The sequence below is a fragment of the Nomascus leucogenys genome, chromosome 5 (assembly GCF_006542625.1).
Source record: "Nomascus leucogenys isolate Asia chromosome 5, Asia_NLE_v1, whole genome shotgun sequence".
In the NCBI taxonomy this organism is placed as follows: Eukaryota; Metazoa; Chordata; class Mammalia; order Primates; family Hylobatidae; genus Nomascus; species Nomascus leucogenys.
The window spans coordinates 56,130,463-56,192,789 of NC_044385.1; the positions used below are offsets into that span (position 1 = coordinate 56,130,463).

General features: G+C 42.5%; 1 protein-coding gene, 2 non-coding genes and 1 pseudogene across 7 annotated transcripts; 2 read left to right on the forward strand and 2 right to left on the reverse strand.

The window, feature by feature from the left end:
• Positions 1 to 1,311: 1,311 nt before the first annotated feature.
• On the reverse strand, positions 1,312 to 45,772 carry MDM4 (MDM4 regulator of p53). 5 transcript variants are annotated; one of them, XM_030813154.1, is made up of 12 exons: positions 45,632 to 45,724; positions 43,612 to 43,691; positions 33,750 to 33,862; positions 32,916 to 32,990; positions 28,540 to 28,673; positions 27,108 to 27,163; positions 21,886 to 21,953; positions 21,075 to 21,174; positions 16,463 to 16,623; positions 14,732 to 14,881; positions 12,550 to 12,630; positions 9,514 to 10,319 (listed from the first exon to the last, which is right to left on the reverse strand). In XM_030813154.1, the coding sequence occupies exons 3-12, from the start codon at positions 33,825 to 33,827 to the stop codon at positions 9,750 to 9,752; spliced, it is 1,473 nt and encodes a 490-aa protein (XP_030669014.1). In that variant the 5' UTR covers positions 33,828 to 33,862; positions 43,612 to 43,691; positions 45,632 to 45,724; the 3' UTR covers positions 9,514 to 9,749. The 5 variants fall into 5 exon arrangements, 4 of the variants coding, with proteins under 4 accessions (XP_003273203.1, XP_003273204.1, XP_030669014.1 ...); XM_003273155.2 differs by lacking the exon at positions 43,612 to 43,691 and having other exon boundaries at positions 1,312 to 10,319; positions 45,632 to 45,772; XM_030813153.1 differs by lacking the exon at positions 43,612 to 43,691 and having other exon boundaries at positions 45,522 to 45,741.
• Positions 29,574 to 31,270, forward strand: LOC115835166 (annotated as a pseudogene).
• A 9,584-nt stretch (positions 45,773 to 55,356) lies between the features above and the next one.
• Positions 55,357 to 55,429, forward strand: TRNAK-UUU. The gene has a single exon. It is a non-coding gene; the product is annotated as a tRNA-Lys (tRNA).
• A 437-nt stretch (positions 55,430 to 55,866) lies between these two features.
• Positions 55,867 to 55,939, reverse strand: TRNAK-UUU. Its single transcript has one exon. It is a non-coding gene; the product is annotated as a tRNA-Lys (tRNA).
• Between the last annotated feature and the right edge of the window lie 6,388 nt (positions 55,940 to 62,327).

The window sequence follows — 62,327 nt, forward strand, 5'->3', positions numbered from 1 at the left end:
ACAAAGATGATACATCTACAGCACCAGGAACTCAAGGTGAGCACGATGGAAAACCCCAGGAAACACGTTATGCAGTTGAAATTGCATTAGAGTACCTTATAGAGGTCACATACAAAATGTGAAAAGGCTTAAGTAGACAAAGAAGCTGGCCCCATTATTGTTTCCAATGCTCCTTGTTTTGTTTTCATTTAAAAAATGTTACCCTGGGGGCCCGGTATGGTGGCTCGTGCCTGTAAACCCAGCACTTTGGGAGGCTGAGGTTGGTGATTACTTGGGCCCAGGAGTTCAAGACCAGCCTGGGCAACACGGCAAAATGCCATCTCTTCAAAAACACAAAAAATTCAGCCAGACGTGGTGGTACATGCCTGTGGTCTCAGCTACTCAGGGGGCTGAGATGGCTGGATCGCTTCAGCCAGGAGGTCAAGGCTGCCATGAACCTCTCACCACTGCACTTCAGCCTGGGTGACAGAACAAGACCCTGTATCAAAAAAAAAGTTACAATGGTATGTCCAGTATCACCCCACCCCATCCCCAAGGCCTCCTCAGATATATATTACACATCTCTAAAGGATATCATTTATCTGGCAGCCTATGAACAGTGCCCCAAGAATTACACAGTTCACACCAATCTGTACCAACTATATGGTAATCCTGCCCCCACCCAAGCTCAGGACAACTAGCTGGATATTTCACTCACCTTAATGGCTTTAGCTGTAAGTGAATGACCTTTTGAAAGCGTATGTGCTACCAAGCTCGTTGTGGGCCATTCACTCTTCTTTGGTATCCTGCCAAAGAACAGAACCTGAGGGTCATGGATCAGTGGCTTCAATGAAGCCCTGAAATCGATGTTTAATATTGTGCTACTTATAAGGAGAGGTTTCATGAGGTTCATTAGCTTTTCAAGGAGCACTATAATCCCCAAAAGTTTAAGAACCACCATTAGAGACCCTAGCAGATGCTAGGCATACCAACTGATTAATGCATATGGTGTGACAAACCCTCAGTACCTCTCGTGCTAGCCCCAATTCAAAACCAGAACAAGCTCAATGTTAGAAAATACTCTGTAAAATTTGATGGATTTCTTCAGGATTGGGGCCCTGAAAATAAAATATAGCAATTGCTCTAAAAGGTAACTGGGGGAAAATATCCAATGCAGCTGATTTTAAGTCCATTAGCTTCCCCAAAGAAGTAACAGAAGTAATTTTCTGTTGTATCTTTGGTCTGTTGTATCAGACCAAAAGATCTAATAGCAATGAGATTTAACTGTATACACACAAAATTACCTATTTCAAAAATAATGACAACACACAATGGCAAAAGGAAAAACATTTAATACACAAAAAAAGCACAATTAAAAAGTATTAAAAGCATTACATAGTGCAAACACCAAAAAGACAGAGCTATTAACTTCGTGGTGCTTATATGGAAAACTAGGCAAGAATGCAGAAAATGCCTTCCTCTTTCCTCATTTAGTGAGCTGGCCACATTCAAAAGGCTATTATTATTATTATTATTATTTTCGAAAGACTTAAGTTTTATTATTACTCAATTCAGTCTCCCAAAAAGTTATTTTAAATTGCCACTTTCTTCCCACTTTATGAAACCACATTTGCTGCTCTTGACTGTGATTCTCTGATGGGAAATATTTGGAAAATTGCATGTTTTCTACACATTGGCAGTGCATTTTATGCCACCTACTGAAGTGTATGTAGAAAGAGACGTTTTGGGCCAGGCACAGTTGCTCACGCCTGTAATCCCAGTACTTTGGGAGGCCAAGGCGGGCAGATCGCCTGAGGTCAGGAGTTCAAGACCAGCCTGGCCAACATGGTGAAACCCTGTCTCTACTAAAAATTCAAAAATTAGCCAGGTGTGGGGGTGCACGCCTGTAGTCCCAGCTACTTGAGAGGCTGCGGCAGGAGGCAGAGGTTGCAGTGAGCCAAGATTGTGCCACTGCATTCCAGCCTAGGCGACAGAGTAAGACTGTCTTAAAAAAAAAAAAAAAAAAAAAAAAATTTTTTTTTTGTACATCAAGACCACAGCAAGGTGGTTTTATCAGGATAGAATGTACTATCCAAATTTACAAACTTCTCTCAGAACACCTAGAGAAAGAACTCTTTTCTAGTCAAGAGCCTCATATCAAAGAAAGAATACCTAAACTAAAAGCATGGGTAAAAGGGCTTGCAGTAATCAAACAGGCTCTGCCAGACAGGCAATAAAGGGGAGCTTGTGCTCAGCTTCCAGAACATGAGGTATTCTGAATATATACCCCAGAGCTTGGTACACCAAGAGCATAATAGGTTCTTAGATCTCTTCAAGGAAATTAATAGGCTTCAGAATTGCTCTCCCATATTTAATCCCTACAATAAACTGAGGTAGAAGGGTAGGTATGTATACTGATTTTTATAGATGAGAAAAACTGAGGCATACGGAGGTCAAGACTGGCACTCAATACTTACTCTACCTCTACCCATGAGGAATAGTGCACAGCTAGAGACTAAAGAAAGTCATATTCAGAGGCTGCTATGAGGTCTACCTTGCCAAGTGCTGAGGAAGCCAAGAAGCATTTCATCCATCCTTTGAAACATTTCCTGTTGATTTTAAAAGGGGGAAGAAAAAAACCCAAAAGAAACACTTCGATTCTCATTGAAAAGGAAGTGAAAAAATGAGACAAACTACAGAAAAAAAAAAATAATTCTGTAAGAAGGAAGCCTGACCTCAATTTCTTTGAGACAGGGTCTCTGTCACCCACCTTAGATTGCAGTGGTGCCACCTCAGCTCACTGCAACCTCCACCTCCCAGGCTCAAGCGATCCTCCCACCTCAGCCTCCTGTGTAGCTGGGACAACAAGCGTGCACCCACCATGCCCAGCTTTTTTTTATATTTTTGATAGAGACAGGGTTTCGCCATGTTGCCCAGGCTGGTCTCGAGCTCCTGAGCGCAAGCAATCTGCCCACTTTGGCCACCCAAGTGCTGGAATAACAGGAGGGAGCCACCACGCCTGGTCTGACCTCAATTTCTTAGTGCTGAGACAACAGGGGAGCTAACTCCCTATCCTCCATCACACACAGAAAGGAAGCCTCAACTACAAGTTGTTACTTTATTAGATAGTAGCTCTGCCGTCACAGCTTCCCATCTACCGCCTAACTGCAACAGAAACATTTCCCAGGACTGACTGGGAAGAGGAATCTTATCTAAAGATACTGTAGTTACAAGGGCTGATAAGGGTCTTTGGTATAAAAGCAATATCCAGAAATAAGATAATAACTTTGGAACTAAGGGGATATAAATGACACAGTAAAGGTGGAAGAAAGGGTTTTGTTTTTTAAGGGAGACCAGAGTTTTATTATTACTCAAATCAGTCTCCCAAAAAGTTATTTTAAAATGCTGTTTTCTTCCCACTTTATGAAACCACATTTGCTACTGTTGACAGGGACTATCTGACAGAAATATTTGTCTGCTGATATCAGTACTTCACTGTTTAAAAAAAAACAATGCCTTCAGATAAGAAATTAGGGGCTCTAATAAGCTGTTATAATGATAAACGTCCTTTTTTTTTTTTTTGAGACACAGTCTCACTCTGTCACCCAGGTGGGAGCGCAGTGGTGCAGTCTCAGCTCACCGCAACCTCCGCTTCCCAGGTTCAAGCGATTCTCCTGTCTCAACCTGCCAAGTAGCTGGGACTACAGGTGCACGCCACCCTGACCGGCTAATTTTTGTATTTTTAGTAGAGACAGGGTTTCACCATAGTAGTCAGACTGGTCTCGAACTCCTGAGCTCAGGCAGTCCACCCACCTCGGCCTCCCAAAGTGCTGGGATTACAGGCATGAGCCACCACCCCTAGCCTAATATCAATCTTCAATAAAGCATTTGCCAAATTACAGCAACTGCTCTGAAAGAGGAATTGCTCTTCTAGCATTATTTGACCCTTTTTAGGTATCCTTGACCCTCTTTACCTTAAGAAATGGAGAATTCCAGCCGGGCGTGGTGGCTCACACCTGTAATCCCAGTACTTTGGGGGGCTGAGGCAGGCAGATCACGAGGTCAGGAGATCGAGACCATCCTGGCTAAGATGGTGAAACCCCGTCTCCACTAAAAATACAAAAATTAGCCAGGCATGGTGGTGGGCACCTATAGTCCCAGCTACTAGGGAGGCTGAGGCAGGAGAATGGCGTGAACCCGGGAGGCGGAGGTTGCAGTGAGCCGAGATTGCGCCACTGCACTCCAGCCTGGGCGACAGAGAGAAACTCCGTCTAAAAAAAAAAAAAAAGAAATGGAGAGTTCTACTAACTGTCCTGTGCTCCCAGAGGGGATTCAATGAGGATCGTAAGAAGGAAAACAACCTGTAGGAGAAGCAGCATCTTGGATTTCAGATAAAGTACCAAAAAATATTAGCTATCTCTTTCTGCAGACATGCCTCTTTGTCAGTGACACTTTCAGTCATTCAAAAGGCTATTGGTAGAGGTGCAGTAAATCCAAGTGTACATTTACTGTAAGTTTATTCAACTATGCTATATTCACCAATAACGGCATTACCAATAATGGCATTAGTGCACATCAGAAGATCTGAAAATGCTAATGGGACATTTCCCACAAAAGGAAAGAAACCCAGTGGCTCCTATAAAGGGAAAACACAGCAATGGAAAGCAAATTGAAAATTTCTGTCAAAAGAAAGTACTTCTCAAAGCAATCAGGAAAAACTGTTCCCAAATTAGGCCTGGGGAGCCACATTAGCCACTATCTCAGATACTGATTATTTTGTTTAGCCTTAGGGGCCTCAATATTCCCCCTCATCTGCTAAACTTCAACTTGTTTACTCACAAGTCTGATAAATTCCAGCCAAGTAACCTTAACATTCCCTATGGCAGTGCAAAATTCCAGACATTTGTAAACACTGTACATTTCATGTTTGGTACATGACAGAGCTTATTGGTTCATCTTTGATTCTAAAAACATAGCTAATTCCTAATCTATGGCCATTTTTAGCAAAGGTAGCATCAGGATCAAAACATGCTTGCACACATGCACACTCATGAGTGGGAGAACCATCAGAACAAACTGCTCCTTAGGATATAGTTCTGAACAATTTACGAAGATAACTGACTAAATGGAAAACAGATTCACAGTATCTAAAGCCATATATCAGAAATTCACATAATTCTGAGGGGAAAAAACTCAAATATCTAGTTAACAATTGTCTTCCTTTCAAAAGCGAGTCAAGAGGTAACATTACATAGCTTTGTATTATAGAACAAAAGAATATTCACCAATATATCAAAGACTTCAAAAGGGAGCCAACATTGCATTGAATTGACACACAAAAAATGTTACAAATGACCTTGACCCTTAAAAATAAATTCTTACAAACCAAATAATACCACACAATGCGTTACATACATCTAACTATACATAAATTATAATTAAAACACAATCGCATATTTCAAATGCTTGGCAGTGACTCAATCTTACATTGCAGAAGTTAGTGGCAGTGTAGAGGCTGGCATGGCTCAACTCCAATCCACTGTACAAGCCTAGGATTAGAAACCCATACTATTCCATTGGTAGACTGGGGAAATGGCATACCATATTAAAGATCCGGTCTAAGATTTTTATAAAGTCTGATTTAAGCATTAAAGAAAAAAGCATACCAATTACTGTGAAGTACACTGCAAGGAGAGTGAGTTAATATTGAGACAGAAGAACGTTTTAGCCGTAATACTGAAATTCATCGTTGTTCTAATGATTTGTCATCTCTGCTCTGAACTTTTTGCCCAAGATAACAATCATAAATATTAATTTAAATGACAACTAAAACAAGAAATCTGATGGTAATGTGGTATGATTTCATTATTCAGTCTACGGCACGTTGCAGCAGAAACAACGAGCTCCAATGACACAGATCCTTCCTCACAATCAAGATTTCAACTCGAACAAGGCTTACCTATAACTAGGTGACCACATAATTTAACATCCAAATGAAGACATCTGAAAGTGAAAGGGGACAGGTAGAAAGAAACCAGGTGGGATGCAGAAAAATGGGAGCAATTTAGCAGTCTCCAGAAAATCAGAGCACATGGTCCCAATAACTACAGCTAAAAGGTGAGTGTCAGTATTTGGAAGTTTCCTTATAGCAGTAAACTCTGAACACTTCACATATAAACTATGCCTTGCTTTAGTTTAGTGGCAGTGAGTAACAAAAATCTGTACCGCAGTGACAAGGAAAAAAGAAAATCAAAAACAGATCAAGAAAATAGTTTAAGCTGGGCACTGTGGCTCACGCCTGTAATCTCAGCACTTTGCGAGGCCAAGGTGGGTGGATGACCTGAGGTCAGGAGTTCAAGACCAGCCTGACCAACACGGTGAAACCATCTCTACCAAAAATACAAAATTAGCCAGACATGGTGGTGCACACCTGTAATCCCAGCTACTTAGGCGGCTGAGGCAGGAGAATCATTTAAACCTGGGAGGCGGAGGTTGCAGTGAGCCGAGATCACTCCATTGCACTCCAGCCTGGGTGACAAGAGCAAAACTCCATCTCAAATAAAAAAAAAAGAAAAGAAAAGAAATAAAGTTTCCTACAAGTAAAGACGAAATTCAGCTCAAGTACATATCTTAGGATTGTCCAAGTACTTAGTGCTAACAGAAGCAGTGAAAAACCCCGGTGGGCAAGCAGGAAGAGGAGTAAAGCTGAGCAGCATAAGAGGATTCTTTCATGGGCAATGATGTGCCAAATTTAGCATCAAATACCTATAAACGTAAGTAAAATGCTTAATTCTTCTTAAGTTTTATTAAAAATTATACTTGGCTGGGTGTGGTGGCTCATGCCTGTAATCCCAGCACTTTGGGAGGCCAAAGTGTGTGGATCATGAGGTCAGGAGTTCGAGACCAGCCTGGCCAACATAGTGAAACCCCGTCTCTACTAAAAATACAAAAATTAGCCGGGCATGGTGGTATGTGCCTGTAGTCCCAGCTACTTGGGAGGCTGAGGCAGGAGAATCACCTGAACCTGGGAGGCAGAGGTTGTGGTGAGCAGAGATCATGCCATTGCACTCCAGCCTGGGCAATAGAGTGAGACTCTGTCTCAAAAAAAAAAAAAAAAAAAAAAAAGGCAACAATATTATGAAATTTTTTTTTTTTTTGCGATTTTTTTTTTTTTTTCTGAGACAGTTTCGCTATTGTTGCCCAGGCTGGGGTGCAATAGCACAATCTCAGCTCACCGCAACCTCCACCTCCCAGGTTCAAGCGATTCTCCTGCCTCAGCCTCCTGAGTAGCTGGGACTATAGGCATGCATCACCATGCCCGGCTAATTTTTTGTATTTTTAGTAGAGATGGGGTTTCTCTGTATTGGTCAGGCTGGTCTCAAACTCCCAACCTCAGGTGATCTGCCCGCCTCGGCCTCCCAAAGTGCTGGGACTACAGGCGTGAGCCACTATGCCTGGCCCACGATTTTTTTTTTTTTTTTTTTCAGCTCATCAGCTATTGTTAGTGTCAGTGTATTTTATGTGTGGTCCAAGACAATTCTTCTTCCATTGTGGACCAGGGAAGCCAAAAGATTGGACATCCCTGTCTAGGGCAAGGATTCTAAATGTTCTGTATAAAACTTGCATAGGGATTCCAGGAACACTTGTTCAAATGCAAATTCCTGGTCCAGATCTCAAGGATCAGTCTCTGCAGGTTTGGGCATTTTTAACAAGCAACCCTTGTGATTTTTATGATCCTTAAGTTTGACAATTCTAGGGCCTTGGTCTTCAAAATAACACATGCATACCCTTGAGAACACACCAACGTTTTCCCATGGGGTAAGGGTACATGCATAGCTCTATGGAAACCAACTTAAAGATGTCCAATTTCCATATGTGTTGTCCTAAAATATGTGCTCTGATGAGGCCTCTTCAGATCTACCATTTCTCTTTAACTCCCTTTTCACAACAGCCACACTCCCTACCCACAAAAAAAAAAAAAAAGGCTGCCTCTCAAACCATCCAGTATCATATCAAGGGGTATTGCCTTGGTGTAAGCAGCTCCAGAGGTGCTAAACAAAAGGATCAAAAAAAATCTAAATGACTCCTAACAGGCAAAGAGGGTAGGGGGCAGTAGCTCAGGACTGCAATCCTAGCACTTGGAGAGGCTGAGGCAAGAGGGTTGCTTGAGGCTAGCAGTTTGGAACCAGCCTGGGCAACATGCCAAAACGCTGTCTGTACAAAAAATACAAAAATCAGCTGGGCATGGTGGTGGCACGCGCCTATAGACCCAGCTACTTGGGAGGCTTAGGTGAGAGGATTGCTTGGATCTGGGAGGTCGAGGCTGCAGTGAACTGTGATTGTGCCAGCGCACTCCAGCCTGGGCAACAGAGCAAGACCCTGTTTCAAAAAAAAAAAAAAAAAAAAAAAAAAACCAAAACTGATCCTTCTGAAGGCTGTGCCAGAGAAGTATGTTTGTGCGTTTATCTGAATTAAAACCAAGACATGTTCTGACGGAAGTTAAGTCTGATTTGGCTAATTAAATTAACAGGCTTTGCCAGTTTATATGACAGGACTTTTTCTATAAATTTATTCAGCTAAATCTATAGCCCCAGGGCTTTCATAAAAATATCTTTAAGCCAAGCATAGTGGCTCACGGCTGTAAGCCCAACACTTCGGGAGGCTGAGGCGGGGGAATCACTTAAACCCAGGAGTTCAAGACCAGCCTGGGCAACATAATGAGATACCGTCTACAAATTTTTTAAATTAGCTGGGTGTGATAGTGAATGCCTGTGAGGGAAGCTGAGGCTGGAGGATCACTTGAGCCCAGGAGGTGAGCCATGTTTGCACCACTGCACTCCAGCTTGGATGACAAAGTGAGACCCTGTCTCTCAAAAAAAAAAAAAAAAATCTTTAAAGCACATATATAATATGCAATATGTTGGATAGCATATCCTTTGTAAGTACTTAAATTTTAAAAATTTAGATTTCAGATTAAAGTCTTGCAAAAGGGCCAGACTAGTTGCCTCATGACTATAATCCCAGCACTTTGGAAGGCTGAGGCGGGAGGATTGTTTGAGCCCAGGAGTTCAAGACCAGCCTGGGCAACATAGTGAGACTTCATCTCCACAAAAAATTAGCCAATGTGGTTATGCTAGTCTATAGTCTCAGCTACTCAGGAGGCTGAAGTGGGAAGACCACTTATGCCCAGGAGACCAAGGCTGCAGTGAGCCATGATCATACCACTGCACTGTACTTCAGCCTGGGAGACAGAACAAGACAGACCCTATCACCCCACACCTCCCCTATACCCCTGGAAAAAAAAGTGCAAAAAAACACTAATCTAGGGTGAGAGCCATGAAATAGCTGAGGGACTGTCTGAAAGGGGCAGAAGGGAGTATTTTGGGGTGACAGAAACATTCTATTGCTTTTTTTGGGTGGTTACTCAGATTTCTACAACTCGTTAGAAGGAAACACTTTATCATGTTAATTATACCTCAATATTGTAAATGGGCATGGAAGAAATCTCTTGCTTTCAAGAGTTTTTCTTTTGGGTTCACCTAACTATGTATCTGACTGCTGCATAAAGTAATCCATGGCACTTCATAATTTGACTAATCAGATTACTTCTGCTCTTCATTGTTAGCTCCAGTATTTTTCTTACAGCTACCTTGGATTTTGATGCCTAAGAACATTCTCTGACAGGTTGGAAATAAAATTAAATAAAGGATTGATTTTCAAATAATGTGGTAAGTGAATTGAATAAATGCATTTTTATGTTCGTACTACCATTATGCTATAAAAACCTTAATAACCAGCTGAATCTCTTTCTTGCAAATAGGGCATGAAGCCCCAGCCTTCTTTAGTCTTCTGGCACAGTGAAAACAAGTGACAAGATGGCCCGTCCTCCCATGAATAATGTTCCCGTCTCGTGGTCTTTTCTCACATAAGCTACATGGCTTCAAGAGATTCTGGCAATCCTCCATGTTTTCTGTATCTGTTCTCTGTTCAGAAAGGTTATCTAACTGTTCTCCCATGCTTGAGATGGTCTCTTGGCTTTCAGAACTGTGAGCCAAATCCAAGAATTCCACCGAGTTGCAGGGATCAAAAAGTTTGGAGTTTTCTTTCTTTATATACACATCTTTAGGTCTAACGACAGGAGCCGAAATGGTTCTTCGACAATCAGGGACATCATTTCCTTCATTTTCCTTTTCAGGTATGGCAGTGATATCAGACGTGGAGAGAGAATGGGTTAACTTTGAACAATCTGAATACCAATCCTTCCTCAAGGCCCAACAACGAAAACAGTACCTCTTGCTTGGAGAGTTAAATTTCTTGCATTCAGTACACTGCCACTCATCCTACAAAGACAAGTGAAGCCAATTAATACTCAGGGGGTTAATATGATGCTGAGAAAAAGGAAAGAAGGTCAAATGCATTCACATCCTCTCACTAAGCTATTCCACATCAGTGATCTAGCCTAGGATTTGAGCAAATTCTACAGCCACATGAAGGAAAGTCTTTGGAAGTTTTACATCAATAGTGCCACAACTGCTATTTTCAAGCCAAAATCTGATACAGCTATCTTTAAGAAAGTTAAATTATTCTGGCTTTCTACCTCATCTCGGTGAAATTTACATTGTTTGTTGTACCTTATGGGCTTCTTTGGAGTTATTTTTCTTTGCACAACTTACTCCTTTATCAGGCAAGAGGCTGAAGAATGAAGAGAACACTCTGTCATTCTTTTCTACACTAATAGCAAATGTTATAAAGTTTGGCAAAAAAGAAAGCTAAAACAAATGAGATTTGAAAACTACTAAATTTACTCATGCACTCTCATTGCACCCAGGATTACAGGTATAACTGTATGCCTAAATCATGCCCTCTGAAAAATAAATGTTATTGTCCTTGAATGCCACGTAATTTTTCCCTACTTCTCCATATTCAAATTAGGAGACACTAGATCCCAATGAATTTTAAATGCTTTGCTTAATTCAAAAATAGCTATGGGGAACAAGAAAGAATATTTAATGTGGTTAACTGGCTTTGACAGGCTTTGATTTGACATAAGCTGAACTTGATTACTTTCAGGCCAAAGGCCAAGCACTTCAAGTCTAGAAGTCATAACTCAATTGTCCAGACCGAGAGGCAAGGGCACAACCATGTGTTAAACTGGGACTCCAGATGGCCTCAAAACACTCTTGCCAGTCTAAGATCTTCCAATCTCATTTAAAATGCTATACAAATAATCAAAGGAACTTCATAAAGATTTGGAATTTGTGACTGATGGTGTGCCACAGTTTTAACTGGCATCACTTTTTCTTAGTAGGACATAAAATAATAGGGCTTATTAAATTCAATGGCATCTTTGATTTGATGAAATACAGTCCATTTGCTTAACAGGTTTTCTGCGCCCAAGTAGCCACAGAAGTCTGATTAAGATAGAAACATGGCCGGGAGTGGTGGCTCACGCCTGTAATCCCAGCACTGTGGGAGGCCAAGGCGGGCGGATCACCTGAGATCGGAAGTTCGAGACCAGCCTGACCAACATGGAGATCCTCGTCTCTACTAAAAGCACAAAATTAGCCGGGCATGGTGGCACATGTCTGTCATCTCAGCTACTCGGGAGGCTGAGGCAGGAGAATCGCTTGAACCCGGGAGGCAGAAGTTGCAGTGAGCCGAGATTATGCCATTGCATTCCAACCTTGGCAACAAGAGTGAAACTCCATCTCAAAAAAACAGATGGAAACATTTATCTCTGTTATTTGTATTATGGTCAAGAACGCTTACTGGACCAATATATTTCACTTTATTACTAAGCTACACACAGATCATTGGCAATGAACTACCATAACAGTCAACAGTGATGTGGTGGGAATGGGGGAAGGATCAACACCAGAAACAACCTAAAAATGTTTCTCTTTCCAAGCAGCAAAATGTAAAATCCCCTTCTTATGCTTCCTCCATCAATCTTTTTCTCATAGTGTGTTACCTGTGGCAAGACTAAAAGAAACATGGGGAAATAGCAAGAAAAAAGCAAGGTATACATTTGGGTCTAGACTTGAGTTGTCAACTAGTGACAAATCCATCCCTATTAACCTAAGAGTGGAATATCGAGTCTTCTTTAATAGTCCTCCATTAATACTAATCTGTGTGGAAATTAAGCTGTTTTCCATTTGCTTTTTAAGAAAACAATGACAATATTATTTTTATATTCAACAAATAATTTTAGATAGCCTATGGGTCTGTCTTTGGGATTGCAGAGAAGTGTTGAGTCAGGGAAAGCAGCGCAAGACTATTTTGAATAACTTTGTGTCTCCAAAGAGATTTGATGGCAGTGAGAAAGGCACACAGAGGCATTTATCTCATCCTTTTCAAGGTAGGGAGAGGATAAGATCAAATTATCCCCTTCCCTTCTTAAGTTCCAATAAAAACCTCTTAAAAAATGTAAAGAAACCAACATCACTTAGCAACCAGGCAAGGGAGATAAAAATGGGGGAGAAACAGCACTCTTCAACACAAATGAACTGCTGGGATTACATCATCTGAAGATGGGGCTGGTGCAAAATAGCTTTCGCTAAAGATTCATACCTCAGAGGTAACTTCTACATCAGTATCATCACTTAAGGACTTAGAGTCCTCAAGGTCATCATTTTTTCCCACTTCAATCACCTGTGAAGGCAAAAACATCTCATTAGTAATGTTTACTTGTTTTAGATGAGGCTAATTACCTAAAAGCAAAAAAGACAACTGCTTCAATTTAAAACTCACATTCTTCTCCCATCTCTAGCACTTAAGGAGACAGCTTAAATGCAAGACCAAACACATGATTCTGCACATCTAGTTGGCATTTCAGTAGTAGCACAAACGACAGAAAAGCACCCAGAAGGGTTACCAAATAAATTCTGCATTCAGAAGAGAAAAGATGCCCATATTTATGACTTTAAAGAAAATAGCTGGGCGTGGTGGCTATTTTACAGCCAGGTGCCTATAATTTCAGCACTTTGGGAGGCCAAGGCAGGAGGATCGCTTGAGCCCAGGAGTTTGAAACTGGCCTAGGCAACAGAGCAAGACCCTGTCTCTACAAAAAATAAAAAGAATTAGCCAGGTGTGGTGGTGCACGCCTGTAGTCCCAGCTACTTGGGGGCTGAGACAAGAGAATCGCTTGAGCCCAAGAGTTCCAGCTTGCAGTAAGCTATGATCTCACCACTGCACTCCAGCCTGGGTGACACAATAAGAGCTTGTCTCTAAAACAATTTAAAACTAAATAAATAAATAAATAATTTCAGAGTAGAAAAGCTCCAAATTGTTAAACGTGAAATTTTTTATCTAAGCAGACAGGAAGAATGAAACAAAGTATTTTAAAAATTTACTTTTCACATTCAAAAGTAAAACTAGTCATGTGATACTCTGGCTGTCCTATAGAAACATGCCCATAGAAACAGAAACAAACAAAAAAAGTCCATTTCAAAAGTGAGGCGTGTTCTAAATTTTAAAATTTAGAACTTAAAAATTTAAAGCCCTAGTTTTGTCGTCCAATAAAAAGAATAAAACCAATTATGAAACAATTATGAACCTCTGTACAGCAACCTTCTCACAAATGGTCAAGTATTTTAAGTCCCATCTCTATAAAAGTTTCCTAGGCCAGGTATGGTTGCACATGCCTGTGACCCCAGCTACTTGGGAGGCTGAAGAGGAAGGACCACTTGAGCTAAGAAGTTTAAGACCAGGTTGGGCAAAACAGTGAGATCCCATCTCAAAAATAAATAAAGTTTCCAAATGTCACTTTTGTCTTAATTCAAGCCACCTGCATTCCTTCTAATGCTACCCATATAACTAGTCTAAGAGAACCCAAGTACCATTTGACTACAATGAATATACTAGGGTATCCTTCAGGAACTCAAAATTCTTTGAAAATCCCTTAAATAACTAAAAAGGATGACCCAATTTTTTCTTTGCTGTATTTATCCGATGGATGTTTACCAACACTCTTCTACATGCTGGCCACTGGATCTCCTCCCCAATTTCTTCTGAGTCTTGAGCAAGTTGCCTGTATGACTCATCTGTACATGAGTACATACCATATGCATGAGTACTTCATGAGTACATACCATATGTACTCAAGAGTTCAGTCTCCCCTTTTTTCTACTATTTTAACACTAAAATAGCTACAAAGAAATAATCTTATCTTTCCATTTAGGTATAACATGGTTATGGAAGCTATCAAGATTTCCAAGAAATAAGTTTTCTCCTACAGACTGCTGCTCATTTAGAACAGGGGTATCCAACCTTTTGGCTTCCCTGGGTCACACTGGAAGAATTGTCTTGGGCCACACATAAAATACACTAACATCAATGATAACTGATGGGCTCAAAGGAAAAAAAAATCGCAAGAAAACTCATAATGTTTTAAAAAAGTTTATCAATCTGTGTTGATTCAAAGTCGTTCTGGGCCGCATGTGGTCCACAGGCTGTGGGTTGGACAAGCTTGATTAGCACCTTACCTTGTTAGCAAAGGGAGAGAAATGGTAGCTCGTTGCTATAAGCAGGGGAAAAAAGAGTAGCTTACTGCTTTTGACTAAGTAGGGGCTTTTAAGGCAGCCCTGGTTAACTTAATACTTAATGTGAATCTTAAAATTGGATTGAAAAATTAATTAAAGTTAAAAAGGGGATTATGTGAGCAATCTGTTGTACAAAAAGATACAGAGAGATCTGAACAGATTACACTATAAGCACACAAACAGAATCAACATGGAATTTTTCCACAACATACCTTTTTGTCACTTACTTTCCCTACTTCTTCACTTGTTTGTTCAGTATCAGCAGCTTCAACTTTTATTCCAACACCTAACTGCTCTGATACTGACTCATTCAAAAACCACAAGTCATCTGTAGTATCTGAAACAATGGCAGTACCCACATCCTAATAGAAAAAAACAAACATGAGTTTCTGTATTCAGAGGTTTATCAGCGATGTTGAAACAACACAAATGAACCCAAAACTCAATGTCGTCACACTACATCGCCAAAGAACATCTTGCCTTTATTCAGTGGACATGTATTCATTCAACATATATCTACTTGACACCTACTATGGATAAACTAATGGATGGATATAATTGTGCCAGGCATGGACTTTTTTAACACTAAATCAGGTATAACACCTAAGAAACAGTACTGAACAATTTAAAAGGTAAGGACTTGTAGTTGCTCAAGTAAACAGAATCTATTCCCTAAATTCCCTTCTATAGTTGACACTCTAAGAAGCTAGAAAACATTCCATTAGTTCTGACATATTCTTTCCCCTAAAATGGTCGAGGATGCTTATTAAAGAAATATGAGAAATACTGATGGTCACCCAAACCTTTGCCCTGACACTTTCTGAACTTCATATAGAACTTCCTGTATTCATCTATGAATATTTCATGACATGCTTTTCTACAACATTCATGAGAAACAATTTATTATTTTGCCACTGTTATATAGTCATTCATTTATTAAACAAATACTCACTGAATACCTATTATGTGCCACATACTGTTCTAGGTACTAGGTAATGGAAAAAGCAGTGAATAATACAAAAGCCCTGGCCTTACATTTCAGTGGTAAACAGACAACACATATATATAACATAGCAATATTTTTACAAAGTGAGAAGTACTATGGAGAATAAAATAGGATAAAAGAGAAGAGTGGCTAGAGAGGCTATTGTAACTAGGGATGCGTTTTGCAGGGCCACCACCTATAACTACACAGCTCCAAAACAAGAAGTGAATGGATCCTACTAGAACTGTGTAACTACTAGTAATAGCCTTGGCGGCCAGGGATGACCTCTTTGAAGAAATTACATTTGAGGTGAGTCCTAAATCATGAGAAGGCAAAGAAAGAATATGGGGGAACAGTGTTCCAGAAAGAGTAAACAACAAACTTAAGGTGCCTGAGGAAGGCAGGAATTTTGGGCTACAGTGTCAGAAGGGAGCCTGGTATATCCAAAACGCATGTAGTGAACAAGGAAGAATGACAGGAAGTGAGGAAGGAGGGGGCTGAATCAGTTATTACTATAGTAAAACAGGCGCACGCCGCCACACATGGCTAATTTTTTATTTTTTGTAAAAATGGCGTCTGTGTTGCCTAGGCTGGTCTCAAACTCCTGGGCTCAAGCAATCCTGCTGTCTCGGCCTCCCAGTGTTATAGGCTGAGACTCCCAGAGATTACAGGCATGAGCCACTACGCACAGCCAAAGGCTCCATTTTGAAATTGTTCAATGTCAAATCCTCTAAGTAGAGTTGTTAGTTAAATAGGCATCTGGAAACTGAAGTTGGGCATTTAGGGAAGAGGTAAGGACTAGAGATACAGATTTGGGTAGCACATGCATACAGATGGTATTTAACGCCATAGGAGTAAATAAGAATTCTTAGAGAATATAATGTGTGGTCAAGAGTAACCAAGAATGTTTCCCTTTCAAAAGAAAAAAAAACCACTCCCCTTCAAATGTGAAATTTACCTGATTTGTCTGTAAATCAGTTGAGCCATTACTTCTAGGTGTATAGTTGCTTCTCAAGTTTCCTAAAAACCACCAAGGCAGGCCAGCTACATCCCACTCCTCAAATCCAAGGTCCAGCCTAGATGTCTCATCTTGGGTTAAATTTTCAATTAAGTCTTCATCTATACAAGTCAAATGAAAAGGATGATAACTATGCACAATATGTAATAACCAAGACTATCTTTAGAATACTTAAAACTTCTTTATAAAATAGGTAAAAAGAAATTCCTGTTCTAAGAAAGAAAGAACCAGAAATCAAGTATCTGTCTTAGTGGCAGAGCTCAAATCTCCTCCCTTGTTTAGGCTTCATTAGCAAGTGATGACACTACAAGTAGATCATCGTTGATCAAGTTTAAACTCTAAAAGCATTGTCTTCTATGAGCAGACAGGAAAAAAAAAAAAAAAAGACTCTAAAAGCATCTGGACAATGACCTTGTTCTAAAAGAATTTCTACATGGGCATTTACTGGCATTTTAAACACTCCTACCATGTATAAACTATAGAATTACTTGCTCTAGTACATAGTGCCTGACAATAGTTTGATTAACAGCACTGCAAATGATGGTAACATAGTGGTCTAACCCTTAAGATCAAAGCAAGGCAATACAAACCATAATAGGCGATCACAAGGTTGTCCAGGCAATCTCACTGGTACCACATATTCTGGGTCATATCTCAATAATTCGTATGTTTTAGTAGGTAACAACCACTATAAAACACTAAACTCTAGGTTGTCCAAATACATACATATGCCCTTGCTGGATCAATGGGCTCTTAGAGCTAAGTATCTAGACATACCACAAATACTAAGACCCCACATTATTTCAAGTAAAAGATCTCACATTGTACATCTGAATGACACTGAGGGCAGCTAATAACATAAGTCTCTTGTTACCACGATACTCTTTTCTTTCCCATACTCCAGTCTTTTGTTACGCTCTACTGCTCCTTTCTTACTTTCTCATTCTCTTCTACCTCTTCCCAATACATTAGGCCTGCCCACAGCAACCATGGGCGTTAACGTGTGCTGAAGTTCATATGGTGAAAGAATTTCTGAAATACATGGGTCCTTGCCAGAACATAAGGTTACCCTATTTACTTATAAATTATGTCAATAATGCTGACTAAAAGGCTTATCTGTGGCCAGGGAAACTTCAATTATGTTTCTACTTATTCACTATTGAAATTATCAGAAACCAAATTCTTGAAATGGTGCCATATTAAAGTCATTCTTTCCTACTCGAGCTCTACAACTTATGAAGGAAATGAAAATAGGTCATTCTTTCCACAAATAAAAATTCTGTCTACCTATAGGTCTTCCTGAAAATACTATTATTTATTCCCAAGTTTTCATCACGAACTACATATCCTCCCCTGAGTTGGCTATTCTTAAATACCTGCCCTTGCCCCCAACTTTTTTTTGAGATAGTGCACCACTTCGTTGCCCAGGCTGGAGTGCAGTGACATGATATTGATTCACTGCGACCTTCGCTCACTGCAATCTCCACCTCTTGGGCTCAAGTGATCCTTCCATCTCAGCCTCCTGAGTAGCTGGTACCACTGGTGTGCACCATCATGCCCAGCTAATTTTTCACTGGGCTAATTTTTTGTAGAGATGAGGTCTCGCTATGTTACCCAAGCTGGTCTCGAACTCTTGAGCTCAAGTAATCCCCCTGCCTCGGCCTCCCAAAGTGCTGGGATTACAGGCATGAGCTACCATGCCCAGCCTTGATTTTCTAACAGTGCCCAGCCACGTTCTTATATATCTTAAAATTGCCTTTTGAGTACAAAATAAGCAAGGATTTGCATTAAGGAATAAAATTACACACTTAATATCATATAGACTGGAACAGTTGCAAAGTAACTAGGTAGACCAAAATTCAGTTTATGCTTAAATGCAATGTAAAGAAAACAATCCGGCATGATAAACTTATTCAAATTTAATTTAAGCTTTTAAAATAACTTCAGCAGCCAAAGTTTCTCAGACATAACTAGAGGCTTAACCTGCTATTGGTCCACATGCCTAGACTAGAAGCCATCATGCCATAAAATGACTTTGGGGAATTTATGATTTTACACATCTTCGCCAAAACAAAAACAAAAAATTAATTTTAGAAAGTGTTTTTTTTTGTTTGTTTTTTGAGACAACGTCTTGCTCTTGTCCCCCAGGCTGGAGTGCAATGGCACGATCTCTGCTCACTGCAACCTCTGCCTCTTGGGTTCAAGCAATTATCCTGCCTCAGCCTCCCGAGTAGCTGGGATTACAGGCGCCTGCCACCATGTCCGGCTAATTTTTGTATTTTTAATAGAGACAGGGTTTCACCATGTTGGCCAGGCTGGTCTCGAACTCCTGACCTCAGGTGATGGGCCTGCCTCAGCCTCCCAAAGTGCTAGGATTACAGGCATGAGCCACTGAGCCCAGCCTAGAAAGTGTTTTTTAAAGTAGAGTTTTGGGGAAAATATGGATTAACTCATTAGCCTGACCACGGCATATCTAATGGAATGGCAAAGCTCTGACTACCATCCAAGGGCAAAAACAATTTTTCTGGATTTGGAATATTTGCATATACATAATGAGATATCCTGGGGATGGGACCCAAGTTTCCTTTTTTTTTTTTGAGACAGAGTCTCGCTCTGTCGCCCAGGCTGGAGTGCAGTGGCGCGATCTCAGCTCACTGCTAGCTCCGCCTCCCAGGTTCACGCAATTCTCCTGCCTCAGTCTCCCGGGTAGCTGGGACTACAGGCGCCCGCCACCACACCCAGCTAATTTTTTTTTAAGTAGAGACAGGGTTTCACCGTGTTGGCCAGGATGGTCTCGATCTCCTGACCTCGTGATCCACCCGCCTTGACCTCCCAAAGTGCTAGGATTACAGGCGTGAGCCACTGCACCCGGCCAACGGGACCCAAGTTTTCATGTACACCTTGTACACATAGCCTGAAGATAGTTTTATATAATATTTTAAATAATTCTGTGCATGAAACAAAGTTTTCACTGCAACCTGTCACATGAGGTCAGGTGTTAAACTTTCTACTTGTGGTGTCATGTGAAAAAGTTTTCAGCGGCTGGGTGTGGTGGCTCATGCCTGTAATCCCAGCACTTTGAGAGGCCAAGGCAGGTGGTTCATGAGGTCATGACGTCAACCTATTCTGGCCAACATGGTAAAACCCCATCTCTACTAAGAATACAAAAACTAGCTGGGCGTGGTGGTGCATGCCTGTAATCCCAGCTACTTAGGACGCTGAGGCAGGAGAATCGCTTGAACACGGGAGGCGGAAGTTGCAGTGAGCTGAGATTGAGCCACTGCACTCCAGCCTGGCGACAGTGCAAGACTATCTCAAAAAAAAAAAAAAGTTTTCAGATTTTGGATGCTCAACTTATTCTAAGATCCTCTGAAAGGGTCCTGCACTATCCTAGCACTCATGAGTTGCTAAAAGAGCATTACCATCTTTCAAATTGAGAATGCTCAACATTTCAAATTTAGAATGCTCAACTTATACGAGGCTTCTTATATCTCATTCTTGGCTTTGTGATTAAGTATATTATGTCATCTTTGCAAACTTCAAAATGTGTAAAAATTTGGCCAGGTGCAGTGGCTCATGCCTGTAACCCCAGCACTTTAGGAGGCTGAGGTGGGTAGATCATTTGAGGCCAGGAGTTCAAGACCAGCCTGGCCAACATGGTAAAACCCCAAAATTAGCCAGGCGTGGTGGCGTGCACCTGTAACCCCAGCACTTTGGGAGGCCGAGGCAGGCAGATCACCTGAGGTCGGGAGTTGGAGACCGGCCTGACCAACATGGGGAAACCTTATCTCTACTAAAAATACAAAATTAGCCGGGCATGGTGGCACACGCCTGTAATCCCAGCTACTCTAGAGGCTGCAGAGGCTGAGGCAGGAGAATCGCTTGAACCTGGGAGGCAGAGGCGGCGGTGAGCTGAGATCACGCCATTGCACTCAGCGTGGGCAACAAAAGTGAGACTCCGTCTCAAAAAAAAAAAAAAAAAAAAAAGGGCGGGCGTGGTGGTACACACCTGTAATCTCAGCTACTCGGGAGGCTGAGGCACAAGAATCACTTGAACCAAGGAGGTGGAGGTCGCAGTGAGCTGAGATCGCACTGCTGCACTCCAACCTGGGTGACCCAGGGAGACTCTGACTCAAAAAAAAAAAAAGTATGAAAATTAGCCTTTGCCTCAAGTAGATAAATCAAAATAAAAATTCTAACCAAATCATATACATACAAGAATACTAAGATTGAAAAGTCTAAGGCAGCTGAATTCATGTATACAGAAAATTTACCTGGTGGCAAATCAATAAATGTGTAGCTATTTTCTAGTAGCATGCTAGCTCATGGAAGGGTCTTGCACCATCCTAGTACTCATGGGTTGCTAAAACAGCACTACCATCTTCAAAGTTAACAATGGTAGTAATTAGGTTGTTAAAAAGGTTTTCAGAAAAGGATGAGAAATTATGACATATGCCTCTCCTACTTCACATATGGAGAGATTTAAAAAAAAAAAACGGTTGGGGGAAGAGGAAGAGAACAAAAGTCTATATAGCTTTAAACCAAAACATACCTTCTCTAGAATGTATGCATTTATGCTCTGAGGTAGGCAGTGTGGGGATATCGTCTTCTGTAGTTCTTTTCCTGGAAGTGGAACTTTCCTCTGCACTTTGCTGAAAGAAGGGAAAGGTGTCCATCAGTGCAGTAGAAATAACTGAGACCAGGGGATGTAGCAGTTCCATTCTGGCTCACCAGTTAGTGTGCAACACAATGGGTTACACACAAGAAAGAGAACTCAAGTTCACAACAGTCATCAAATAAAGGCAACACCTCTCCTCAACCCACTGTGAGCAAAGCTAGAAGAATCCCAAACCTGGGGGGAAAAAAAACCACTGTACAAAGGCCAAAATCTGCTGTTAAAAACAGGCTATCTGTATAAACCCTCAAGTCTACTACAAAATTAGGCATAATTCAGAAAACATATGAAACCCTCAGCACGTACCAAGATGACTATAAAGTTTCCCCAGGTTTGGGGAAGCTTTAGGAAATGGCCTGACATGAACTTAACTGCAACAAGCCTATTAAAATCTAATAAAGCAATTTCCTCAAACACACACACACAGGTACACACAAACCCAAAGAAAAATGCAACTGGAAGAACTGAAGATCAGAAGTGCTACATCCCAAAGAAAGGTTCAGAGACTGGAACTCTGTTATGGGCAGAACAGAGAAGGTTCACTCTGTCCCTGGTCTGTGAACTCCCAAGAACCTTTCTTATTAAATTCTTACCACATTCAGGGAAAGGTCTTGGGAGTCCAAGATCCATAGGTACAGAGAAGGGGCCACTCTGTACAACAAAAGAAGTCACCGTGTGGTGATTTTACCTTCAGTTGGTCTTGACTTGGAATATCCATACTGTGATCCTGTGCGAGAGCGAGAGTCTGAGCAGCATCTGGATAGCAAGTAAAACAAAAGGAAAACCTTCCCTGGTAATAACCATTCTTTCCACACAAAAAGGACCTCAGCAAACAACCCGGGAGCCAGGTTTAGTCCCTAGAAATGTACTTCTCCATGTTGGCTGGACAAAGCTCTCATTTGCAAGGGAAAAATCAAAATTGATAAAAATGACAAAGACCAAGACAGGCCATATCCAAAATATATTACCAAAATATAATTGGGAAAAAAAACAGTGCAAAATAGCTAAAAATGTCAAGCTTCCATATCAAGCTTTTAAATTTTTATATGAAAACTGGTTCCAAGCAGGACATAATGGAGACCATTTTTGTGATCTCTTCCTGTATTACCAAATTCGCCTAACTCACAAACAATAGCAAAAAAGTGTGTGGCTTTTTACATTTAATTTCGACTTTCAAGTGTTACGTCATACAGGGTTATGAGATCTTAAAATCTGGATTTTTCCCCGTTTGCTTCATAAAACAATAGCATTTTCATCTAAAGTGACATTCTAAGTGTCAAGGATAATTTTATGGTTTAAATTCCCATCACCATCACCTGTATATAAATTAATTTTTTTCATTGTCTTATTTTTCCCAGTTACTATAAACATTTCCTAAGCAGCAGCAGCAAATAAAGTTTTTCTCAAGGCCAATGAAAAGAACCAAGGAAAACAACCCAATAGAGAGAAATTCTTAGATATTACATTAATCTAAAAGAGAAATGCATTCCAAAGACTTACAAAGAAATTTTTCAAGTAGAATAAAAGACAAAAACTTGGCTACAGGAAAAGATCAAGCTGCAAACAATTTAATAATCTGGACTATTCATTATTTGAGGCTATGTAAATGAGATACACCCAAAATAAGTCTACTGTGGGCCAGGTTCACCAACCACTACCAGGTTCAGAGATAAAATATGGAAAATATCATCACCATCTGATAAAGGCTGCTAGAGGAAGGATACAGATTCTACAACTGTCAATGCAGTTCTACTGAAAAAAGCAAACATTTTCAAAATTCTAATTATAAAAAATATTATTTCCAGAAACATTTTTGTGGACAAAATGGAGACAATGAAAAGTTTGAGAGACAGCATTTTCTGACCACAGTGGTCTTCAAAGCCAAGTTCGACTAACATATAATGCAGATGGAGCAATTTTTTTGTTTGTTTGAGACGGAGTCTTGCTCTGTCACCCTGGCTGGAGAGCAGTGGTGCAATCTCGGCTCACTAAAACCTCCACCTCCCTGGCTCAAGTGATTCTCCTGCCTCAGCCTCCCAAGTAGCTAGGATTATAGGTGTGCGCCTGGCTAATTTTTGTATTTTTAGTAGAGATGGGGTTTCATCATCTTGGCCAGGCTGGTCTCAAACTCCTGACTTTGTGATCCACCTGCCTCGTCGGCCTCCCAAAGTGCTGGGATTACAGGCATGAGCCACCGCGCCGGCCAGGAGCAATTCTTTAATAAAGCAATCCTATTACTGTCATTTACATTTCTAAAGCCTTACTACCTTACTTAGATTAAAACAGTTACAAGCAAAAATAAATTATCTGGGGAAACCACAATGTAAAAAAGAAGTTTTAAAATTGGCCGGGTGTGGTGGCTCACGCCTGTAATCCCAGAACTTTGGGAGGTCAAGGTGTGTGGATTGCTTGGGCCCAGGAGTTTGAGACCAGCCTGGGCAACCCACCAGCCTGGTGAAACCTCATCTCTACTAAAATCACAAAAATTAGCTGGGCGTGGTGGTGCGCACCTGTAATCCCAGCTACTTGGGAGGCTGAGGCAGGAGAATCACCTGAACCCAGGAGGCAGAGGTTGCAGTGAGCTGAGATCGCACCACTGCACTCCAGCCTAGTCGACAAAGTGAGACTCAGTCTCAAAAATTAATAAACACACACAAAGTTCGTCATATTTATTTCATTTGTATACATGGGAAAATTTGGAGAAATAATTTAGAAAGAACTACCATTTTAGGCTGGGCGCGGTGGCTCATGCCTGTAATCCCAGTACTTTAGGAGGCCAAGGTGGGCGGATCACGAGGTCAGGAGATCGAGACCATCCTGGCTAACATGGTGAAACCCCGTCTCTACTAAAAATATAAAAAATTAGCCAGGCATGATGGCGGGCACCTGTAGTCCCAGCTACTCAGGAGGCTGAGGCAGGAGAACGGCATGAACCTGGGAGGTGGAGGCTGCAGTGAGCTGAAATCATGCCACTGCACTCCAGCCTGAGTGACAGAGCGAGACTCCGTCTCCAAAAAATAAAAAGGACTACCATTTTAAACAATGGCATCTTCTTGATCAAAATGAAAAGTTTAACCCATTTGCAAAGGTATAAAATTATATGAAAAGCACTTCTCTCATCTGTCCTTTCAAATAAAACACAAGCAACCCAAATCATAAAAATCAACAGATGGCCATCCACAAGCACCAATGCAATTGCAAGTCAGAACAGATAACCAATCAGAATTACTTGGGGCAATTTTCTGGTTTTGATCATCATACTATTATTATGTCAGATGTTACCATTTGGGGACTCGGGATAAAGGGTATAGGGAAACTCTATGCAATACTTTTGCAACTTTATTAAGTCTGAAATTTTTTCAAAACGACAAGTTAAAAAATAAAAATGGGCCAGGCGTGGTGGCTCACACCTGTCATCCCAACACTTTGGGAGGCCGAAGAAGGGGGATCACTTGAGTCCTGGAGTTCAAGACCAGCCTAAGCAACAAGGGGAAAACCTGTACCTACAAAAAAATATACAAAAAACTAGCCAGGTGTGGTGGCATACTCCTGTAGTCCCAGCTACTGAGGAGGCTGAGGTGGGAGGATTGCTTGCGCCATGGAGGCGGAGGTTGCAGTGAGCCGAGATCTTGCCACTGCACTCTAGCCTGAGCGACAGAGAGATCCTGTCTCAAACAAAACAAAACAAAACCAACAAAATATTCTTTATACGGCATGTTAAATTCTGCAGAGAAAGTACAAGAAAGAAAATGAGAAAAAAAAAGGGAGAAATATAGATATTCAGAGAACAGATCAATCCAAAAACAAATTTTACTGAAAAAGTAGATCAGCAATTATAAAATCCTCCATGTATCTCAAACCTTTAGTGACTATCACAGGAAAGCCATGCTATTTTACAAGTGACTGAATTTCAATAAAGCTGCCATATCATCTGCAGGATCTTCGCTCTCAAATTTACAGCTATGTGAAGTGGGCATATGACTCAATGAGACTAACAGGCTTCAAAATTCAGTAAGTTCAAAATCATGTTTCAGTATGAGAACAATGTCTCTTTCTCTGCCTTTAAAGAATAAATCTTTATTAGGAATTGATTTAGGTCTGGGCGCGGTGGCTCATGCCTGTAATCCCAACACCTTGGGAGGCTGAAGTGTAAGAATCACTTGAAGCCAGGAGCTCAAGACCAGCCTGGGCAACATAGCAAGACCCCATTTCTAAAAAAAAAAAACAAAATTAGCCAGGTGCAGTGCAGTGCCACGCACCTATAGTCCTAGCTATTCGGGAGTCTGAGACAGGAAGATGACTTAAGCCCAGGAGGTAGAGGCTGCAGTGAACTATGATTGCACCACTGCATTTCAGCCTGAGAGACAGAGCAAGACTCTCTGCATTAAAAAAAAAAAAAAAAAGAAAGAAGAAAGAAAGAAAAAGATAAAAAGGAATGGATTCTTCTCAACCTACTTATTTCAGTAAACTATCAAAAGATAGTCAATCTTGGCCAAGTGCAGTGGTTCACACCTATAATCCCAGGACTCTGGGAGGCCAAAGTGGGTGGACTGCTTGAGTCCAGGAGCTCAAGATCAGACTGAGCAACACAGCAAAACCCTGTCTCTACTAAAAAGACAAAAAATTAGCCAGGCATGGTGGCACATGCCTATAATCCCAGCTACTCAGGAGGCTGAGGTAGGAGAATCACCTGAGCCCGAGAGGTCCAGGCTGCAGTGAGCTGAGATAGTGCCACTGCACTCCAGCCTGGGCAACCAGAGACCCTGTTTCAGAAGAAAAAAAGATGGTCAATCTAAAAAGATTACTAACTTGGGCTTTCTTCAAAGGGCAATGTTAATATGAAGCTCACAAAAGGACTTTATGTAGTAGTGGAGAGGGAAAAAGTTTCATTATTTGGAAATCGCTACGTTCAGTCTGTCCAGTTTATTTACCTATCTCTTACAGACCACCATTTTGAAGACTCCAGACTCCAGTACAGCCAGTTTCCTATACATATCTAATAGATTAAACTCAAAGAGCAGTATTTAGAAGGTCTAGAATCAAGCAAAGGGTTAGACAAATTGGCGTTCAGATAAGAGATGGCTAAAGGCATTAGGTATAAGGTTCTTGAGTGACCTGTGTAACAGACGGATCAGACTGATACCACCTGAACCCACAGATTGTTAACATGACTGACTAAAATAGAGACAGGCAGACCTTACATGACTCTGATGTGATTAAACAGAAGTACAAAGCACCACCTATAAAGCTTTCTTGGCAAAAAATTTAAACTTGAATTTATTCAAGCACTACCAGTTTACCAAAAATAGAGAGGGTAAAGAAACACATTAAACAAAATCACAAGGATATAACCTGCCAACTCTAGAATGTGGGAAATCCTACAGAACAAATGACCCATTTCTTCAACAAGTAAATGACATGAAAACAAAAGGAAAGTTAAGTTTTATAGATTACAGACACTTATGAGACATATCAACCAAAGGCAATGTGTGGACTTTGGATCTTAATTCAAGTAAGACAAAAATACAAGGTATTTTTGAGATAACTGGGGGAAATGATACATAAACTGGCTATGAAACAGGATTATGGAATTACATGTTAAATTTGTTATGTGTAATAATGATATTGAATGTTTGAAAAAAAAATCCTTATCTGCTAGATTTTTAAGTGTCTAGATGAAGCAATATGACAAAATGTTAACAGTACGTCTAGAAAGTGGAAATCCTTCTACTCTATGTTTGATTTTTCAGTAAAAAGTTAATAACATTCTGTGTGACAGGTAGTATGTATTTCTCCCAGTCATGCCAAAGATAGCATTCCATTTCCACCTTCATCTTCTTTGTTTTCCCATCATTTGCCCCCTTGAACTCAAAGCTGTGATATAGACTGAAGAAATATGATGTGACATACCTGTAGTAGCAGTGGCTAAAGTGACAAGATTCTTTCTTAGCATATCATAGAGAGGGCTGTTAAAGAGAGAAGATAAAAAATTAACAACCCCAAATGCCACTATGAAGATATCAGTGGTTTGCCGTTAAATATTAAATGTATTTCTGATGTTATCTCCCAAGTCTCTCTGTAAGGCATAGAGAGGCAGAATCTTTTTCCCAGAACAGTTTTTAATTATTTAAATATTAAGATGTTAATGCCCAGGCCCCTGTGTTACTCTGCCCCCATTAAAAAACTGATTAATTTACATTTTATTTCATTAGCGAACAGTAATCCAAGTAGGGAAATCTCTTTTGGAAACTATTCCTTCCTTCCAGGAGTTAAGTTTCACATTTTAATTGGAGAGTGGGGGTGGAGGGGAGTCTTTTTTTTTTTGGAGACGGAGTTTTGCTCTTATTGCCCAGGTTGGAGTGCCATGGCACGATCTTGGCTCACTGCAATCTCTGCCTCCCAGACTCAGGCGATTCTCCTGCCTCAGCCTACCTACTAGCTAGGATTATAGGTGCCCGCCACCACACCCAGCTAATTTTTTGTATTTTTAGTAGAGACGGGGTTTCACTATGTTGGCCAGGCTGGTCTTGAACTCCTGACCTCAGGTGATCCACCCACCTCGGCCTCCCAAAGTGCTGGAATTACAGGCGTGAGCCACCATACCCAGCTAAGGAAAGTCTTAGTGTAAGACAGAATGAGCTCAGAAGCAGCAGTCATCAAAGCTATAGAGAAAGAGAGCTTCTAAATTACTAATTAGCTTTTGACTATATAAGCTAATAACTTATACCCCATGCAGCTGGAGAAAAGTAACAGGTCAGGTTAGCCCTATCGTGATTCTTACTAGGCAACCTCTAACTGCCCAGCAATTCTACATTTCTCTCATCTGCTCATTCTTCCTCTCTCCAACAACTATTTCACAAAATTCTAACCTAGTCACATCAAGCTTCCTCCTACCCAGGCCTTTACACATGGTGTTCAATCAACCTCAAACTCTCTTTCAACTAATCCCCTCTGATCAACTACTTAATTATCTTTCAGCTTTTGGCTCAAATTTCACTTCCTCAAAAGAACATTTTCTTGACCTCTAACACTCTAAATCCCACCCACTCCCTGCTTCATGTATCTCTTTTCTGTAGCACTTACCATAGTGTAGGTTTACCATGAATTAGTGTAATTATTTGACTAAGATGGGCAAGAGCATCTACTGACTCACTACTCTGTGTACTCCATAAAATCAGACTGTGTGTCGCTCATTACCATATTCTCAGTGCCTCACAGGCTACCTAATATATGTAGGCCCTTATATACTTGTTGAGTAAAGTAATAAATATTAATAACCCATAGAAATTAAGTGGCTAGGTATAAGCACCCAAAAAGATATGCAAGCCCTCACTCTTTTTACCTTGGGTCTTTCACGGAGAAGCTCTGACGTCCCAGTAGTTCTCCCAAAAGATCTCCACCACAATATACCATATGCTGCTCCTGCTGATCATAAAGTTGCTTCACCATTATGTACTGACCTAAATAGTGCATGACCTGCGTGGAATAAAATACCATGTTGTGATCTGTCCAGCTGCTACCAAAAACACAAATTCATTAGAGGAGGTAAGGTAAGTTAGTTTGCTAGAGAAAGAAATAACGTATTTACAAGACTGTCAATGTTTGTGTAAGGGGTCCTACAACAGGAAAGCCGCTCCCAACTACTAGGTCCATCTACTCATTGTCTTTCTGACAATTAACAGACCCAGACTCTTGAGCACAGAAATGAACTGATCTGACAATGAGAAAAAGCTGTGAATTTACCTAGTATCCACTTAAAAATTTTCTCAGACGTCCAAATAAAGAAGTCTATTCTTTTACTAGAAGTAATTTGCCTGGATTATAAAAATAGTTTCCCAGTCCAGGGCACATAAACGACTTTAGGCTTTTGATATGTGTTCACATAATAATTCTTTTTGGCAAATGAAGTACAATGTTTAATAAGAGCCATCAGCACTGTAAGTGGACAAAACATAAAATCCAAGTGTTTATCAAATAAAAATTTAGTCGGCTGAAGTGGTTCACACCTGTAATCCCAGCACTTTGGGAGGCCAAGGCGGGCAAATTGCTTGAACCCAGGAGTTTGATACCAGCCTGGTCAACATGGCAAAACCCTGTCTCTACATAACATACAAAACTTAGCTAAGTGTGGTGAGGCACGCCTGTAGTCCTAGCTACTAGGAAGGCTGAGGCGGGAGGATCACTTGAACCTGGGAAGCGGAGGTTGCAGTGAGCTGAGATACCACTACTGCACTCCAGCCTGGGTGATAGAGTAAGACCCTGGCTCTAAATAAATAAACAATAAAAATCAGGAAATTCCCTTTACGCAATAGATAGAGTCAAGGTTCATAACAGAAAGCTCATCGTGTAAACTTAGGCAAACTCTGCCATGCTAAATGAAGGAGATGGCATAATTCATCATAACCACTATAATGATATAAAAATCCAGACTTTACCCCTTGCCTGCGTGTGATGTCAGAATCGCCATGGCCAGCTATCTGTATGGGCAGGGCTGCCCCGGAGATGCAGGACAAGCGCCAGGAACCCCTCCGGGTAGCTACTATCCTGGACCCCCAATAGTGGAGGGCAGTATAGCAGCGTGCTACCCCCTGGTGGTGGTTATGGGGCTCCTGCCCCTGGAGGGCCTTATGGACCACCAGCTGGTAGAGGGCCCTATGGACACCTCAATCCTGGGATGTTCCCCTCTGGAACTCCAGGAGGACAAAATGACGGTGCAGCTCCAGGGGGCCCCTATGGTCAGCCACCTCCAAATTCCTATGGTGCCCAGCAGACCAGGCTTTATGGACAGGGTGGCTCTCCTCCCAATATGGATGAAGCCTACTCCTGGTTCCAGTCGGTGACTCTGATTACAGTGGTTTTATCTCCATGAAGGAGGTGAAGCAGGCTCTGGTCAACTGCAACTGGTCCTTGTTCAATGATGGGACCTGCCTCATGATGATAAACATGTTTGACAAGACCTAATCAGGCCACATCAATGTCTATGGCTTCTCAGCCCTGTGGAAATTCATCCAGCAGTGGAAGCAGCTCTTCCAGCAGTTATGACCGGGAAAACTCAGGCTCCATTAGCTACACAGAGCTGCAGCAAGCTCTGTCCCAAATGGGCTACCACCTGAGCCCCCAGTTCACCCAGCTACTGGTCTCTAGCTACTGCCCACACTCTGCCAATCCTGCCAGGCAGCTTGATCGCTTCATCCAGGTGTGCACCCAGCTGCAGGTGCCGACAGAGGCCTTCTGGGAGAAGGACACAGCTGTACAAGGCAACATTCGGCTCAGCTTCAAGGACGTCGTTACCATGACAGCTTTTCGGATGCTATGACCCAAGCCATCTGTGGACAGTGGAGCACACCAGGGACCTTTCCTGGCTTCCTAGAGTGAGAGAAGTACGTGGACCTCTCTCTTCTTTTCCTGTCCCTCTAGAAGAACATTCTCCCCTGCTTGATGCAACACTGTTCCAAAAGAGCGTTGAGAGTCTTGCATCATAGCCACCAAATAGTGAGGACCAGGGCTGAGGCCACACAGGTAGGGGACTGATGAAGGAGAGGATGAAAGCTGAATGTCCTGATGGCCATGAGCAGTTGAGTGGCACAGCCTGGCACCAGGAGCAGGAGATTCTGGTCCTTGTAATGGAGTTAGTGTCCAGTCAGCTGAGCTCCACCCTGATGCCAGTGGTGAGTGTTCATTGGCCTGTTACCATGAGCACCTGTGTTCCCTCACCAGGCCATCCTGTCACATGAGCCCATTTTCTCCAAAGTGGAATCTGACCAAGCATGAGAGAGACTTGCCCATGGGACCAGTGGCTTGGATTCCACCACACCCATAAATCCTTGGGTGTTAACTTCTAGCTGCCTGGGGCTGGCCCTGCTCAGACAAATCTGCTCCCCAGGCATCTTTGGCCAGGCTACTGCCTCCGCAGCTGGGATCCCTCACTTGCCTGCCACGCTCTGCTCAGCTTCGATCTCCAGGGGACAGTGGTCACCTCTCCTTGCCAATACTTTTTTTAATTCGCATTTTTTTCATTTGGGGCCAAAAGTTCAGTGAAATTGCAAGCTTCAATAAAAGGATAAAACTAAAAAAAAAAAAAATCCAGACTTTAATAAGCTCGGGGAAAAAAAGGTCTTATGTATCAAATTTTATACTCCAAAACGATGCGCTTAATTTAAAATTGTAAAAGTAATATAGGTATTCTAAAAAATCAGAAATGTCTCCAGATTTGTCTCCTTGAGAAGTGTAATGGTTCTGGAGTGTGGCAGTATTGATAGGTGTGAAGGTTTTAAGTTCAAAAAAAAAAAAGCCTGATAATTTTGTTTCTTCTCTTTAGGAAGGGTTAGATATCTACCCCACCAAATGAAAGCAGTTCCGATAGATTAACATTTTAATACTGAGTCTTTTCCACTTAAAGAATACAATTTGTTTTTTAAAAAACTTCAGAAGCTAAGTAAGTTATTTAAATGTATAAGTGTTTAAAATAACTCACAGTGCTCAGAACTGAGTGTCTGACACTTTTTTTTTTTTTTTTTTTGAGATGGAGTTTCATTCTCGTTGCCCAGGATGGAGTTCAATGGTGCAATCTTGGCTCACCGCAACCTCCGCCTCCCGGGTTCAAGCAATTCTCCTGCCTCAGCCTCCCGAGTAGCTGGGATTACAACCATGCCCGGCTAGTTTTGTATTATTAGTAGAGATAGGGTTTCTCCATGTTGGTCAGGCTGGTCTCGAACTCCTGACCTCAGGTGATCCGCCCACCTCAGCCTTGCAAAGTGCTGGGATTACAGGCATGAGCCACCATATCTGACACATTTATAATAAAAACTACTGCATTTAATTCCTGCCTCAAAATACAGTCTATAAATCAGACAGTGTCTTTTTTTTCTGAGACAGGGTCTCTCATTCTATCAACCAAGCTGGAGTGCACCTCACTGCAACCTTCACCTTCTGGGTTCAAGCGATCCTCCCACCTCAGCCTCCCAAGTAGCTGCTGGGACTAAACGAGCAGACCACGACGCCCGCCCAATTTTTGTATTTTTTTTTTTTTTTAGAGACAGGGTTTCATCATGTTGCCCAGGCTGGTCTCAAAATCCTGGGTCATGCAATCCATCCACCTCAGCCTCCCAAAAAACTGGGATTACAGGCGTGAGCTATGGTGCTAGGCCCAGTGTCTTTTTAATCTTTACTTGCTCTGCATTTTAACTCTACGATTGATGAATTCATGGTTCATCTTATGTTTATCTTATAACACACTTCAAAAGAAAGGAAATATGATGTTCAACTTAACAGTCTTTAAAACAGAGTAAAAGTTGCCCCTCCGATACCTCAGGAGTAGAACTTCCTTTCTTAGGCCTGATTTCAAAACTACATATTCACTGGCTTCTATTTCTCAACTGTTTTTAAAACTGAGAATTTGGCTGGACGCGGTGGCTCATGCCTGTAATCCCAGCACTTTGGGAGGCCAAGGCGGGCAGATCACGAGGTGAGGAGACCGAGACCATCCTGGCTAACACGGTGAAACCCCATCTCTACTAAAAATACACAAAATTAGCCGGGCATGGCAGCAGGCACCTGTAATCCCAGCTACTCGGGAGGCTGAAGCAGGAGAACGGCGTGAACCCAGGAGGCGGAGCTTGCAGTGACCTGAGATCCCACCACTGCACTCCAGCCTGGGCAAAAGAGGGAGACTTTGTCTCAAAAAAAAAAAAAAAAAGAGAATTTTATTTGATGGCTTACCTCTTTAACAGTGAACATTTCACCTTGCGCACCTGCTGCATGCAAAATCTTCAAAAGTGGCAGTTTTGGTCGTACCTGATGTAAACATAAAATAAATGTGCTATTTACATTTCAAGTAGGTTTCTGAAACTATGGAACAAGAGAACCTCTTTAAACAGCTCCCTCTGCTTTTGTTTTTTGAGGCAAGGTCTTGCTCTGTCACCTTGGCTGGAGTACAGTGGTATGATCACAGGTCACTGCAACCTCAACCTCCCAGACTCAACTGATCCTCCCACTTCAGCCTCCAGAGTAGCTGGGAATACAGGTGCAAATTACCCGGGTAATTTTTGTATTTTTTTGTAGAGAGAGGGTTTCACCATGCTTCCCTGGCTGGTCTCAAACCCCTGGGCTCAAGAGACCTGCCTACCTCTGCCTCCCAAAGTGCTGGGATTATAGGCATGACCCACCTCACCCAGCACAACCCCCACCTCCCCTACTTTTTTTAAAAAGGAGACAAGGTCTCACTCTCTTGCCCAGCCTGGGACGCACTGGTTGTGATCATAATTCACTGCAGCTTCGAACTCCTGGGCTCAAGTGATCATCCCACCTCAGGCTCCCAAGTAGCTAGAACTAAAGGCACACCCCACTGCACCTAGCTAATTTTTTCTTTTAGAAATGTTTTGTAGAGACACAGGTCTCACTATGCTGCCAAGGCTGGTCTCAAACACCTGGCTTCAAGTAAGCTTCCTGCCTTGACTTCTCAAAGTGCTGGGATTACAGTCATGAGACAGTTAAACTTTTTAAAAATTAAAAAAAAAAAAAAAAAAAAAACTAGAAATACCCAAAATGATTTACCTGATTGATTTGTCCAGGAGAGATCCTGCAAGCACTGTCAGATGTTGAACACTGGGCAGAGGTGGAAAATGATGTCATTTTGGCAGTGAAGAAACTGCAGTCTGTTGGTAAAACTAAATAGAAAAAAAAAATTTATAAAATCTATTCTAATGTAGAGAATTCCTTATTTAGCATTCACATAAAGGCAACCAGCAGAAGTAAAAGACACATATGACACATATAATGGAGCACCCTACACAAATGCTGTATACCCTTGCTGAGGTTCTGCATATCTTCTGACTACTTTCTAGTTCTGATTTAATTAAGAGTAAGAATCATCCAAGCTTCTCTCAGGTGAAGCCTGAAACAGAAACAGTTTCAGGCATGCTCCAACCTCCAACTGATGTTAATCAGTAAACTGTTTTAGCTGAAAGTCAAATCATTATCTCCCCAATGGTTATCAGGTAGAGCACTCTCTAGATGCAGGACTGGGGATTTACCAAGGTTAAGTCACAGGTTTTACGATTCCAAGAGGACTTCTAGGAAAACCTCTACAACATGTTGGAACATGTCCTGACAAAGGACCACAGAAAACTAAGAGTCAATATTTTAAGTACCAGTTAAAACAGTTTGTAAGTGTACCAACCCTGGAAAAAAAACATAGCGATTACAAACCTACAAAACGGGTTAAACCAAGATGGACATATATCATCAAAGAAAAGATGTAGCATGAACTGAAATACAGAGTAAAGTTCAATGAAAATCTTTCACCTACCTTTTATCCTTAAAAAAACAAAAGCTACAGAGAAGGAAGATAGATTATTTATTTATTTTGAGACACCATCTCGCTGTCCCCCAGGCTGAAGCGCAATGGCGTGATCTCGGCTCACTGCAACCTCTGCTTCCTGGGTTCAAGCGATTCTCCTGTCTCAGCCTCCTGAGTAGCTGGGATTACAGGCATGCGCCACCACGCCCAGCTCATTATTGTATTTTTAGTAGAGACAGGGTTTCACCCTGTGGGTCAGGCTGGTCTCGAACTCCTGAACTCGTGATCCGCCCACCTCAGCCTCCCAAAGTGCTGGGATTACAGGCGTGAGCCACCATGCCCGGCCGGAAAATAGATTTTTAAATAAACTTGTTTAAGTTAACCTTCATTTATGGCTTTTTCTAACAAAAGGCAACAGTCAATTATTAAAACTGATGACTAGGCTGGGCACAGTGGCTCACGCCTGTAATCCCAGCACTTTGGGAGGCCGAGGCAGGCGGATCACAAGGTCAGGAGATCGAGACCATCCTGGCTAACACGGTGAAACCCCGTCTCTACTAAAAATATAAAAAATTAGCCGGGCGCGGTGGCAGGTGCCTGTAGTCCCAGCTACTCGGGAGGCTGAGGCAGGAGAATGGCATGAACCCGGGAGGTGGAATTTGCAGTGAGTCGAGATCGCACCACTGCACTCCAGCCTGGGCGATAGAGTGAGACTCCGTCTCAAAAAATAAAAATAAAAAATAAAAAAATAAAACTGATGACTAACAAGCCACATCAGGAAAAGGGTAAATGGCGCCTAGAAAGACAATCAATAGGCCAGGTGCAGTGGCTCACGCCTATAATTCTAACACTTTGGGAGACCAAGACAGGCAGATCACCTGAGGTCAGGAGTTTGAGATGCAGGATATAATAAATTCCTCTTCAAAGGTTTTAGCCTGTAAATTGTTAAGTACGAGTTCTGAGATGCTCTCCAAAAAACCAATGTATCAGTATGTTCAGTCCCTCGTTCTTTGTTCTTCATTTAAAACTTTAAAAGTTTAACTTCCTCGTTCTCTTCGTCTCCTCGCCCCTAGTCTCAGTAAACAATCACCTCCTAGCTTCTATCACCTGCTCCGTCCTGAGTCACTCCTGGTCACCTCCCTTGACCTGAGTCATCCTGAGTCACCTGTTCTGTAACCATCCTTCCCGCCATACTACTCACCCAGCCACTCCAGCTCCTACCCCTGCTCTCTTTAAAATAGCCCATCAGTATTAGCTTAGACTGTGCGGTCCAACCCTAGCCAATAGGGGAACGACACAGCAGTACGGGCTACCTGCGTCAGGGATAAGAACCCCTTGCCCTCCCTTGTTCAGGTGTGCTCTCATCATTGCTCCATCCGTGAGATGCACCCTTCCATAGAAGTAAAATTGCCTTGCTGAGAAAATTAAATTTATGTTTGAGTGATATTCATTTGCAGCTTTGAAAATTTATTTCTAACAGAGGCCAGACTGGGCAACAGGGCAAAACCCTGTCTCTACTAAAAATACAACGACTAGCTGGGCATGGCACGAACCTGCAGTCCCAACTACTAAGGAAGCTGAGGCATGAGAATCGCTTGAACTGGCAAGGTGGAGGTTGCAGTGAGCCAAGACTGTGCCACTGCACTCCATCCTGCGTGACAAAGCGATACCCTGTCTCAAAAAAAAAAAAAAATTTTTTTTTTAGATGGAGTCTCACTCTGTTGCCCCGGCTGGAGTGCAGTGGCGCAATCTCGGCTCACTGCAAGCTCCGCCTCCTGGGTTCACGCCATTCTCCTGCCTCAGCCTCCTGAGCAGCTGGGACTACAGGCGCCCGCCACCATGCCCAGCTAATTTTTTGTATATTTAGTAGAAACGGGGTTTCACCATGTTAACCAGGATGGTCTCGATCTCCTGACCTCGTGATCCGCCCACCTCGGCCTCCCAAAGTGCTGGAATTAGAGGCGTGAGCCACCACGCCTGGCCAAAAAAAAATTTTTTTAAGACTATCAGCCAGGCATGCTGGCTCATGCCTGTAATCCCAGCACTTTGGGAGGCTGAGGAAAGTGGATCACCTGAGGTCAGGAGTTCAACACCAGCCTGGCCAACATGGTGAAACCCCGTCTCTACTAAAGCTACAAAAATTAGCCGGGCGTGGTGGCACATGCCTGTAATCCCAGCTACTCAGGAGGCTGAGGCAGGAGAATTGCTTGAACCTGGCAGGCAGAGGTTGCAGTGAGCTGAGATCACGCCATTGCACTCCAGCCTGGGTGACAAGAGTGAAACTCCGCCTCCAAAAAAAAAAAAAAAAGACAATCAATAAATACACTGGCTGAAGATAACAAGATCCCTCATGCTTCTGAAAAGGCTTATAGCTGTAACCAAGTATAAATTCCTCCCTCTCCCATTACCTTACTTTGCTATAAATAAGTCAAACAGGAAACAAGCACAATTTAAAATTCAGAAGTGAGCCAGGCATGGTGGCTCACGCCTGTAATCCCAGCACTTTGAGATTGTACCCCCCAGCTAAGGCAGGCGGATCATGAGGTCAAGAGATCAAGACTATCCCGGCCAAAATGGTGAAACCGTCTCTACTAAAAATACAAAAATTAGCCAGGTGTGGTGGCACATGCCTGTAGTCCCAGCTACTCGGGAGGCTGAGACAGGAGAATCGCCTGAACTTGGGAGGCAGAGGTTGCAGTGAGCCGAGATCGTGCCACTGCACTACAGCCTGGTGACAGAGCAAGATTCTGTTTCAAAAAAAAAAAAAAAATTTAAAACCTGGCTTTCAATGGGTGGCTATTGATCTCATCACCTACTTCCTCATTCGCTTTTTTTGTGTGTGTGAGAGATGGGGTCTCACTCTGTCACTCAGGCTGGAGTGCAGTGGCACAATCACAGCTCACTGCAGCCTTTCAACCTCCTGGGCTCAAGCAGTCCTCCCACCTCAGCCTCCCAAGTAGTTGGGACTACAGGTGCATGCCACCATGCCCAGCTAATTTATTTTTTGTAGAGACAGGGTCTTGCTATGTTGCCCAGGCTGGTCTCAAATTCCTGGGCTCAAGTGATCCTCCTGCTTCAGCCTCCCAAAGTGCTGTAATCCCTGGGATTACGGGCATGGGCCACCACTCCCAGCCCACCCTCTAATTCTTATCCTTATTTTTGTCTCTGCTCAAATGACAGTTTGTCAACAAGGCCTCATATGAACACCCGTTTTTAAAACTAAAACTCCCAACCGCTTGTATTCCCTATCTCCTTCCCTGCTTTATTTTTCCCTGCCAACCTTTTTAGCAACCAAAACACTACCTATTTTAATTATTTATTATGTAAAATATAAGCTACAAGTGGACAGGAATTTGTAACTGTTTATTCATACATTTCCAGTATCTAAATCTGACAACTACATACACGGTAGAGCAACATGGCAGACACAAACATTAATTACAACGTGCAGACTGTTTCCAAAAATGGCTCCCAATGAACCATGCTCCCTAACTGGCCCTATGACTTAATAAATAGAATGCAGCAGGTGATAATGTGACAATTCCAGGCCTGGCAGGCTCATGTTTTGTACTTTTGGAGGTGCTTGAAATCTGGCTACTCTACTGGAGACTATACAAAAAGGCTACAAGGAGAGGGAGATGCAGCTGCCCAGCTGAGCCCAGACTCTTAGCCATACCCTCCAAAGCACCACACATCTTCCTGCCCCAGTTGCCACTTGACTACAACAAAGCACTTACTCAACGGTCTCGAGGTGTCGTTAAAAAAAAAGAAAACAAAACAAAGCACCACACACGTTCCAGCCTCAGCTGCACCTGACTTACAGCTGCATGACAAACCACAAAACCACCAGAACTATCCAACTCAGCCTATCATCCCACTGAATGAAAAATAAATAAAATGACTGTTTCAACTCACTGAGTTTTGGGGTGGTTTATTCCATAGCATTAGATAATTGAAACAAATGGTAAGGACTCATCAAGCCTACTATATACCAGGCATACATATAAATGCATTTAATACCAAAACAGCCCTATTATGTAGATATTATCCTTATTTTACAGATCAGGAAAGAGAAACAGAAGTTATTTGTCCAAGATCACCCAATGAGTGAATTGTTGGAGTCAAGATTTCAAACTCAGACAAGCACTAACATCCCCATTTAGCAGCATTTTTTCCCATTAGACCAACAGAATTAATCATAATTCTTTCATTCAAGACATACGCTGATTATTCATCCACACGTGGCCCATTTTACTTATTTTTACCTTTTTATTTTCATAATTTTTTTGAGATAGGGTATTGTTCTGTCACCCAGGCTGGAGTACAGTGGCACAAACATAGCTCATTGCCACCTCGACCTCCTGAGCTCAAGTAATCCTCCCACCTCAGTCTCCCGATTATCTGGGACTACAGGCATGCGCCACCATTCCTGGCTAATTTTTTTATTTTTTGTAGAGACAGGATTTTGCTATGTTGCCCAGGCTAGTCTCAAACTCTTGGCCCCAAGTGATTCTCTCAACGGAAGTGTTGGGATTACAGGCGTGAGCCACCACACCTGGCCTGGATTATTTTTAACGCAATAATCATCCACAAACTAAGACTCCGACGATAACCTATATTTAACCATAATATTCCCCATTCCATTTTGCTGCCTTCCTGCAATAATCATCCTGAATCCTATTGTTTTCATTTCTCTTGCTTTCCTTTTTATACATTTTACTGCATCAAAATGGATTCCTAAAAAGTATTTTTAGTTTAGTTGCTCTTAATTATTAAAAAAAAAAAAAAAAAAGCAGGATGTTAAATGTAATTTGGGAAATTTTGTTCCACTTAGATTAATTCCTACTGTCATGTCAAAATTCATTTTTTATAGATTTCTGTTATCGTGGTATACATACTAAAATTTACCATTTTAACCTTTTTTTTTTTTAAATGATAGGGTCTCATTCTGTTGCCCAGGCTCACTGTAACCTCGAACTCCTAGGCTCAACTCCTCAACTCCTGCCTCAGCATCCCAAGTGGCTAGGACTACAGGTGGGCACCAGCTCACTTCAGCTAGTTTTTGTTTTGTTTTGTGTGTGGAGACAGGGTCTCACTATATTGCTCAGGCTGGTCTCGAACTACTGGACTCAAACAATCTCCCGCCTTGGCCTCCCAAAGCCCAAAGCCCGGGGAATACAGGCGTGAACCACTGTACCCAACTCATTCTATCCATTTGTAAGTGTTCAATTCAGTGACACTAAGTATATTCCTAATGTTACACAACCATCACCACAATCCATCTCCAGAACTTCCTCATCATCCCAAACTGAAACTCTGTACTCATTAAATAGTTCCCCCATTAGCTTCCTCTCTAGCACCTGGTAACCACCATTCTACTTTCTGTCTCTACGAATTTGCCTATTCTAGGTACCTCACATAGGTAAAATTATACAATATTTGTCCTTTTTACATCTGGCTTATTTCACTTAGCAAGTTTTCAAGGTTCATCCTTGTAGCACACTTTCGTTCAGTTTTCATTTATTTTGACTTTTGTATAATATCCTTGTATGTGATATACATTTGAGTTGTTTTTAGGCTTTTACTGTTATGAACAGTGCTACAGGCTGAGTATCCCTATTGGAAATGTTTGGGACCAGAAGTGTTTCTCGTTCTGGATTTTTTCAGATTTTGAAATATTTGCATTATACTTACTAGCTGAGCATCTCTAATGCAAAAGTCCAAAACCCAAAATCCAAAATGCTCCAATGAGCATTTCCTTTGAACATCATGTCAGAGTTCAAATGAAGTTTCAGATTTTGGAGGACTTCAGATTTTCAAATTTAGGATGCTCAGTCTTATATTAATGTTCCTGTACATGGCTTAAGCAATCTCTTACTCCCTTCTATGGTTTGAATATTCCCAATGTGGCAGTATTGAGAGGTATGGCCTGTAAGAGGTAGCTAGACTTTGGGGTTCTTTTTAATCTGATTTGTCAATTTTTACCTTTAACTGGTAAGTTTAGTTCACTTAGTGTAATTGATATATATGGATCTGTTTCCATCATCTTATAATTTAACATTTTGTCTTATTCTATGTTTCTTTTTGATATGTCACTACCTTTTTAAAAACCTGTATGTCTCACTGCTAATAAGAATTTTAGACTGGGTGTGGTGGCTCATGCTTGTAATCCCAGCACTTTGGGAGGCTGAGGCAGGCGGTTCGCTTGAGTCCAGGAGTTCAAGACCAGCCTGGGCAACACGGCCAAACTTCACCTCTACAAAAAATATAAAAATTAGCCCCGCATGGTGGAGCACACCTGTGGTCCCAGCTACTCAGGAGGCTGAGATGGGAGGATCACTTGAGCCTGGGGAGCTAAGGCCGCAGTGAGTCATGATTTACGTCACTGCACTCCAGCCTAGGTGACAGACAAGACCCTGTCCAAAAAAAAAGAAAAAGAAAGAAAGAAAAGCCTGGGCATGGTGGCTCACGCCTGTAATCCCAACACTTTGGGAGGCCAAGGTGGGCAGATCTCAAGATCAGGAGTTCAAGACCAGCCTGGTCAGCATGGTGAAACCCCATCTCTACTAAAAAAATACAAAAAATTAGCTGAGCATGGTGGCGCGCGCCTGTAATCTCAGCTACTCGGGAGACTGAGGCAAGAGAATTGCTTGAACCTGTGAGGTGGAGGGTGCAGTGAGCCGAGATCATGCCACTGCACTCCAGCCTGGGCGACAGAGCAAGACTCTGTCTCAAAGGAAAAAAAGAACTTTAGCATAATATGGACATTAAACTCTTAGATATGTTTTTTGTCTTTTTTTTTTTTTTTTTTTTTGCCTTAGCCTTTAAAACAATAAACAAGACCAAGGAATCAGATAATCTTTACTTCATGTATCTATTGTAACGGTTCTCAGGTTTGAGTTTCTCACTACTTCATCCGGCACTGTTCTCAGTGCAGGTCTTTTGTGTACAAAGTTCCAAGACCTCATATACTTAAGAATATTTTTATCATTCCCTCCTATTTAAATTTATGTGGTTGACTATAGAATTTTAGTTTGCCTTTTAATACTGTGAAAACACTTGCTTCTTGCATTCAGTGATGCTGTTGAAAACTCTGAAGTCAATTCAGTTTTGCTCCTTTGTATGTGATCTTTTCTGAGGCCCCTACAAATTTTATTTTGCTTTGATATTCTTAAATTTGACTATAATGTGTCCAAGAGTGAGTTTCCTTATCTCTCATCCTTAGCACTGTAAGAGACCTTTGAATCTGAGGTATTTCATCTTTTTATTATAAAGGAGTTACTCCATTATTTCTTCAAACACTTCCTATTTTTCTCGAAGACTTATATTACTCAGATGTCAGTACCTCTATACCTAATCTTTTTTTTTTTTTTTTGAGACGGAGTCTTGCTCTGTCGCCTAGGCTGGAGTGCAGTGGCGCGATCTCGGCTCACCGCAGGCTCCGACCCCCTGGGTTCATGCCATTCTTCTGCCTCAGCCTCCTGCGTAGCCGGGACTACAGGTGCCCGCCACCTCGGCCGGCTAATTTTTTGTATTTTTAGTAGAGACGGGGTTTCACCGTGTTAGCCAGGATGGTCTCGATCCCCTGACCTGATGATCTGCCCGCCTCGGCCTCCCAAAGTGCTGGGATTAGAGGCGTGAGCCACCGCGCCAGGCCTAAAATGGTAGTTCTTTCTTATCTCTTAGTTTTTTTATATTTTTCTCTTTCATTTTTCTAGATTTTCTCCTTCTAGAATTCTAATTCATTCCTCAAATGTATCCATTCTGTTATTTATTCCATCTGTGATTCCATTACATTACAGATGGAATAAACAACACAATGGATACAGATGTTTTGAGACAGGGTCTCACTCTGTCGCCCAGGCTGGACTGCAGTGCTGTGATCATGGCTTACTGCAACCTCAACCTCCCCGGCTCAAGCAAGCCTCCCACCTTAGCCTCTGGAGTAGCTGGGACTAAAGGCATGTACCACCTAATCCAGCTAGTTTTTTTTATGTTCCCCAGGCTAGTCTTAAATTCTGAGCTAAAGCAATCCTTCTCAGCCTCCCAAAGTGCTGGGATTACAGGCATGAGCCACCATGCCGGGCCAATGTTCTTTATTTCAACCACTGTATTTTTCTTTTTTATATACATATTTTTTTGAGACGGAGTTTCGCTCATTGCCCAGGTTGGAGTGCAATGGCGCGATCCACCTCCTGGGTTCAAACAATTCTCCTGCCTCAGCCTCCCGAGTAGCTGGGATTACAGGCATGCGCCATCACGCCCAGCTAACTTTATATTTTTAGTAGAGACGGGGTTTCTCTACGTTGGTCAGGCTGGTCTCGAACTCCCGACCACATGAGCCGCCCACCTTGGCCCAGCCTGCCAAAAGCATTTTAAAAAGAAAAAAAAATCCTGTAGTGTCAGGCCCTGCTCAACAGCTTGCTACTGCTGTAAAGATAAACACATGGTCTATCCCCTCAGCACATTTTCAGTCTCATCTTGCACTGTTTAGTCATATCTTGAGCCTCAGTCACCCTGATCTTTTAGTTTCTCAAACAGGACCTTTGCACAAATTGTTCCTTCATTTGGAGCACCGTGAGTTCTGTACAAAACTGATTCATCCTAAACCTTCAAGTCTCAGGTTAAATGTCACCTCTTCAACAGTCATCAAGAGATTCCAGGCCGGGAGCAGTGGCTCACACCTGTAATCCTAGCACTTTGGGAGGCCAAGGCAGGCAGACTGAGGCCAGGAGTTCAAGACCAGCCTGGCCAACATAGTGAAAATCCCTCTCTACTGAAAATACAGGCGTGGTGGCACAACGCCTGTAATCCAGCTACTTGCGTGGCTGAGGCAGAAGAATGACTTGAACCCAGAAGGCAGAGGTTGCAGTGTGCCAAGATCATATCACTTTACTCCAGTGGCAGGGGTAGGGGATGCTAAAGCCATCTGAGTGAAAGATTGGGGTGGAAAGAAAACACGTGGAGTAGGCTGACCATTCCACCATCCCCAACCTTATCACTAAAAGAGGGTCATTCACACACCATATACTACTTGATTATGAAGCAACAAGAAACCAGCACACCACCTGTTAAGTATTCCTGACCAAAAGATAAATAATCCAAATCTAGACCTACCTACTAACTGCAAGTTACTAGGGAAAATGGAGAGCAAGCAGTTAATCAGTCAAATCCAGAATGCAGGTATTCTACAGGACCTGGGGCGGCAGGGAAGATTAAAGTGGGAAGATTAAAGGGAAAATTAAATCTGTAATTAAAGATTAACGATTGTTACAGAATCGTTATTCTACAGTTGTTATAGAAAAACCAACTGCGGCCGGTGGCCTGTGCCTGTAGTCCCAGCTATTCTGGAGGGCTGAGGCAGGAGAATCCCTAGAGTCCAGGAGTTTCAGGCTGTAGTGTGCGATGATCACACCTGTGAATAGCCACTGCACTCCAGCCTGAGCACACAGTGAGACCTCATCTCTTTTTTTGAGACAGGCTCTAGCGCTGTCGCCTAAGCTAGAGGGCAGTAGCTCCATCCCGGCTTGCTGCAGCCTTTACCTCCTGAGATCAAGCGATCCTCCCACCTCAGTCTCTTGGGTAGCTGGGACTAGAAGCTCGCTCTATGACACTGATTTTTTTATTTTTTGCAGAGATGGGGCTCAGTTTGTTGCCTAGGCTGGAGTCGAACTCCTAGACTCAAGCAATCCTGCCCCCTTGGCCTCCCAAAGTGCTGGGATTAAAGGTGTGAGCCACTGGGCCTGGCCGAAATCCCATCTATTTAAAAAAAAAAAAAGTATGAGGAGAGAGAAGACTAAATCTAAACTGAGATATAGTAATACTTAACACCAAGAGGTTTCAAGTATCTTTGACAGATAATAGTTCCACGTGCCAACACCACAGAGCTGCAGCATTTTCTCCGGGTGTCGCTTTTAAACTGTGGTTTTCGGCCAGGCACGGTGGCTCACGCCTGTAATCCCAACACTTTCGGAGGTCGAGGTGGGCGGATCACCTGAGGTCTGGAGTTCGAGAACAGCCTGGCCAACCTGGTGAAACCCCATCTCTAATAAAACACAAAATTAGCCAGGCGTGGTGGTGCACACCTGTAATCCCAGCGACCCGGGAGGCTGAGGCAGAAGAATCACTTGAACCCGTGAGGCAGAAGTTGCAGTAAGCCAAGATCGCGCCACTGCACTCCAGCCTGGGCAAAAAGAGCGAAACTCCACTCAAAAAAACAAAAACAAAACAAAACAAAACAAAAACACAACAAAAAAAACCTGTGGTTTTCAAGCTTTAAGGTATACAAAAATCACTGGAAGGTGTGCTCATTAAAATGTATTTCTCTGAGCCCCATCTCGATACTGTCTGTAGGTTTCAGTGTGGCCCAAAAACGAACATTTTCTTCTAATTTTTTTTTTTTTTTTGAGACGGAATCTCCCTCTGTAGCCCAAGCTAGAGTGCAGTGGTGCGATCTCGACTCACTGCAACCCCCGCCCACGGTTCAAGTGATTCTCCTGCCTCAGCCTCCCGAGTAGCTGGGATGACAGGCATGCGCCACCACACACATCTAATATTTTTGTATTTGTAATACAGACGGGGTTTCACCAGGTTGGCCAGGTTGGTCTCGAACTCCTGACCTCAGGTAGATCCACCAACCTCGGCCTCCCAAAGTGCTAAGATTACAGGCGTGAGCCACCGCGCCAAGCCAAAATAAGCATTTTCGAACAAGCACTCAAGTGCCTCTAAGATAGACTGTCTGCAGCCCTAAAAACTAACTTAAAAACTGAAGACACGTCAATGTCATTCTCTCCGCCTCCCTCTCTCCCACCTCTTTTCTCTAAATTGCCTGAAGAGTCCTCAAATGTTGTGTCCACTTAAACTCAATCCAACTACGTCGACTTTAGGTTTGTCACCTGTTGGCCAAAGTTACATCACGTCACCCCACCTCCACTTTTATCTTCCGCGAGCCCTCATCCCACAACTCTTCCCCTCCCCCCGAGCCCTTCTTCCGCCTGGCGCGGCCTTCCTCACGCCGCCCGACCCACCTCTCAAGCTCCTCCCGCCCGCTACCCGCACAATTGGCGGTACGGCTGCCTGCTCCTCACTCTCCAGCTCCCGCTCCCGGCACTCCGCCGACGAAGGCCAAGAGCCACACCTTACGGCAGTTCCATGAGTCGCTCCCCCGCCGAGCCCGGGTGGGGGGAGGGGTGGCAGTCACAGGTCCTAGGGCCTCGGCAGCATTTTGAAATGGCGAGTAATGAAGCCGCAACTTCCGGCCTCCCACACGGCCTCACACGAGGGCTTCCGGTGAGGCCTCCGGAAACCATAGATGGAGCAATGGGAGGACTAGAGAGCTAGAAAGGCTGAGCTCACTACCATAGAGTAGATCCTAGTCCGGGGAGAGAGTCGTGGGGCCCGGACGGTTGAAAGTCGTCGGATTTAAAGAGATAATATGTGAGGGACTTGCAGGGTCTTGTGATATTTGCAGACGTGTATTAGGAGATCAGAAAACAGAGAAGGGGAAGAGCTAAGGTCATAATCACAGTCTGCCTTCAGCTCTTCGGAAAAACTACGCTTCCTCTGCCATTCCCCAGTACTCACCCTTACTCCCCAAGGATGGCAGGGAGGGGAAACGGAGCGATGGAGGCACTAGGGTGGCAAGGAAGCTTGAAGCCATGTCAAATAAGAAATAGTTGAAGGCACCAGCCGCTGTGGCTCACGCCTGTAATCCCAGCACTTTGGGAGGCCTAAGGCAGGCGGATCACCTGAGGTCAGGAGTTCGAGACCAGCCTGACCAATATGGTGAAACCCTGTTTCTACTAAAAATACAAAATTAGTCGGGTGTGGTGGCGCATGCCTGTAATCTCAGCTACCGAGGAGAATCGTTTGAACCTGGGAGGCGGAGGTTGCAGTGAGCCGAGATAGCGCCATTCCAGCCTGGGCAACAAGAGTGAAACTCCTCAAAAAAAAAAAAAAAGAAAAAAATAGTTGAAGGCTCAAGAGAATTTTTAACCTGCATATAAACGAGGGCGGGCGCAGTGGCTCACCCCTGTAATCCCAGCACTTTGGGAGGCCCAGGCGGGTGGAAAACCTGAGGTCAGCAGTTCGAGACCATCCTGCCCAGCATGGCGAAACCCCCGTCTCTACTAAAATACAAAAAATTAGCCGGGCGTGATGGCGGTCGCCTGTAATCCCAGCTACTCAGGAGGCCGAGGCAGGAGAATCGCTTGAACCCGGGAGGCGGAGGTTGCAGTGAGCCGAGATAGCGCCATTGCACTCCAGCCTGGGCGACAAGAGTGAAACTCCATCTCAAAAAAAAAAAAAAAAAGAGGGAAAGGGTTGGGCATAGAAATTGGAAGGTGTCTTCAAATAACTGAATAGTATAATATTGGAAATAAAGGAGCCTTATTCTCTTCTCCAAAGTGCAGAACTAAAACCAATAGAAATTACAAGGCAGTATATTTAAGCTCAGAAAATCCTCTAACATTTAGAGTCGTTCTGAAATAAATGAAATTAGGTATTTGGGGGAAGTAATGTCATTTGAAGACAGCCTGCCTGAGAGGTTTGTTGAGAGCTCTTCTATATTACGAAACATTAAAACTGGTTGTGTAACCCAAGAAAGCTCCATCTCAGTGTTCTTTGCACCTGTCTTTTAGCATTTACCCCGTATTTTTTTTAGTTATTCGTGTAATACCATTCTTATCTCTCCCAATAAGCAACAACAAAACGTGGCTCCCAATGCTAGATACAGACCCATGCAAAAGAACATAGGGCAGTAACCTTCCTTAAATTTGTACATTCCACTTTGTTCTACTTCTAGCATAACCTCCTGCATAGCTGGGAGATCCAGGGTTCCATTAAGGAGCTGAAGAATTAACTTCTTTTTCATAGAAATCTGCAACCACCTCACTCAAAAAAAAAAAAAAAAAGTCAAGGGTGCTTTTTTAGGTGAACCACTGTCAACTATTTCCCCTGTCCTTTTGTGCAATTAGTATTTTTTAAAACTTTCAACAGGATTTTTTTTTTTGTAACTTTTAAATAGCATCTGGTTAGTTTGGATCCTTTCCTAATGTCTCCTGGAGTCTTGGAATATGATCTGTTCATGCAATTCAGTTTCTGTGAGATCAACAAGTATTTGCTGAGGCCAGGTGCAGTGGGTCACACCTGTAATCCCAACCCTTTGGGAGGCCAAGATGGGAGGATCGTTTAAGCCCAGGAGTTCAAGACCAGCCTGGGCAAGAAAGTGAGAACCCCATCTCTACGAAAAAAAATAATAATAATTAGCTGAGCATCCTACTGTGTGCCAAGCACCAATCTAGAGGATTCCAAAACAAGACCTGAAACCTGTCTAGTGGAGGAGTCAGTCTGTCCAGGTAAAAAGAATGTGGTAAGTGCAATGATTGATGAGCTGCAGTTAACCTCCTCCTCTAGGTTAAGAGAGATGAGCCTTTTCAGTTTTGGCAAAATGTTGACCAACATCTTTAATTTGCCTTCATTTAAAACTTCGAGGGCCCGGCTTAGTGGCTTATGCCTGTAATCCCAGCACTTTGGGAGGCCGAGGCAGGTGGATCACGTGAGGTCAGGAGTTTGAGACCAGCCTGGCCAACATGGTAAAACACTGTCTCTACTAAAGATACAAAAAAGATTAGCCGGGTGCAGTGGTAGGCGCCTGTAATCCCAGCTACTCGGGAGGCTGAGGGAGGAGAATCGCTTGAACCGGGAGGAGGAGATTGCAGTGAGCCGAGATTGCTCCACTGCACTCTAGCCTGGGTGATGGAGCCAGACTCTATCTCAGTCAATCAATAAAAAAAAAAAAAAAAAAGTTGATAAATATGTTGCCGAGGCCATGGTGAGGAATATAGTTTTTCCCATCATGGTTGACACTGATTTGTGAGTAATTGCTCATCTTCTAATTTTTAAAAAAAAATAGACACAGGGTCTTACTATGTTGCCCAGTCTGGTCTTGAACTCCTGGCCTCAAGTGATCCTCCCCCACACCTTGGCCTCCCAAAGTGTTAGGATTACAGGTGTAATCTTATCATCCTACAGGTGGCATCCGCCAGCACGCCCAGCTAATTCTGTGTGTGTGGTTGTTTTGTTTTGTTTTGTTTTGTTTTGTTTTGTTTTGTTTTTGAGACGGAGTTCCCTTCTGTTGCCAGGCTGGAGTGCAGTGGGACGATCTCAGCTCACTGCATTCTCCGCCTCCCGGATTCAAACGATTCTCCTGCCTCAGCCTCCCAAGTCGCTGGGATTACAGGCGCGTGCCACTACGCTCCATCGTGGGCGACAGAGGAAGACTCCATCTCAAAAAAAAAAAAGAAAGAAAAAAGAAATGAAAGAAAGAAATGAAATTGGAAATTGGCTTAAAAACTCAACTGACTGAGAGATCAGCACTTCCTTCTTTAAGAACTATGCTCACAAACCATTGATGCGATTAAAAAGACAGGAAATCTGGGTTCTAGTCTAGCTATTTCTAGAAACCAGAAGAAGTTACACAGGTTTCCGGTCTTCAGTTCCCTGATCTGTAAAATAAAATGGCTGAATTCAGCCATTTCTTATGGCCCTTCTAGTTTTAAAAAAATTAAAAGTCAGTATTATTGGTCATAGCCTTTCTGAAAAAAAAATATAATTAATGACTTTATACATATCAAAAGGTATAAAGAATGTGATCTCCCAGCTGGGCGCAGTGGCTCACACCTGTAATCCCAGCACTTTGGGATGCTGAGGGGGACGGATCACCTGGGTTCAGGAGTTCAAGACCAGCCTGCCCAACATGGCAAAACCCCATCTCTACTAAAAATACAAAACAATTAGCTGGGTGTGGTGGCGAATGCCTGTAATCCCAGCTACTCGGGAGGCTGAGGCAGGAGAATCGCTTGAACCCTGGAGGCGGAGGTTGCAGTGAGCTGAGATGGCACCATTGCACTCCACCCTGGGCAACAGAGTGAGACTCTGTCTCAAAAAAAAAAAAAAGAATATGATCTCCCTTTTCCCATTCCTCTTCCTAAGAACAACAGACATACAAAGAAGTTCCCTGTAGTCACCTCTATGGTATTTCCTTTCTTCATCCTCTGGGAACCACTATCTTGAGTTTGGTATTTACCCCTGCCATGCATTTCTTTAGACTTTTAGAGTTTATATGTGTATATATTCCTTAAAAATGTGTTTATGCTTTTAAAATTTTTATAAATGGCATCAAACTATATGTGGTCTACTGCAACTTACATTTTTGCTCAGCATTGTGAAGTTCAGTGCTGTTAAACCGTGTAGTTATGGTTCATTTAGTTTTGTTGTTGTTGTTCAAGATGGAGTCTTGCTCCGTCACCCAGGCTGGAGTGCAGTGGCACAATCTTGGCTCACTGCAATCTCCACCTCCAGGGTTCAAGCGATTCTCCTGCCTCAGCCTCCGGAGTAGATGGGGTTACAGGCACGCGCCACCACGCCCGGCTAAATTTTGTATTCTTAGTAGAGACAGGGTTTCACCATGTTGGCCAGGCTGGTCTCAAACTCTTGACCTCGTGATCCGCCCGCCTCAGCCTCCCAAAGTGCTGGCATGACAGGTGTGAGCCACTGTACCTGGCCCTGGTTAATTCATTTTTAATGTTGTAACGTTGTTCTATAGTAATATACTGAATTGTATAAATGTATAATGAATTGTTGTATAGTAATTGTATTAGTTTTCTAGAGTTGCCATAACAAAATACCACTGAATGGCTTAAACAGAAATTTATTTTCTCATAGTTCTGGAAGCTAGAAGTTGAAGGTCAAGTTGTTAGCAAGTTAGGTTTCTCCTGATGCCCTCTTTCCTTGGCTTGATAAATATGTTGACTAGGCCATGGTGAAGAATAGAGTTTTTCCTATCATGGTTGACATTGATTTGTGAGTAACTGCTCATCTTCTAATTTTTTTTTTTTTAAATAGACACAGGGTCTTACTATGTTGCCCAATCTGGTCTTGAACTGCTGGCCTCAAGTGATCCTCCCCACTTGGCCTCCCAAAGTGTTAGGATTACAGGTGTAACCTTGTAATCCTACAGGAGGCACCCACCAGCATGCCCAGCTAATTTTTTGTGTGTGGTTGTTTTGCTTTGTTTTGTTTTGTTTTGTTTTGTTTTGTTTTGTTTTGTTTTTGAGGTGGAGTTCCCCTCTGTTGCCAGGCTGGAGTGCAGCCTGTCTTTTCCCTGTGTCCTCGTGTGGTTGCCCATTGTCTGTATCCTAATCTCCTTTTCTTATGAGGACACTAATCATATTGGGCCCATCCATGTGACCTCATTTTACCTTAATCACCTCTTTAAAGGCCCTGTCTCCAAATACCTTCCCATTCTGAAGTACTGGGGGTGGTGTTCAACATGAAGTTTGAGAGGGACACATTCAGCCCATAATAGTAATGGATGCACCACAATTTTTATTCATCTCCTCCTTTAATAAATACTTAGGCATTATTCAATTGTTTGCTGTTGCAAACAATGCTGTTATCATTCTCATGCTTATCTCCATGTGTACTCTAGAGGAAATTATTGAGTCACAGACTATGTATGTTGTCCACCCTATTAGACCATGCCAAAGTGCTCTCCAAAGTGATCGTAGAAAAATACACACTCCTGACAGATGTGTATAAGAATTACCTTGGCCGGGCGCAGTGGTTCATGCCTGTAATCCCAGCACTTTGGGAGGCCGAGGCGGGCGGATCACCTGAGGTCAGGAGTTTGAGACCAGCCTGGCCAACACGGTGAAACCCTGTCTCTACTAAAAATACAAAAATAAGCTGGGCATGGTGGCACGCGCCTGTGGTCCCAGCTACTCGGGAGGCTGAGGCAAGAGAATCACTTGAACCCGGGAGGCGGAGGTTGCAGTGAGCTGAGATCCCACCACTGCACTCCAGCCTGGGGACAGAGTGAGACTCTGTCTCAAAAAAAGAATTATCTTGCTGCATATGTTTGCCAGTACTTGGCATTTTCAAATTATAAAAAACAATCTGATAGATGCAAAATGGTTTCTCATGGTGGTTTGTTTTATAGGTCCGTGATTATTAGTAAGGTTGAGCACTTTTTCATATTTATCGACTTAAGGTTCCTTTTTTTTTTTTTTTTTTTTGAGACAGAGTCTTGCTCTGTCACCCAGGCTGGAGTGCAGTGGCGGGATCTCGGCTCACTGCAAACTCCACCTCCTGAATTCACACCATTCTCCTGCCTCAGCCTCCTGAGCAGCTGAGACCACAGGCACCCGCCATGACGCCTGGCTAATTTTTTGTATTTTTAGTAGAGACGGGGTTTCACCATGTTAGCCAGGATGGTCTCAATCTCCTGACCTTGTGATCTGCCTGCCTCGGCCTCCCAAAGTGCTAGAATTACAGGTGTGAGCCACCACACCCGGCTGACTTAAGGTTCCTATATATGAATTGCCTAATCAGACCTTTTGCCCATTTTTCTATTGGATTGTCTTTTACTTTTTTTTTTTTTTTTTGAGACAGAGTGTCACTCTGTCGCCCAGGCTGGAGTGCAGTGGCACAATCTCGGCTCACTGCAACCTTCGCCTCCCAGGTTCGAGCAATTCTCCTGCCTCAGCCTCCCAAGTAGCTGGTACTACAGGCGCCCGCCACCATGCCTGGCTAATTTTTTGTATTTTTAGTAAAGACGGGGTTTCACTGTGTTAGCCAGGATGTTCTCAATCTCCTGACCTCAGGTGATCCACCCGCCTCGGCCTCCCAAAGTGCTGGGATAATAGGCGTGAGCCACCACAGCAGGCTTGTCTTTTACTTATTGATTTGTGGGAGTTTTCCATATAATCTGGATATTAATCCTTCTTGGTTATATGTGTTATAAATAATGATTTCACATATGTAGCTTTTCACTTTTTAAACATTGTCTTTGATTAACAATTTTTAATGAAATAAAATTTGTTAATTTTCTTATGTTTTGTCCTTTTTAAAAATTTATTATATGGCTGGGCGCGGTGGCTCACGCCTGTAATCCCAGCACTTTGGGAGGCCGAGGCGGGAGGATCACGAGGTCAGGAGATCGAGACCATCCTAGCTAACATGGTGAAAACCCGTCTCTACTAAAAATAGAAAAAATTAGCCGGGCGTGGTGGTGGGCGCCTGTAGTCCCAGCTACTTGGGAGGCTGAGGCAGGAGAATGGCGTGAACCTGGGAGGCGGAGCTTGCAGTGAGCCGAGATTGCGCCACTGCACTCCAGCCTGGGCGACAGAGCAAGACTCCGTCTCAAAAAAAAAAAAATTTATTATATAAGAGATTCTTCCCCATCTCTGGGTCATAAAGATACTCTCATATATTTTCTTGTAAAAGTTCTGAAGATTTGCTTTTCTTTTTTTAAGGGTCCAAAGGGCCAGCTAGAAAGATTTGCTTTTCACACTTAGGGCATTAATGTATTCAGAATTTATTTTTGTGCATGTTGTAACATGCAGATCCAACATACAGTGCCCTGACTGGAGCACAGTGGCTCCATCCTGGCTCACTGCAGTCTCCACCTCCTGGGCCCAAGCGATTCTCCCATCTCAGCCTCCTAAGTAGCTGGAACTATAGGCTCACGCCACCATGCCCAGCTAATTTTTAATTTTTGTATTTTTTTGTAGAGAGGGCGTTTCACCATGTTGCCCAAGCTGATCTTGAACTCCTGGGCAAGAGCGATCCTCCCACCTCAGCCTCCCCAGTAGCAGGAATCACAGCCAGGCACCACCACGCCCAGTTTATTGATTGATTATGTGGGGGGAGGGTGGCAGCAAGAGGGGGCAGGTATTGCTATGTTGTCTAGGCTGCTCTCAAACTCCTGGCCTCAAGCAGTCCTCCCATCTCGGCCTCCCAAAGTGCTGGGATACCGTGCCCAGCCTTAAAAATCAGCTTTATACATCTCGTTCCACTTCAATCAAATATGTTAATTCTTTGTAGAAAGGTAAATGGTGTCAGAGAAGGTTGAAAGAGCAGGATCCATAGGGTCTGTTCTTGTTACATCTTTGCCGTTAAATCTTTATGTGCCTCCATGAATGCTTATTACATGTCAGACACTATTGCAAACAATGTCTATATACTATATTATTTAAATCTCACAGTCATCCTATTGTCCTGACACACAGAGAAATAGCTTGCTCAAGGTTACACAATGGTAGTCAGGATTCAAAAACAGGGCACCTAACTTCAGAACCCGGGTTTTGTATAAGCATGTATCCTTTGTTTGTTTGTTGTCTTTTTTATCCTTTGTTTTTCAGTGCACATATATGCACCCTTTTCTTGAAAATACAAAACAAAACACTATTGATTTGAAACGTTTCCTAACTTAAAAATGTTTTATATTTTTTCCCAAATCCTATTCTTCCAAAACATGATTATTAATGGCTGCATAATAATTAAGGCCGTACCATAATTTATGTAGCTATTTTTCTCGTTTCTGAAAATGCCATGACGATCTCTCCTGTAGTCAGATCTTTTTGTACACCCATGATGATTCTTCTTCTTCTTTTTTTTTTTTTTTTTTTGAGACAGAGTCTCGCCCTGTCGCCCAGGCTGGAGTGCAGTGGCATGATCTCGGCTCACTGCAACCTCTGGCTCCCAGCTTCAAGTAATTCTCCTGACTCAGCCTCCTGAGTAGATGGGATTACAGGAGTGCACCACCACGCCTGCCTAACTTTTTTGTATTTTTTAGTAGAGACGGGGTTTCACCACGTCGATCATGCTGGTCTCGAACTCCTGACCTCGTGATCCGCCCGCCTGGGCCTCCCAAAGTGCTGAGATTACAGGCGTGAGCCACCGCACCCTGTCACCCCTGATTATTTCTTCAGGACAAATTCCTAAAAGTGGAATTGCTGGACCAGAGCAATCACCCCGAAAGAAGTTAAGGATGGAATTAAGGTGAAGTAACATCAGCTAACAAGGACCTTTAATGTCTCACTCTCAAAGCTCTACCGTGGTCATTCTCAACACCAGCTCCATAGCAAAGGGCAGTGCTCAAATTACTTATGGCTACGGAAGGGAAGAACCTCCAATGCCAAGATCAAAACAATCTCTCTTCAATGCCATGTTCAGTTCTCCTGTCTCTCTAGCTTAGTAGGGCTTCTGTCCCCAAGGTCGCTGTTGGTGAACTCCTCCAGAGTTTGCGCCCCTTAAAATTATTTGGATGCGCCGGGCGAATCACCGGAGGTCAGGAATTCGAGACCAGATTGGCCAACAAGATGAAACCCCATCTCTACTAAAAATACAAAAATTAGCTGGGCATGGTGGCAGGCGCCTGTAATCCCAGCTACTCGGGAGGCTGAGGCAGGAGAATTGCTTGAACCCGGGAGGCGGAGGTTGCAGTGAGCCGAGAGATCGTGCCATTGCAAGCCAGCCTGGGCGACAGAGGGAGACTCCGTCTCAAAAAAAAAAAAAAAAAAAAAAAAAAACAACTTGGATGCTTTCAGGGGACCTACTGGATAACCTCACCATCCTTCCTTTCTCTCACTTTATACCGCACAGTGCAACCCGATAGCTTCAGAACAGCATATTCATAGTCTCTTAGACAGATTCATTTTTTTCTATTATTGGATAGGTTTTAGCACTGATGCCCATCCTGTTATCAATGGTAAAACAGATCGAAGGTTATTACAGCACTTCAAAAGTGAAACCTCGCCATTCTTTTAATCCTGAACCTATTTAATTACAAATTAAAAAAGCCTATCTAATCATGCTTACTAGGTGCATAAATATCTCGCAATTCTGAATTAGCTGGTGATGCTGGTGAAAGGCGCAGAATTTGGGCCTTCTGTTTTTCATTTTACGCACGAATCACGAACTTCCTTGGCGTTAAAGCAGTCTCACAGCGTGGATGATGCAATCACTCAAGGGTACTTATTCTTATGTAAGAAATAGCAGAAGAAGTGAGCGCTTGCGGGAGCCCGGATAGCTCAGTCGGTAGAGCATCAGACTTTTAATCTGAGGGTCCAGGGTTCAAGTCCCTGTTCGGGCGCCTTTTTTTTTTTTTTCCCTAATGGACAAATACAAATTGTATACATTATGGTGTACAACACCATGTTCTGAAATACGTATATATTGTTGAATGATTAATTCAAACTGATGAGGGTATGCATTACCTCACGTACTTTTTTTTGTGGTGACAGCACAAGATGCTTGCTTTTAAGTTTTTTTTCTTCCTTTCTCAATTATGAGCCATCAAAAAACAAATATTTTTCTGGGAAACCACCGTGCCAGACTTCGATATTCGCCAAGAAATTAGATGACTTTTCAGTCATTTTTTTTTCCCTCCCTGAAAACATGTCTATCTAGCATATTCTGAAACCAGTGAAAAATGATTTGAGTTTAACTTGAAACGTAAGGGTTTACAACGTCTACACTTGGAACTTGATGGGATAATATTTAGTAGCTTAAAGTGACGAAAACTACAGACGCCCGAACAGGGACTTGAACCCTGGACCCTCAGATTAAAAGTCTGATGCTCTACCGACTGAGCTATCCGGGCGCTCCCTAGCAAAGCTTATTTCTGTTTACTTCATATAAGTTGCCACCTTTTTTTTTTTTTTTTTTTTTTTTTTTTTTTTTTCTTATTTGAGATGGTGTCTTACTTTGTCGCCAGGCTGGAGTGCAGGAGCGTGATCTCGGCTCACTGCAACCTCCGCCTCCCGGGTTCAAGTGATTCTCCTGCCTCAGCCTCCCGAGTAGCTGAGACTACAGGCGCGCGCCACCACGCCCAGCTAATTTTTGTATTTTGGGAGAAGACGGAGTTTCATCATGTTGGCCAGGACGGTCTCGATTTCTTAACCTCATGATCCGCCCACCTTGATTCTTGACCACCATGATCCGCCTGCTGGGATTATAGGCGTGAGCCACCGTGCCCGGCCTGCTTCCTTTTAAGTAGCTACATTTAGGTTTTAATTAGAATTAAAGGTGTTTTTTTGTTTTTTTGTTTTAGCAAGATAAAGCAAAACAAATATTTTCCTTTGCTTTTCTTTTTGTTCCATTCACTTAAAACATGTTCTTCAGCTGTTTCGTGTTTGATAAGTTACCAGTATTTACTAAACTCTCTAAAAGGAAAATTTTTTTTTTCTAAAAGGAAATTAATGGTAGTAAATGACAGAAGAATGGGCAACCAAGATGAATATTCAAAATTTAGACATGGGGTTACAACCTCTCTCCTTCCTTCCTTCCTTCCTTCTTTCCTTCCTTTCTTCTTTTTTTTTCTTTCAATCTTTGCAGCTGTGCCAGGAAGCAACCTCTTTTTATTATACTTCTGCCTTCTATTTATCACTTCCCTGATAAGATCTCTTAATTTTAATTATTCTACCAAACTAGATTACAACATCTCTCCCATTAATGAAAAATACATTTCTATTCATCAGATGATGTAGTTGTTAGATAAGCATTCCTTAGCACAAAAGAAGGAAAGACACTTTTGATTCATGCACAGAGGAGCTAATACTGTAAGAAAATAGACGTGATTGTGGAAAGGTCTGAATTAAGATTGCGGGAAAAGGAGTTTGGCCTTTAATTTAAATTTAGATTGAATTTTGCCTTTCCTCCCCTTTCAGGCAAGTTGCAGTTTTCTTTTCTTTTTCTTTATTTTTTTGAGTCGGAGTCTTACTGTCGCCCAGGCTGGAGCGGAGTGGCAGGATCTCGGCTCACTGCAACCTCTGCCTCCCAAGTTCAAGCAATTCTCCTGCCTCAGCCTCCCGAGTAGCTGGGATTACAGGCGCCTGCCACCACGCCCGGCTAATATTTTTGAATTTTTTTTTAGTAGAGATGGGGTTTCACCATGTTGGCCAGGCTGGTCTCAAACTCCCGACTTCAGGTGATCCGCCTGCCTCTGCCTCCCAAAGTGCTGGGATTACAGGTGTGAACCACCGCACCGGCCTCAAGTTGCAGTTTTCAAGACAGTCTCACAAGATGAATCCTCCCAAAGCAGTGTGCACCAGTGGGAGCAACATAGAGTATTAAGAATACAAATCCCCAGATCAGCTTAGTTTTTCCTAAAATCAATTTCTTCTTTTTTTTTTTTTCCTTTGAGACGGAGTCTTGCTCTGGTTGTCTAAGCTGGAGTACAATGGCGCGACCTCGGCTCACTGCAATCTCCACTTTTTCGGTTCAAGCAATTCTCCTGCCTCAGCCTCCCGAGTAGCTGGGATTATAGGCGCGAGCCACTACGCCTGGCTAATTTTTTGTATTTTTAGTAGAAACGGGGTTTCACCATGTTAGCCAGGCTGGTTTCGAACTCCTTACCTCAGGTGATCCGCCCACCTCGGCCTCCCAAAGTGCTGAGATTACAGGCATGAGCCACAGCGCCCAGCCACCTAAAATCAATTTCATCAACCCTGACACATGGGGTGTGGAACACAAGATTATGAAATTTCAAATACTGATAAGGGAATTTAGTTTAGTTTCTGGGAACGAGTGGCTTCTGAACACAATGAACAACAAAATAGCTCAGCCTCAGTTGGAGGAATTTTTCTTTCCTACAATTGTCTGATTCTTACAGAACAAAGACCAACAAACTGTGTGATCCTGAGCAGGCCTGGGTTTCCACATTTATAAAATAAGGGAAATTGATTAGACGGCCTCAAGATAACTTGTAAATCTAAAGTTTTACCATTCTGCTACTTTTTTCCATTGTGAATAAGATTAGAAGGAACAGACTCAAAATGTGCCAGAATGGAGTGATTTAATTCAACAAACATTTACTGATCGTCTGTTACAGGTTAGGCTCTGCGCCAGCCCTAGAGTCTGAGATGAATAGGACATGGGTCCTGCTAACAGTCTAGGAAAGAAGATACACACAGAAACAAACAATTTCAACATAAAGTGGAGTGGCGGCAGATGAAGATGGACAGGAAAGCAGGGTTTATAAAATAAGGGTGGCTGGGCCCTTGAGTTTTCAGCAGGGAAACTGCATGATCATAATTCAGTTTAAACAAGTAGCTGTTAGAGGTGTACTGAAGAAATTGTAATGAGCAAAACACAGACATTTATTTATTTAGACATATTTTTTTCAGCACCCACTGTGTTAGATAAAGAAAAACTGCTAGCACTATTTCTATGAATGAGATGTGGAAATAAATTATACCACTTAAGTTTTAAGGAAGGGAAATGGTGTCTATCCAGGCCTCCTTAAAAGGGCAAGAATAGATTAAGGGTCTTCAAGTTTTTTCCTCCCCAAGGCTTTGTTACATTATACTCCCTTTCTTCCGGGATAATAAAACCTGCTGTTTAAAATTAAATAAACTGGATGGGATTAATCAATCAAAAACTTGCTTACTGATTACCCTCTGCTTCCACAGCAGTGAGCTAGGCACAGTAGGGAGAAAAACAGAAAATCTGGAAGGAATGTGGGGACTGCAAGGTGTATTTAGAGAATGGGGAATAACTTAATCTTGTTGGAGCAGAAGGAGATAGAGAGGGGTAAGGTCACATTGGAGACTACACTTCTGTCAGGCTAAGGCAAACAATTTTATCCTACAGGCAATAGTGAGCTATTGAAAGATTGGCTTGTTAACATTGCAAAGTCCACCCAAGATAGCATGAAATGAATCTGTTTGCTTCATTTATGTTGCATCAAAAACACCACAAGTGCCATCTTGTACTTTAGCATAAAATCTTCCTGGAGTGCTTCTTGAAGCTTCTTTATGCAGACTGTTGAACTTAACTTTCCCACTAGAGGGCAGGCTAAACTCACAGATTCTATATATTTGGTGATTCTCCTAGTTCTTTAATTTCTCCCACTATTTTTAAAGTGTGTGCATGTGTGTGTGTGTGTGTGTGTGTGTGTGTGGTGAGAACACTTGAGATTACACTCTTAGCAAATTTCAAGTACACCATACATTATTAATAACTATAGTCACTGTACTGTATGTTAGATCCCCAAAATTTATTCATCTTACAACTGAAAATTTGTACTCTTTGATCAAGATCTATTCGTTTCCCTCACCTGCCAGCCCCATGGTAACCATTCTGCTGTTTCTGTGAGTTTAACTTTTTTGGATTCCACATATAAGTGAAATAATGTAGTATATGTCTTTCTGTTTCTAGCTTATTTCACTTAGCATAAAGTCCTCCAGATTTGTCCATGTTGTTGCAAATGGCAGGATTTCCTTATGTATCACATTTTCTTTCTTTCTTTTTTTTTTTTTCTTTAGACAGAGTTTCACTCTTGTTGCCCAGGCTGGAGTGCAGTGGCATGGTCTCAGCTCACTGCAACCTCATCCTCTGCCTCCTGGTTTCAAGTGATTTTCCTGCCTCAGCTTCCCAAGCAACTGGGACTACAGGTGCCCACCACCATGCCCAGCTAATTTTTGTATTTTTAATGAGACAGGGTTTCATCATCATTTTGGCCAGGCTGGTCGTGAACTCCTGACCTCAGGTGATCTGCCCACCTGGGCCTCCCGAAGTGCTGGGATTACAGGCATGAGCCACCACACCCGGCCCCCATTTTCTTTATCCAGTCACCTGTAGACAGATACTTCTGCTGATTCCACATCTTGTCTATTGTGAATAATGCTGCAGTGAACATGGAGGCACAGATCTCTCTTTAACATACTGATTTCATTTCCTTTGGATATATTCCCAGAAGTGGGATTGCTGGTTCTTACAGTAGTTCTATTTTTAATATTTTAAAGGAACCTCCATACTGTTTTCCATATGGCTGTACCAGTTTACATTCCCACCAAAAGTGTGCCAGGATCCCTTTTCTCCACACCCTTGACATCACTTGTAATCTTCTGACTTTTTGAGAGTAGCCACACTACTAGGTGTGAGGTGATATCTCGTTATGGTTTTGCCTTACACTTCTCTGATGATTAATGATGTCGAGCACCTTTTCATATACCTGTGGGTCATTTGTATGTCTTCTTTGGGAAAATGTTGATTCAGGTCCTTTGCGCATTCAAAAAAATTCTGGTTATTTGTTTTTGTTTTGTTTTGCTTTGCTATTGAGTTGTATGAGTTCCTTATATATTTTATATGTTAATCCCTGATCAGATATATGGTTTGCAAATATTTTCTCCCATTCTGTGTGTTGCCTTTTCATTTTGTTGATCCCTACTATAATAATTTTTAAAGGGATGTTTTTTACCCTCCTTCTCATCAGACTTACTGCCTTTGAAAAAAATCACCATCAATCTGATTACCCACTGTTCCTACAGCAGTGAGCTAGGCACAGAGGGGGAAAGTTGTGGACCCTTCCTTCCCAGAGTTCCCCAAACCAACACCAAGTCGTAGCTACCTACTCTGGGGCCCAGTCTTCTATCGTCACAGTATAGTGCATAGAGTCTTTGGAGCTGACACCATCACAAGGTACTAAGAAGATGTATAGTACAGGTTGTTTTTGTTTGTTTGTTTGTTTTGAGACAGTGTTGCAATCATAGCTTACTGTGACCTCAATCTCCTGGCTCAGGTGATTCTCTCACCTCTGCCTCCAGAGTAGCTGGGACTACAGGCATGTACCACCATGGCTGGTGAATTTTTTTAAAAAATGTTTTCGTAGAGACGGGGTCTTGGTATGTTGCCCAGGCTACTTTTGAACTCCCTTAGCTCAAGGGATCCTCTCGCTTCAGCCTCACAAAGTGTTGGAATTACAGGCATGAGCCACCATGCCTGGCTGAGCCCAAGAATCTTACACAGCATCAAGAGCTCAGATACTGGAATAAATACTCCCTAAACAACGCAGCCCTCAAATGTCATGGATCATTGAAAAGGTGTAGGGAAGAAGTAGGACTGATTTCAAAGCCAGTAAGAGTCAAAGGATTGAAGAAGTCAATCTATCCATAAAATATTTACAGAGCACCCCACCCCATCTCTAACATCCATTCATCTTTCAAAGATATTTGAATATTTTTGAAGAAAGCCTACTGAAGGATTTTAAGATAAAATTGTTATAAATACTGTCTTTCAAAATATTAGTTTGGAGTTCTATTACAGATTAGTCCTAGCCTAGAGCAGAGCTATGAGAGAATATGGCACAGATAAACAGATACTATCATCATTTCCTTCCATTGATTTCAGCCATTTGCTCCTTGACCAGTAATCTACTTATTATTACCACTGAAATCTTTTTTTTTTTTTAAGATAGGACCTCACTCTGTTGCCCAGGCTGGCATGCAGTTGTACCATCATGGCTCACTGCAGCCTCAACCTCCTGGACTCAGGTGATCCTCCCACCTCAGCCTCCTGGGTAGCTGAGAGTACAGATACACACCACCATGCCCAGCTAATTTTTTGTGTGTTTTTTGTAGAGATGAGGTTTTGCCATATTGCCCAGGCTGGTCTTGAACTCTTGGACTCAAGCAATCCACCAGCCTAGGCCTCCCACAGTACCAGGGTTACAGGCATGAGCCATCACACCCAGTCACCACTGAAACCTTAGACTCTCAAGCTTTTCATTTTCTGGCTCAGTCACTCTGTCTTCCCGTAAACTAGATCCAGGTTTTCATCCATTCACTTATTGACCAAGAATTTATTGAGCACCAGCTTTGAATGAGGCAATGAATTAGGCCTAGAAATTCAAAGGTAAAAATAATGGAGATTCCTTGTCTTTAAGGAGCTTACAGTCCGTTGCCCTCCTCTTCTGTCCCCTCCGCAATTCAGAAAAAAGTGGACAAGCAATTATAACACCAGTGATCAGTGTTATAATCCAAGTAGTTATTGGGTGTGTCTAGACACTCTTAGGAGGCACTCTAGGGAAACTTTGCAGAGAATTTGTTGTAGGATGTATTAGTTTGTTATTGCTGCTGTAACAAATGACCACAAATTTAGTGGATTAAAGGAACACAAATTTATTATCCTACAGTTCTGCAGATCAAAAGCCCAACATGGGGTTCACTGGGCTAAAATCAAGTACCTGCAGGGTCATGTTCCTTCCTGGA

What these genes read in the sequence shown, in the direction of transcription:
- MDM4 (XM_003273155.2), bottom strand. Translation starts at nt 33,827, where the DNA reads ATGACATCATTTTCCACCTCTGCCCAGTGTTCAACATCTGACAGTGCT. An exon ending in CTCCTGGACAAATCAATCAG is followed by an intron (nt 32,991 to 33,749) that starts GTAAATCATTTT and finishes TGTTTACATCAG; the next exon opens with GTACGACCAAAACTGCCACT. An exon ending in TTCTCCGTGAAAGACCCAAG is followed by an intron (nt 27,164 to 28,539) that starts GTAAAAAGAGTG and finishes TCTCTTTAACAG; the next exon opens with CCCTCTCTATGATATGCTAA.